This window comes from Danio rerio, chromosome 7, assembly GCF_052040795.2.
Source record: "Danio rerio strain M-AB ecotype USA chromosome 7, GRCz13ab, whole genome shotgun sequence".
In the NCBI taxonomy this organism is placed as follows: domain Eukaryota; kingdom Metazoa; phylum Chordata; class Actinopteri; order Cypriniformes; family Danionidae; genus Danio; species Danio rerio.
This window is the reverse complement of record NC_141027.1, coordinates 75,470,601-75,542,689: the sequence shown is the minus strand read 5'-3', so window position 1 is coordinate 75,542,689 and position 72,089 is coordinate 75,470,601. Positions and strand designations below refer to the sequence as shown.

The 72,089-nt window shown below is 37.7% G+C and overlaps 3 protein-coding genes across 23 annotated transcripts in view; 2 read left to right on the top strand and 1 right to left on the bottom strand.

Annotated features, from left to right (window-relative positions):
* Window positions 1–12,378, top strand: part of phlpp2 (PH domain and leucine rich repeat protein phosphatase 2) — a 105,880-nt gene extending 93,502 nt beyond the window's left edge. The window contains exons 17-19 of one of the 2 annotated variants that reach the window (XM_087262243.1): window positions 117–311; window positions 4,868–5,099; window positions 6,546–12,378. In XM_087262243.1, the coding sequence (XP_087118369.1) occupies window positions 117–311; window positions 4,868–5,099; window positions 6,546–7,814 (1,696 nt within the window). In that variant the 3' untranslated portion in view covers window positions 7,815–12,378. The remainder of the gene's footprint in view (window positions 1–116; window positions 312–4,867; window positions 5,100–6,545) is intronic. The other variant, XM_087262244.1, reaches the window with a different exon arrangement.
* Window positions 12,379–17,830: 5,452 nt separating this feature from the next.
* Window positions 17,831–25,701, bottom strand: marveld3 (MARVEL domain containing 3). Its single transcript, NM_200529.1, is given in 4 exon segments — window positions 17,831–19,222; window positions 22,011–22,114; window positions 25,054–25,256; window positions 25,585–25,701. Coding segments are annotated over 3 exon segments (912 nt in total). The 5' UTR covers window positions 25,254–25,256; window positions 25,585–25,701; the 3' UTR covers window positions 17,831–18,614.
* A 3,131-nt stretch (window positions 25,702–28,832) lies between these two features.
* usp10 (ubiquitin specific peptidase 10) lies at window positions 28,833–66,681 on the top strand. 20 transcript variants are annotated; one of them, XR_015496501.1, is made up of 15 exons: window positions 28,833–29,097; window positions 40,285–40,353; window positions 42,389–42,434; window positions 42,796–42,855; window positions 43,646–44,839; window positions 52,049–52,140; window positions 52,233–52,342; window positions 54,432–54,490; window positions 54,579–54,682; window positions 58,915–59,014; window positions 59,122–59,299; window positions 59,843–60,008; window positions 61,511–61,655; window positions 62,222–63,640; window positions 63,700–65,786. XR_015496501.1 is itself a non-coding variant. In XM_087262254.1 (15 exons), the coding sequence occupies exons 1-15, from the start codon at window positions 29,077–29,079 to the stop codon at window positions 65,070–65,072; spliced, it is 2,595 nt and encodes an 864-aa protein (XP_087118380.1). In that variant the 5' UTR covers window positions 28,833–29,076; the 3' UTR covers window positions 65,073–66,681. The 20 variants fall into 20 exon arrangements, 9 of the variants coding, with proteins under 9 accessions (XP_087118380.1, XP_087118379.1, XP_087118378.1 ...); XR_015496502.1 differs by having other exon boundaries at window positions 63,694–65,786; XR_015496504.1 differs by having other exon boundaries at window positions 54,579–54,792; window positions 58,877–59,014; window positions 62,222–62,287; window positions 64,885–65,182.
* The last annotated feature ends 5,408 nt before the right edge of the window (window positions 66,682–72,089 follow it).

Sequence of the window (72,089 nt, the reverse complement as noted above, 5' to 3'; positions counted from 1 at the left end):
ATGCATTATATAGATGTATCGATTACCGCCCCATTAAATGTATTTGTAACGCAATATGGTACGCTGTGTAACATTTGGGTTGGGTGTTGTTGTTTTGTTTTTTTCCCTGCTTTCAGGTTGTGTGTGTCTGTGCTGGCTGTGGATCGCTTCGGGGACAGTACGGAGGCTGCCTATGGGATTTTCGATGGTGACCGCAATGAGGAAGTTTCCAGGTTACTGCAGTGCACCATGGGAGATGTTTTGGCAGAGGAGATACAGCACTCTAGTGTGGACAGTGTATACATGTGCAACACTTTCCTGACCTCTCATAGGTGTGTTTTGCATACACACACACACACACACACACACACACTCTCAGACGTTTGATTTAGCTTTGATTTTTTTTATTTATAAGTCATTTATTTATCTGCTGGTTTGTATGATAATGGATAATGATAATACAAATTTTGGAGTAATTGATGTTTGTGTACTTCAGGGTTCATACAGTCCTGGAAAACCTGGAAAAGTCAGGGAATTTTGTTAAGTCATTTTCCGAGGTGTGGAAAACATTTGGAAAAATAAATAAACCCAAAATGTTTTTAAAAACCCTGAGAAATTTAAGTCTTTTCTAAAAACGATTTTACAGATATAAAAATAAACAAGGCAAGGCAAGGCAAGTTTATTTATATAGCACATTTCATACACAGTGGCAATTCAAAGTGCTTTACATAAACAGGAATAAAAAAGACAAGTTTAGGAACATAAAATGCAGACAATAAAAATTATTAAAAACAGATAAAAACTAATTAAAATGAGTTAAAACAGGTTATAAAAGAATGAAAAAGAAAACGAAAAACATAATAGTGCGATCTGTCGGACGCAGCACAGTGCTCATTCAGCAAAGGCACAGCTGAACAGATGTGTTTTCAGTCTTGATTTGAATGTGCCTAATGTTGGAGCACATCTGATCATTTCTGGAAGCTGATTCCAGCAGTGAGGGGCATAGTGGCTGAAGGCAGATTCACCCTGCCTTGACTGAACTCTTGGAACTTCTAGTTTATATGATCCTAAAGATCTGAGTGATCTGTTAGGTTTGTATTCAGTGAGCATATCTGTAATGAATTGAGGTCCTAGGCCATTTAGTGATTTATAGACCAGTAATAATACTTTAAAATCTATTCTGAATGTAACTGGCAGCCAGTGTAAAAACCTGAGGACAGGTGTGATGTGCTCTGATTTCCTGCTTCTGGTCAGAATTCTGGCTGCAGCGTTCTGGATGAGCTGCAAGTGTCTGACTGTATTTTTGGGAAGGCCAGTGAGGAGTCCATTACAGTAATCCACCCTGCTGCTGATAAAAGCATGAACAAGTTTCTCTAAGTCTTCACTAGAAACAAAGCATCTGATTCTTGCAATATTTTTGAGATGATAGTATGCTGATTTACTGACTGCTTTGACATGACTGTTGAAACTCAGATCTGACTCCAGAGTCACACCAAGATTCTTGACCTTATTTTTTTTGTCGTTTGACCTTTAGAGCCAAGGTACGCATTCACCTTGAGAACCTCATCTCTGTTCCCAAACGCAATGACTTCAGTTTTCTCTTTGTTTAACTGAAGAAAATTTTGGCACATCCAATTTTTAATTTCATCAATGCATTGGCAGAGGGTGTCAACGGGGCTGTAGTCATTAGGCAGTAAGGCTAGGTAGATCTGAGTGTCATCAGCATAGCTGTGGTAGGAGATTTGGTTCTTTCTCATTATTTGGCTCAGAGGGAGCATGTAAAGGTTGAACAGGAGAGGTGCCAGAATCGAGCCTTGTGGGACTCCACATGTCATGGGTGTCCACCTCGACCTATGATCACCTAAACTGACATAGTAACCTCTCCCTTCAAGATAAGATCTGAACCATTTGAGGACCGTGCCAGACAGCCCAACCCAGTTTTCCAGCCTATCCAGAAGTATGCTGTGATCGACAGTGTCAAATGCAGCACTGAGATCCAACAATATCAGCACTGTTATTTTACCTGAATCTGTAACAAGGGTGAAGCAGTTGCGCAGTAGGTAGTGCTGTTGCCTCACAGCAAGAAGGTCGCTGGTTCGAGCCTCGGCTCAGTTGGCGTTTCTGTGTGGAGTTTGCATGTTCTCCCTGCGTTCGCGTGGGTTTCCCCCACAGTCCAAAGACATGCGGTACAAGTGAATTGGCTAGGCTAAATTGTCCGCAGAGTATGAGTGTGTGTGTGGATGTTTCCCAGAGATGGGTTGCGGCTGGAAGGGCATCCGCTGCGTATAAATGTGCTGGATAAGTTGGCGGTTCATTCCGCTGTGGCGACCCTATATTAATAAAGGGATAAAGCCGACAAGAAAATGAATGAATGAAAAATAAAATAACTACATATATTGTTACATATTTTTTGTTGTAATAAGTTCTTATGTGCATTTTTTTCTTATTTACCATGTGTACGTAGAAATTACATAAAACATTTATTAACCTGAAAGTTTTGGAAAAGTCCTTGAATTTTAGTACTAAAAACATGCTTGATCCCTGGTACTTATTATAGTAGTTGCGTAATTACATGCAACTAACCCTAACCCAGTGTTTGAACTACTGTGGGCTTTGGGGAAGCCCACTTTTTCAGTCCCTAGCCACAATGATGTAAGCTATATAAGACACAGGATCCCTGTCTTTAAACAGCAGTGTATAAACGAAAAAAATCAATAAATATAAAACAAATCTTAATATAATTGTGACTAATATAATATATTTTGAGGGATTCATTTTTAAGTGCACAAACAACATCAGCCTAAACAGCAGAGCATTGTTGTCTAATTTTACCTGCAGTGCTTCTGTGAGAGGAATACATTCATGGATATAAAATCAACAAACACAAATATGTTTCACTTAACAAAAAAATAAATAACCTTGTCATGTAGCCTATCAATTTCTATCCGCTCTATAAGTTCAACATGATGGCATTAAGGACAGCATATGCTTTTTTTTATTTGAAATAGGAATGTAGAATGTCATGGGATCTCACTTTTCACTCCAGTAAATCATAATTGCAAATTCAAAAATGAAAGGGGCTCCATTTTGTCAAGTTTACCCTGCTTTCAGCTTAATTGTCCAACATGTTTACAACAATGTCACAGTGTTAAAAAGAACATTGTGGTGGCGTACTGTATGAGACGAATAAAATGAAACACAGAACGTCACATCATTTGTTTCGGAAAATGAATAAGCAGTGTCTCAGCGTCCATATGAAAGCATATGGCTGTCAGTCATAGACATGCCTGGACTTTGCTCTGCAGCGCCCCCACACCTTGATGCTCATGACAAGAATAGCATGTGTAGTTATGTTTTTTTTTTTTAAGTGAGGTGTAAATCGCCGTCATGCATGAATTAATGATATTTTTGCACTTTTTCCACATAATAATCCATAATCACATTACACAATACTGAAACTGCACGTCAAAATAACACATTGTCAATATTTTTTAGGACTCCTGCTTTCAGGGAAGCCCAAATCCTTAGGGGAGCTTAGCTCCACCATAGTTCGCACCCTGCCCTAACCCACATTCTAATCCTAAATATATATTAAGTACATGTAATTAATGGTACTCAGTAATTAAACTAATAGTTACACTGTAACCAGGACACCTTAAAATAAAGGGTGACCTTTAATTCTAATTGACCAGTCATGCAAAACCATCCGTTCTTCTCACATTTCAAGATTATGTCCAAATGTTAGTTTGTATTATATCCAATATACACTAATAATTGTGTAAGTGTAGGGGATAATGTGCTATCAGAGGGTCATTATTGCAAAAGAAACCCCACATTGATGCAAAACTTTCCATTTTACACAAAATAATACTATGGTAATTTAGGCAAGGCAAGTTTATTTATATAGCACATTTCATACACAGTGACAATTCAAAGTGCTTTCCATAAACAGAAATAAAAGAGACAAGTGTAAATGAAACAAAAACAAACAATATAAAAACAGATAAACAGCGTAAAGACAGTTTTTCCATATTCGATCATATTTGTATCATATTTTCTCATTTTACTCTGGGACTTCCCTATTCAGGTGATTCAGGTATTCATAGTAAGGTAACACTTTACAATAAGGTTCATTAGTTAATGCATTTACTATCATGAACTAATCATGAACAACACATGTACAGCATTTATTAATCATAGTTAAACATTTACTAATGCATTATTAACATCCAAGTCCGTGCTTGTTAACATTAGCTAATGCACCGTGAGTTAACATGAACTAACAATGAACTACAGTATATTTATTAACTAACGTTAACTAACATGAAAAAATACTGTAGTAAATGTATTGTTCATTGTTTGTTCATGTTAATGAATGCAATAAATAACATTAACTAATAAACCTTATTGTAAAGTGTGACCCATAGGAAATACTATTGTTTTTGAACCATATTATATTATGTGTATTATGCTGTATATATTATAGTAATTACAGCTCTTTTAATGAATTCTGCAGCATACTGTAGTATTAACAATATTGAACTGATAAACTGTATTGCATACTGTGGTGTATTGTAGTATGTTGAAAACTACAGTATTGGGCCATTTGCTTATTTTACTATAGTCGTTGTGTTATCGAAGCAGTCATAGGATTACCACAACAGATTCATTCTAATGCTTTACAATAGAATGGGTCAAAAACACTAGTATTTAATGTAAATTACGACAGTATTTTGTCATGTGGGATTAGGGACTGCTTTGACTGTACATTACTTTGTCCTTATATAACATGTGCAGAACAACAAAATCTTCTGCTGACCTTATAATTTGGATTCTTGGCTGTAACTATTAAATGCATTTCTCTTATATCTGTTGATCATTTTTGCAGGAAACTTGGCATGGCAGGCCAAAAGCTTGGTGCCTCTGCTCTGCTCTGTTACATCCATCATGAGTCCTCCGAGCCTGGCAGCTACTTCAGCCTCACTGTGGCCAACGTGGGCACCTGCCAAGCTGTACTATGCCGTGATGGGCAACCTCTTGCCCTCTCAAAAGTTTTCAGCCTGGAACAGAGCGCCGAGGAGACGGAGCGTGTCAAACTGGCTAAAGCTATTATCACCGAGGTATTGGTTCTTTCTCATTTCACCTAACTGGCTGAGGCTTCGTGTCATCGGGATGGCTGTGAGGGAGCACGTTTAGTTAACAAAAAACTAAAACTATTGGTCAAAAAACATTTTTGTTAACTGAAATAAAGAAAAACAAAATCACAATAAATGAAAACGCTGAAACTAGCAGTCACTGAACTCTAGTCAGGCTCTAGTCAATAGAGTTACTTAATCTAAAACCAACTATATAGCTATAGACCTTTTTCATGGCTGCTGCATGGAGGGCGCCATAGCAACCAGCGTCTTCCGGTAGAATGCTGAAAGCTTCCGTTTACAGCGTGTTCAACTGGTAATTTGCGCTCCGAAAATGGGTTTCAATAACGTTTTTAATGGATAACAGAGTGTTTTTGTTACATACAACTTAGAAATGTGTCTGTTAAAGCCGTTATAATCTGTCACATGTGGTTCAAGCGCGTCAGAAATACGAGAAAAACGTTCTCCTAGTTCACGTGTCTGCCGTCAGAAATATAGTGTGTGTGTGTGCGTTCCCGGCCTGTCAGCTGTTAGCTCAGCGGCTCTTTAACACCCACACACACACACACACAGAGAGAGAGAGAGAGAGAGAGCAAACCAGAGTACTGGCATGAAACTTAACAGGTATGAAAGTCGTGCAAATTACAAAAATGACCAATTAAAGTCTGTTATTGATCCTCTGCTGGCTGATTTGCTGTTTATTCTAATCGCGAGCCGTTTGTGTTTTATTTCGTGTGTTGTTTTTACCACGGTTTGTGTTTTTCTGTCATTTCGAATTGACACTAGCCTATATTTTCACTTTGTCACAGTTATTAAATCAGTGTGTCAGTGGCACAGTACAGGCTACGTGTGTGTGTCAAACATTTTGGTGAATTACATTTGTTTGGGCTGGTTATATATTTGAAATAAAGAGAAACTGTTGACTTTAGCGATGACGAGGCTTTATTTAAACTGCAGAAGATGCCGTCTGACAACGAGGGGAAAACGCCTCACAGCAGCTGTTTTCCATCCTATTTGATCGCATTTCTTTAAATGATCAGTCCAGGAGATGGTGCTGATGGACAACAGTATTAGTTCAAAGAGGATAAAAGCAGGTAAAATAGATTAAAACTATCGTTTCAAAGCTGTCCAAATGTGACTGTTTACACGCATCAGCTGCCGACCGGAAGTTCTTCGCATTCTCCTTGCGCATACACGCAAAGCATAATGGGTAATTTTGCGTTCCAAGAAAAAGGTCTATATAATAATGTTTTCACAAAATAAAAACTAAACAAAACATCAATGATAGGAACTCAAACTAAAGTTGTACAGCAAATAAAAAATAGCATCGAAATAAAAGCTAATTTAAAAATGTAAAACTATACTTAACCATGTGAGTGAGCAGTAAAAGCTTCTTTTCGCCTCTAAACATTTGATTCTTTTGTGTTGTAGGATAACAAGGTGAGCGGGGTAACGTGCTGCTCACGATTACTTGGCTGCTCCTACCTGTTTCCCTGGGTGCTTCCCAAACCCTGGGTGCACACAGAGCCTCTGTGTTCCCAAGATGAGTTCCTGATCCTAGGAAACAAAGCACTCTTCCAGAAGGTTTCCTACCAGGAGGCAGTGAGCACTGTGCTAGCTGTCAGAGACCCTCGTGCTGCTGCCAAAAAGCTCTGCACGCTGGCACAGAGCTATGGCTGCCGGGATAATGTCGGAGCAGTTGTGGTTGCCTTGCGTATTGGAGAAGACAGCTGTACATGTGAGCCTCCTCTTGTGACTGCAGAACCGCGAGGATCTCTTGCTCCGGCACCTTTACCGATTTCGGTGTCCCCTGGTGACCCTGCGACACCATCATCAAGTAGCGGCATTGCTTCAGAGTTCAACAGCGAGATGTCCGCCTCGGAAGTGGGCAGCGAGGCTGGATCTACGGCCTCAGATGAGCACCCATCTTCGGGAACCACAGCTCGTCCGGAGCGCCGTTGTAGTCTGCATCCTGCTGCTACCTTGTGTAATACAGGACCCCTGCCAAGTCTGGGCCCAGGAGTGCATACGGCTCTATTCCAGCGACAACCTTCCAGTGCCACCTTCTCCAGCAACCAGTCTGACAATGGACTGGACAGCGACGACGAGGCTCCTTTAGAAGGAGTCATCTCCAACGGGAGTAAGCTAGAGGTGGAGGTAGACATTCACTGCTGCGCTTTTCAGCTGCGCTCTAATCCACCTGAAAGTCCGAAGGACTTAGATGGCCGCCATGAGTCAAGGGGTTTGGACTATGCCACCAAAATGCGGCTACAAAATAGCGTGGTGGTTTCTGCAACCAACGGCTGCCTGTTGGCAGTATGTGGACGTGAGATTTCAGATCTCAAGAAGTCTCCGTCCACCTCCAGCCTCTTCGGGAAGAAGCTCTCTAATGGTTCTGTAGTGGCTCCAGAGGATAGCCACAACATCATTGAAGTAGCACTGGAGGCCCCTAAAAAGAAGTCTGGATATTTCGCTGCACCGGCTCAGCAAGATCCGGAGGATCAGTTAATTATTCCACCTAGTCTGGAGCAGGACGTGCGGGAGCAGCTGAGGGGTCAAAGTCCTGTGGTTCCTGGGCCTCCACCTCCATCAACACCGCCCTCAGCAAGAGATCCCAACTGGGACCAACCTAACCCCACCATCCCTGGACTCCACCCCAGCACTGTTCTGCAACAGGACGTCTACGACACTGCTCTATAGTGGACCACACCATTGGAGCATCTCCTCATCATAGTGCCACATCAAAGAGGCTAGCACACTCTTCCTGCCTTCGAGATATTCCAGTCCTTATTTAGCGCCGTCATCATGAGTGGGTCCCTGCATGTGCGTTCTTGAGCTGATCTGCGATGGAGTAGCCACATCCAATCCCACATCCGATCTGACAACGAGGACCGGAAGGGTGGAAATGGGTGCAAATGTCAGGACCGATGACATCTGAAAGATTGAGGTCTTGTGGAGAAACACATGGGCTATCCCTGACCAAAAACCACAGCATGGAGCTGGAGTACCTTATACATCACCATGCGTGAGTTCATTTCGACATTCGCCCTTTATATCAAAGGTCACAGGCTAAAAGTAGGCTTCAATGATTTTGCCTTCTGGCGGAAAGAGAATAACTGAGACCAAAAAAAAAAAAAAGAGAAAAGTGCCTCTTGAAGACGGTTGAGGCTCAGAGAGCCTTTACTGTTCTGGCGTACGTGCAGTCTTGCTCTCCTACCTTCCCATAATGGCGACGAGTTGGGAATCTGCACTTTTGAAGTTCTCGAGGAATATTTCAAACAGATCTCTGACTATACGGAAGCGAGGGATGAGTGGTGTATCCTTGAAAAGACCTTTCTCCACCTCCCCTGATCTCCTCACTTGTATGCATTCGGGACGTTCCAGACAAAGCCATGGGCGTCTCTAGAACCCTTTGCACAGTACAAGAGTACAATGAACTTGACACAAAAACTCTGGAGAGGGAATCGGCCTTGTGATGGAGGTCAGAGCGGGATGGAGACACAAACCTCCATCTCTTAGTACATCCAATTCTCGGTGCAAGTCGTTTGGGGAGCAGAAAGACCTTACAACCTTGTCTGAAATCATAACTTGAGCCGTCTCGGGTTGTTTAGAGTACTTGAAGTTCGAGTGTGCCATGACTACATGACAAGCCTGTGGGCCACGAATTTGTCATTGGGTCTTTGTAGTAGTGTGGTTTTGCTGTTGATCTGAGTGAAGTCGGGATGTTTTCTCATTATCAAGGAAAAAAAAGTGAACAGCTGGCATTTTAGGGGTTTTTTTTCGGTATGAGAGGAAAAGGGCAAATGATATGATGTATTGTGCAGTGTGTCTGTTTGGGTGTGTGTGCTCTGTTTTTGCCACGCATGGTACGTACGTATAAGGAAACAGGCTAGTTTTTTTTTTAAACAGGGGACCTGAGCAAAGGGTCATTTGAGTTTGTCATTGCCACAATCACAGTATCAGGGAACTCTGTGCAGTAAAACACTGTGCTTATGGTTTGAAGAGACATCTAGTGGTGTTCATTGGAAACAACTCTTGTTGTTTTTTCAGGGTTTTCCCAGAAATGAAGTTGTTGGTTTTTTTGTACAATTCATTAATATGTTTTAAAGTTTATTTTTTTTATATAATTATTTAATACATAGATAGGGACATGAAGCGCAAAGCCCATGTTTGATTAATATAAATTAAATTAATTGATTTTATCAAATGCAATTGGCAATTTTAGAGCATCAGTGGTATTGGATTATATTTATAATTTCCTAGGTGCACTTTCAGAATTCATTATGAACTGTTTATACATGTGCTTACAGAGGATTATAATAGTTCCTGTCAGGGGCGCCGCTAGAGGGAGGAAGTTATGATGATTCTAAAGGCACTCACATTTTGGGGGCCCCCAGACACATTGTCAAGGGCCCACTACCCAAACCACCAAACACCCCCCACCCCTCACTCTTCACTTTCGTCTGCGACCAACCCCCGACCCAACCGCCCCCCAACACTCTTAACTTTCGTCCGTGAATCCCCCCCCCCCCTGTTCTCTTTTGTTAAAAAAAACTAACAACCCCCCCACCCCGCCATGTTTTCCCTTTCGTCTGCGACTACCGCCACTACCCCCACCCCGTCACCCCAACTTCCTCTACACCCACCCACTAGTTTTACCTTTCATCCACAACTACTGTCCCACAACCACCCACCACACTACCCCCCCATCCCCCCTGCCCCCAGTCACCCCAATACACACACCCCGCACCCTCCACTCCCCAACCCCCGTTTTTTACGTGTGCTTAAATAGGATTATAATATTTCTAGTCAGGGGGCGCCTCTAGGGGGAGGAAGTTATGACGATTCAAAGGGCCCACACATTTTAGGGGCCCCCAAAGAAGACATTATCAAGGGCCCACGATCCAAACCACCCCCGCTCTTCACTTTTGTCCGCAACCAACTCCAGACCCAACCGCCCCCCCACACACTCTTAACTTTCGCCCATGAACCCATCCCCCCACCCTTCCTCTTTTCTCTTTCGTCCAAAAAAAACAACCCCCCCCACCATGTTTTCCCTTCATCCGCGACTACCGCCCCCACCTCCAACAATCACCCCCAACTACCTCTACAACACCCTCACCAGTTTTTACTTTGGTCCATCCCACAACCCCCCCATCCACCCAACTACACCACCCCCCACCCCCGCTCTTCACTTGTGCCCTGGTTCCTGTTAACAAAACTTTTGTACACTATAACAAAATGTTAGGTTCCACACAATCCCTTCATGTTGTCTTAACACAAATCGGTTAATTTAACTTAACAATTTTTACAATTTAAGTTGACAGAACATAAAACAATTAAGCTGTCCTAAAAAAAACCTCAAAAATTATGTCCTTTAGGATCATTTTAAATTAGTAGTTCAAACAAGCAGCAATGTTTTAGTGTAGAATAATGATGTTGTTTTTTTTTTAATCAGCCGAGTTTCTAAAATAAACCCAGTACTTGAATTTGTAGATCATCAATGAGCTTAAGCGTGTTTGTATGCTCATAGTGCGTTAAAGCCATCTCATCTCAAGGTGAATTCTATCATTTACAACAAGCTTATTCGATTAGTTTATATGCTCTTGTGCCAAAACTTCCAGTGTTTGCTATATGTGGGAGAAAAGCCTGCCATCAAACTAATCTGGATCCCTGCGTCGAACAGATTTTGAATTGAGCATTTGCTGCCGTTAGTTGTTCATTCTAATTGCCTACAGACCTGAAACTGTAGCTCGTGTGCCAAACGCTGTAAAATAGTGGTACTTAAAGTGAGTTATTTTGAGAATTGGAGTCTTCCCTGGGGTTTAACTGAGAGCTGAAGCCAGTGGAGGGGATGCAGCAGCCCAGCATGACTCAGATGTTTGTTTCTGTCATGGCCTTAAAGCACCATTTCTTTAAGGTTTATATTCTAATTCCCATTTGTTGCGTTAGTGTATTTCACAAGAAATTGATCCCTATGTTATCATAGTTGTATGCTTAAAGGAACAGTCCACATTTAAAAAAAAAAAAGCTCATTTTAGAACTCCCCTACATTTAAACAGTTGAGTTCGACCATTTTTTAACCCAATCAGGTGATGTCCAGATGTAGTTTTAGCTTAGCTTAGCATAGGCTATTGAATCGGATGAGACCATTAGCATGGATTCCAAAAAGTTTAGATAATTTTTCTATTTAAAGCTTGACTCTGTAGTTACATCATGCACTTAGACAGATGGAAAAAATTGTAGTTATATAATGAAAGTTATATAATTGCAGATTATTAAGCCAGAATGAAAGTATAGTTCCTATCCAAATCAGCCTCAAAATTAGCAACAGAGCTGTATGCTTAAAGGAACACTCCAATTTTTTTCTTCTCCACAAAACAGGCTCATTTTAGAACTCCCCTACAGTTAAACAGTTAAGTTTGACCATTTTTTATTCTAAGCAGCTGATCTCCAGATCGGGCAGGAGCACTTTTAGCTTAGCTTAGCTTAGCATAGATAATTGAATCGGATTAGACCATTAGCATCGATTCCAAAAACTTTCCATAATTTTCCTATTTAAAGCTGGACTATTCTGTAGTTACATCATGTACTAAGACTGACAGAAAATGATACAATTGTATAATGAAAGTTATAAAATTGTGGAATAATACGCCAGAATGAGAGTACTAGCCATATAAGCCTGAAAAATAGCAACAGAGCTGTATGCTTAAAAGAACACTCCACATTTTAGCAAAATAAGCTCATTTTAGAACTCCCCTACAGTTAAACAGTTGAGTTTGACCATTTTTTTTATCTATTCAGCAGATCTCCACATTTGGCAGAAACACTTTTAGCTTAGCTTAGCATAGATCATTGAATCGGATTAGACCATTAGCATCGTTTGCAAAAAGTTCAGATAATTCTGTTATTTAAAGCTTGATTCTTCTGTGTTTACATCATGTACTTGGACAGATTGAAAATTATATCATTATATAATGAAAGTTATATAATTGCAGACTTATACGTCAGGATGAGAGTATTGTTCCTAGCCATATGAGCCTAAAAATAGCAACAGAGCTGTATGCGTAAAGGAACACTCCACTTTTTATTTTTACATTTTTTTTGGACACCAAAAAGTTCAGATAATTTTGCTGTTTAAACCTAAATCTTCTGTAGTTACTTTGTGTACTAAGGCTGATGGAAATCAAAATGAATTAAAACACTTTTTGAGATGCTAATTGTCTAATCTGATTCAATGGTTTATGCTAAGCTAAGCTAAAAGTGCTCCTTCCAAACCCGGAGTTTAGCTAAATAAATTCAGAAATAGTAAAACTCAACTAGGAGTGTAAAATGAGCCTGATAATTTTCCTATTTAAAGCTTAAATCCTCTGTAGCTGCATTATGTATAAGACAGAAGGGACATTTAGTTATTTCATTGTGCCTGTGGTACTGCGGCATAGTCTCTTGTTTATTACGCCAGAATAAGAGTATAGTTCTCATATCAGGAAAATGATTGAATCTCTCTTTTAAAACAATTTTGCAAGATGCTAACGGTCTAATCCGATTCAATGACTTATGCTAAGCTAAGCTAAAAGTAAGTAATAAGTAATATATATTTAGGGGGTGGGGCTACATATTTGTCTGACCAATCACAGATGAAGGGCGTGTTTAGAAGCTAGTGCACACTATAATTTTACAATGCTCCATTTTTTTCTAACCATTTTTTTTTAGATAAAGTTCACAGTATTTAAAAATTTTATTTGATTAGTGGGCGGAGCTAAAAATCCATTTTGATTTGCTCGCTGCGACTCCCTGATTGGTGGAGTTTCTGTATAGAATCAATGGTTAATTGGTTATTTAATTTCTCTATGGATAAAATGGAGCATTTCAAACTGTTGAGCATTAGGGGGTGGGGCTATCTATCTGTCCGACCAATCACAGATGAAGGGAGTGTTCAGATACTAGTGCACACTTTAATCTTAAACTGCTTCAAAAAAAATTCTTCAACCATTAAAAAAAAAAAAAAAAGTTCACAGTATTTTAAATATGTTATTTGATTAGTGGGCGGAGCTAAAAACTGTTTCTATTCAATTTGCTTGCTGCGACTGATTGGTGTAATTTCTGTACAGAATCAACCAGTTACTGTTCGTTCTATTTCTCTATAGATAAAATGGAGCATTTCAAACTGCTGAGCATGGGGGTGGAGCTACATGTTTGTCTGACCAATCACAGATGAAGGCAGGGTTTAAAAATTATTGCAAACTTTTTATTTTAAAAATATTCCAACATTATATTTTAATAATTAATGGGCAGAGCTAAAAATCAATTTCAATTAATTTCCTAGCTGCGACTCTGATTGGTGGAATTTATATACAGAATCAATGGTTAATTGGTTATTTAATTTCTCTATGGATAAAATGGAGCATTTTAAACCGCTGAGCGTTAGGGGGTGGGGCTATCTGTCCGACCAATCACAGGTGAAGGAAATGTTCAGAAACTAGTGCTCACTTCAATTTTGAACTGCTCCAACATTTTTTTCTTCAACCATTTTTTTAAAAATAAGTTCACAGTATTTTAAATAATTTATTTTATTAGTGGGCGGAGCTAAAATCTATTTCGTTTCGATTTGCTCGCTGCGACTCTGATTGGGGGAATGTCTGTACAGAATCAACCAGTTATTCATTTGATTTCTCTGTGTGTGTTTCAAACTGCTGAGCATGGGGGTGGGGCTACATATTTGTCTGACCAATCACAGATGAAGGCAGGGTTTAAAAATTATTGCACACTATTTATTTTAAAAATATTCCAACATTATATTTTAATAATTAATGGGCAGAGCTAAAAATCAATTTCAATTAATTTCCTAGCTGCGACTCTGATTGGTGGAATTTATATACAGAATCAATGGTTAACTGGTTATTTAATTTCTCTATGGATAAAATGGAGCATTTTAAACCGCTGAGCGTTAGGGGGTGGGGCTATCTGTCCGACCAATCACGGATGAAGAAAATTTTCAGGAACTAGTGCTCACTTCAATTTTGAACTGCTCCAACATTTTTTTCTTCAACCATTTTTTAAAAAATAAGTTCACAGTATTTTAAATAATTTATTTTATTAGTGGGCGGAGCTAAAATCTATTTCGTTTCGATTTGCTCGCTGCGACTCTGATTGGTGGAATGTCTGTACAGAATCAACCAGTTATTCATTTGATTTCTCTGTGTGTGTTTCAAACTGCTGAGCATGGGGGTGGTGCTACATTTTTGTCTAACCAATCACAGATGAAGGCTGGGTTTAAAATTATCGCACACTTTATTTAAAAAATATTCCAACATTATTTTTTAATAATTAGTGGGCGGAGCTAAAAATCTATTTCGATTATTTTTCTCGCTGCGACTCTGATTGGTGGAATTTCTGTACAGAATCAATGGTTAACTGGTTATTTAATATCTCTTTGGATAGAATAGAGCATTTCAAACTGCTGAGCGTGGGGGGCGGGGCTATCTGTCTGACCAATCACAGATGAAGGGAGTGTTCAGAAACTAGCGCTCACTTTAAATAACGTTTTCTTTTAAAACAATTAAAGCATTTAAGCCTGTTTGTTCATTAGTGTGAGAGTTGCCGTCGGTGCATGTAGCGTGATTGTGGTTTTACGCTAGCGGAGCTCAGAATTTGCTTTCGAATGCATCTTTATCTGGCGTATTCCTTGCACATATTCACGGTTGGTCCTGCAGAGACGTGGATTAAGACATTGCGCCTGTTGTTTGACGTGACCAAAGCTCGACCTCGTCATGGTTTCTGTGCGTTTTGTTTTTAAGAGACGCTTTAATATTTCCTCTCAATGCCAAGGAGCTGAGGTTTATTTTTGTACTTCATCGTTTTCATGCAAATTTCTAGGTCCTCCAGTGCAGAATGGTAAACTGTCGCCCACTACGGTACTAATTATTCATGTATTCAATGTGAGAAAGCATGCCCTATATAAATGAATATAAATATATAAATATATATATAAAGACTATATTATAACGTGATCATTTGTATAAAATATAAACTCTTCTGTTTATAAGAAATTGTTTTAATATCCGGAGCATATTGTATATTTTTAAGTTTCTATTTTAGCATGCAGTAAGCTGCTGGATATTTTCATTGTGTTAAATTATTGAACTGTATTTTTTAGTTTAGAGTTGTTTTACTGATTTAGTGAATGGACGAATGCGAGCACTTTTGCTGCGTGTCAGCTATAGGACTGTACGTCTTTGCATTTGTTTTTTGTTTTTCGAGTGGGTGCTGGCTCATCGTTTCCTTTCAGATGCTGCTATGCTTAGTTTTGAGCAGAAAGCTGTATTTTTAATTCACTTTTCAGCCAAGTAGCAATAAAGATTTTTACTGTGAAACACGGCTCGTGGATGTCTCACGGTTGTTTTTCATGCATGACCTGAAATGCTTCTTATATAGTTTGTATAACGTAAAGAGATGGAAAACTAAAGATTATGCTTGATATTTGAGCCGTTCATTGACACCGAACATATTAACTGATGAAAATATACTGAAATAATCATTTAGTTTGCATAATTTAACTCCCATGCCTCATATGCTTTTAGATGAAATGTCTTGTATTATGGGGTGGCGTCTAATCAAAAATGTATTTATGAACTGATGAAAATCCACATGAATAATTTAGTTTGGATAATTAATTATGACACTTTTTAAGTGCCCAATATGCTTTTGAAAGTGTAGGAAATTTCTTTAATTATGAAGTTTCCATCCAATCAAATTTGTATTTATTAACTGATAAAAAAATTTACAGAATTAATTTAGCTTGGATAATTGTAACTCACTTTAAGTTTTTTTTTTATGTATGAAATGTCTTGTATTTTGGATTTCCATCTATTCAAAATTTTATTTATTAACAAAAAAAAAATCTACAGAAAACATTTAGTTTGCTTAATTAATTATAACTTTTTAGGTGCACCATTTGCAGTTTTAAATGTATGAAATATCTTGTTTTATGGGTTTGTATCCAATCAAAAGTTAATTTATTAACTGATGAAAATCTACAGAAATCATTCAGTTTGCATCATTTACTATCACTTTTTAAGTTTAAAAGGCTTTATTTAAATGTATGAATTTGTTTATGAAGTTTCCATCCATTAAAAAATTTAATTTATTACCTGATGAAAATCTACGAATTAATTTAGTTTGCATAATTATAACTCACATTTTTAAGAGTGTCCCGTATGCTTTTCTAAATGTATGAAATGTCTTGTATTATGGGTTTGCATGCAATCAAAAAATAGTATTTACTGATTAAAAAACCGAAATAATTTAGTTTGCATAATTAATTATAACACACTTTTTAAGTGCCCCATAAGGCTTTGGTTTTTTTTTTTTGTTGTTGGTTTGCATCCATTTAAAATTGAATTTATTAACTGATGCAAATATAAAGGAATAATTTAGTTTGCATAAAATTAATTATTACTCAATTTTGTAAGTGCCCACATGCTTTTTAAATGTATGAAATTTCATGTATTATGGTTTTGCATCCTATGAAAAATGTATTTATTAACTGATAAAAATCTACAGAATTAATTTAGTTTGCATAATTAATTATGACACTTTTTAAGTGCCCCATAAGGCTTTTTTGAAGTGTATGAAATTTTTTAATTATGAAGTTTCCATCCAATCAAATTTGTATTTATTAACTGATAAAAATATACAGAAATAATTAAGTTTGTACAATAATAACTTGTTTCTTAAGTGCTTTTCTAAATGTATGAAATGTCTTGTATTATGTCAAGACGATCTGCTGCAGTTCAAACCGAGCATCAGAATGGGGAAGAAAGGGGATTTAAGTGACTTTGAACATGGCATGGTTGTTGGTGCCAGACCAGCTGGTCTGAGTATTTCAGAAACTGCTGATTTACTGGGATTTTCACGCGCAACCATCTCAAGAGTTTACAGAGAATGATCTGAAAAAGAGAAAATATCCAGTGAGCGGCAGTTCTGTGTGTTCAAATGCCTTGTTGATGCCAGAGGTCAGAGGAGAATGGCCAGACTGGTTGGAGATGATAGAAAGGCAACAGTAACTCAAATATCCACTCGTTACAACCAAGGTATGCAGAAGAGCATCTCTGAATGCACAACACATCCAACCTTAAGGCGAATGGGCTACAGCAGCAGAAGACCACCCCAGGTGCCACTCCTGTCAGCTAAAAACAAGAAACTGAGGCTACAATTCACACACGCTCACCAAAACTGGACGATGGAAGATTGGAAAAATGTTGCCTGCTCAAAGTCTCCATTTCTGTCAATATGAACCAAAATCTCTGAGGAATATTTCCAGTATCTTATATCTATGCCACAAAGGATAAGGCAGTTCTGAAGGCAAAAGCGAATCCAACCCGGAACTAGTAAGGTGTACCTAATAAAGTGGCCGGTGTGTGTATATTGATTGGTGTATCCTCCACACCTGTATCTATTCTAGACCATGAGGTGGGTATCATTTTTACCATATCAATTGAAAGGGAATTTGCTTTAAAAAACCTGCATTAACAAACCAATGAAAAAAAAAACTCTTCAAAGCCTCGGCTAAAACTGCAGAGTGTGTTTAAGAGTAAAATAGTTTTCATGGATGTTGAAAAAACATCTGCAAAGTTTCAGAAATGATTAACAAACAGCTACATTACAAACTACACGAGGTAACTGCTGAAAAAACACAATAGGGGCACCTTAAAATATTGTGTTTATATTTTTAATGTAAAATATTTTATTACAAAAAAACTAAGCATAAAATAGGAAAATACATAATTTTAAATATCCTCAGAAACTATTTTGTGTATTAAGACAATTATTTTGTGCAGCTTGTAACTAAATACATTGTGCATTCCTGTTTAATCAAATTTCTAAAATAAAAGTACTTTCTAGTATAAAAATACAACAAAAAAAGTCCTTAACAATAAATTCTCGACAACAATAGAAAAAAAGAAATAAGTAGACGCTGTAAAAATACTAAAATACAAACTGGAATCTCTTCAGACGTATTTAAATGATGATTATGGGATATAATACAGATTTGCTTGTGTAATTGTAATTGAGTTCCTTGTTAATCAAATCCTGTTAACACTTTACTATAAGTAAATGTTAATTAGCTAATGTATTTAACACAACTAAACGGTGAACAATACATTTATAACAATATTTATTCATCTTTCTTAATGTTAAAGATAATAAATCTGTTCATTGTTATTTAATGTTAACTAACAGTGCATTAACTAATGCTAACAAGCCTAAATTTGGATTTTAATAGTGAATTAGTAAATGTTCATGTTAGTAAATATTAACCTTATAGAAATGTACAGTACATAAAAATACAAATAAGTCATCTATAATCAAATAAACTCACAGAAGCAACAAAAACAAATTAATAATATATAAAAAATATCCTTCTGTTTTTCTAAAATACTAACCAAAGAGCTCCTGAGCTTCTCCACATGTGTATTTCCATCTGAAATGCTCAAACCCTCACAGGTTGTTGTCTTCAGCCGGCCTCTGCTTCATCTTCCTCACTCTTCTGAAGGCCCTAATAGCAAACACTGCGCTAACAGGGAAAATAATGACCCCCAAAACGCCAAACAGCCCACCGGCGATGTCTGCCCCGTTGAAATTGCACTCGAACCCTCTGAGCGCTTTGCTGCTGTACATGGCTTCCCTCTCCTTGCAGATGGAGTTGTTGTAGATCTCCTGCAGCTTGATGAAGTAGAAAGCAACGGCGGGAAGAAACCCAAGGCCTATGAGCACATCCAGCAGAGCTTCGCCCAGGAGAAGCGGAGGGAATCGATATGGCATCCGAAAAACTCCCAGAGCCAGCAAGACTCCGGCGTAAAACATCAGTGCGCCTCCGCAGGCCATGCTGAAGATGTACGGAGGCAGTTTGAGCTGGTAGAACTGGTCATCTAGTTGTTGGACCTTCTGCGCCTCTGCTCCGGTGAAAGCGTTGGCTCCGCCGTAATAGTATTGGTATAAACCGCCTAGGCTGGCGATGTCCCGATAGCGACCTGAGTTACTGTAGTTCACTCCAGCGCAGATGATGATTAATAGGCTTAAGGTGAATTCTAAGCCCTGACAGACGCCTAAAACACATTAAAAGGGATAGTTCACACATAAATGAAAATGTACACACTATTAAATGTGACCCTTCAATTTTGTTGCACCATAACCCAATAATAAATATTATATTAATAATAATTCCTTACATTTATATAGCGCTTTTCTAAGCACTCAGAGAGCTTTACACATAGGGGGGAATCTCCTCATCCACCACCTGGATGACGCGACGGCAGCCATATTGCACCAGACCGCACACCACACACCAGCTGATTGGTGGAGAGGAGAGTGATGAAGCCAATAATGATATGGGGATGGTTATAAGGCCATGATGGACAGAGGTTGGGGTTAAACTCCTACTCTTTTTCGAAGGACATCCTGGGATTTTTAATGACCACAGAGAGTCAGGACCTCGGTTTAACGTCTCATCCGAAAGACGGCGCTCACTGAACAGTATAGAGTCCCCGTCACTATACTGGGGCATTAGGACCCACACAAACCGCAGGTTAGGCACCCCCTGCTGGTCTCACTAACACCACTTCCGGCAACAACCTAGCTTTCCTATGTGTTCTCCCATCCAGGTACTGACCGGACACAGCCTTGCTTAGCTTCAGTGGGCGACCATGTGAGAGTTGCAGAGAGCTAGCTGCCGGCATTTTAATAGGATTTGGAATGACATATTTAAATTAGAATTGAAATTACATGTTTACATTAGAAATCTGCTTACTGCTCGTCACTTACAGCAGGCCAATGTGTCTCAGAAAGGCGAGTGATTGAATGCATATATACAGTGCTTGACCAACTCATACGCAGGGCCGGAGCAAGCTGAACTGCCGCTCTAGGCAAAGGACGGTCACGTGTCCGTAAACCCTAAAGTGGGGGTGGGGGAGCAGTAGTGGACACCGCCCTCTCTATTCTGCTGCCCTAGACGCAGATATAACTAAGGGGGTGGGTAGTGAGGGTAGTGTCGGGAACGGCGCCCTTTCTATTCTGCTGCCCTAGACGTGGATATAACTGAGGGCGCGGGAGGTGAGGGTAGTGTCATGGACGCCGCCCACCCTATTCTGCCACACTAGGTGCGGATATAACTGAGGGTGCGGGTGGTGAGGGTAGTGTCAGGGACGCCACCTTTTCTATTCTGCCGCACTAGACGCGGATATAACTGAGGGCGCGGGTGGTCAGGGTAGTGTCAAGGACGCCGCCCTCTCTATTCTGCCAAACTAGGCGTGGATATAACTGAGGGCGCTGGTGGTGAGGGTAGTGTCAGGTACGCCGCCCTCTCTATTCTACCCCACTAGACCCGCATATAACTGAGGGCGCAGGTGGTCAGGGTAGTGTCGGGGACGCCACCCTCTCTATTCTACCACACTAGACGCGCATAAAACTGAGGGCGCAGGTGGTCAGGGTAGTGTCGGGGACGCCGCCCTCTCTATTCTACCACACTAGACGCGCATAAAACTGAGGGCGCAGGTGGTCAGGGTAGTGTCGGGGACGCCGCCCACCCTATTCTGCCACACTAGGTGCGGATATAACTGAGGGTGCGGGTGGTGAGGGTAGTGTCAGGGACGCCACCTTTTCTATTCTGCCGCACTAGACGCGGATATAACTGAGGGCGCGGGTGGTCAGGGTAGTGTCAAGGACGCCGCCCTCTCTATTCTGCCAAACTAGGCGTGGATATAACTGAGGGCGCTGGTGGTGAGGGTAGTGTCAGGTACGCCGCCCTCTCTATTCTACCCCACTAGACGCGCATAAAACTGAGGGCGCAGGTGGTCAGGGTAGTGTCGGGGACGCCGCCCTCTCTATTCTACCACACTAGACGCGCATAAAACTGAGGGCGCGGGTGGTCAGGGTAGTGTCGGGGACGCCGCCCTCTCTATTCTACCACACTAGATGCGCATAAAACTGAGGGCGCGGGTGGTCAGGGTAGTGTCGGGGACGCCGCCCTCTCTATTCTACCACACTAGATGCGGATATAACTGAGGGCGCGGGTGGTGAGGATAGTGTCGGGGACGCCACCCTCTCTATTCTACTGCACTAGACGTGGATATAACTGAGGGCACATATTAAGTGAACCGCGAAGTTCGCATTAACCATGCACCGACCACTGTTTTTAAGCAGACAGTTCACGGGCCCTCCGTCTGCATACGGAGACTAACTTTAATTATATTCTACCTCTAAGCTTCAAGCATGGCAAAGTTGCTCGGGTCTATGTTCTGCGTCTCACACCATTTGAATCACCAAATTAATTAGCTTAAATCTGAGGTAACAAACTAAACCAAACGCCTCGGTGCTTTAAAAAACAAATAAGTTTATATGTCAAAAACACATTATTTTACACAACTACAATGACACATTTGTATTGATGATTTTGAAATGCCAACACAACTGGCGCCCCTCGCGCCTCTTCCTCAGGCACTGCGCCAAGCAGATTGATTTTTAACATCTGGGGATGCAATGTACTACAGTAAACTTTCTGGTGAGGTGAACATACGCTTTAGGGAACAGCCAATGCTGTCAGATCACATCAGAGTTATCGTAGGCGTCAAAGGGTTAAAAGTGTGTACATTTTATTCTTTCATTATTCATTTCATTTAAACACATTTGTAATAATTATTTTACCAATGATGCAGCATGGGGAGATTCCTGAGTTTACAGTATCTGAAATGCCAACACTACAGAACTGGTCTCGTATACCACAGTTTGAGAGTTTGTAGTTCATGTAAAAAGTAAAACTAAAGATATCTTGCTACATAAATATACTGTTTTTGTTCTTTAAAATGGTTTTACAAAATAAATAAAAAATTCTGCCTTTACCTCTGCTTGTTGTCAAGTATCCGAGGTTATAAAGTGCCTCTTCACGATGATATGTTTGACTGTCATCATAGTACGAAGATGAATTTTCTGCGTAACTGCTGGGCCTGTGGAAAAGAGACGCACAATCAGGATTGAGGTAAAGTTGGTTTTAGGGTGCTTTCAGACCTGTGAATCGATTCATTTGCTCTGAAACAGGGATAAAAAAAAGTTGCATAAAGTTTCTAAACGGACCAAAGTAGCTAAAACAAGTCATGTGCGAGTAAACTCAACTCACATTGATCAAAGTTTCAAGGTTTATTTAGCAGAGTCCTGCTCAGCTGTCATGCGTCCTTATTTTAATTTACAACGATGAGCAATAAGACAATTTAAGCAAAAAGCTGCGCTCAGACATCTTCACCGAATATAGAGCAGAGAGGTAAGACTTTCTCATACACAGCAGTTGGCTTATGCATTATAGGCTTTACATTGTAGAGAGAAATAACAAATAAACTTCTGAAGTTCGGTCAATTTTCCTAACGGATTAAGAGCTCTCATTAATAGTTCAGCATGCTTTTACTCTCGTATTTTACACGAAATGTACAATTACCGGTAGGAATGACCTCCCGCCCTACTCATCATTCTCTCTTCATATAGCCGAATATATGCCTATGACATATCCATAATACACTGTGATATAGCCGGGCTCGGATCGTATCGCTTTCTCACTACAATCGATCCCCTCCAGAGTTCGTTTCAATCGAGCCGAAACCACCTCATTCATGCGATCTCACAGCGATTTTTGAATTTCAATTGTGCAATTGTTGCAAAGTCATACTTGCATGTGATTTCAGACCAAAAAGTCAAAGTACTTTAGTAAACAATGTAGGTATCATGTCACAAGTAGTCTGAACGGGGACATTCTAAATCAATTAACGTGAAAAGAGCTTAACGTGGCTTAAAGTTCCTAAAAGTCAACCAGAGAAATCCAAATTTCTGTCAAACTTTTCTTGTAATTAACCCTAAATTCTATAAAAAGAACGATTCTCAATTCCATAGACAAAGTGAAAGACATCACGTCAAGCGTTTTCTTTCCCATTGAAGTCCATAAAATGGAAAAAGCTAATGTTTTAGCACCGCGAGCATGAGGTATTTGGTATGGTCAAACCGATCTGCTTCTCCTCTGTTTTAAATGTAACAATTTAAACGGAGCATTTATTATTTTCTTGCTATTGTTCACAATCACAGAGATTTTAGTGACACCAGTCTGCCAGCGACCGGAGTAGAGGCAGGGAGAGTGTGCAAGACTGAGAATTTTGAGAACATTTGGGAAGAAAATAGTTTCCTCCGCGAACCTGCGGTCTGGCCGAAACATTATTTGTAAATTTATTGCCTTTAATTGTACATTAGGAAGACAAAATTTATTTTAAATATATATATATATATATATATATATATATATATATATATATATATATATATATATATATATATATATATATATTAGTGGTGGGCCGTAATCGGTGTTAAGATGCTGCGTTAACAGAAGACTCTTATGATGCGATAAAACAAATATTGCTGTTAATCTATTCTCAAAGTTGGGTTGGAAGCTGGGTCTGTTCTACACAAGCTATGATGACTTTCACCTTGATATTTTAGCACAGATGTATACCTGACCAGTGAGCCGTCTGACAAAAAAGTGCCCTTCTGAATCAGCTGGATGCCTGACTTTAACTGCAGTTTCACTTTAACTTATGAACATTTCATTCATGCCCCTGTGACAAACTGGGGTATTAGACGCAAATAAGGAGTAAGGACTGGTGAGAGTGTTATGGATTTTATTAACGCACGCCAAATGATCCATTACTGACAGCCGCATGTGTGGATCTTGTCAGAAAATATGGTGAAAAGTCTTATAATAATAGTTTGATTGTGGTGTTCTTTAATAATGCCACTAATATTTGCATACTCCACGTCTTTATTCCATTTCTGTTTAGTTCAGGTATGACTTTAGTCGGATTAAGAAGATCAAAAAAAATGATGTAGCTTATGTAGGCCTACAGTTCAAAATTTATGTTTAACTAAATAAACAGTTCGTAAACACAAGTAAACCTTATTAAACATCATTTATTTTCATCACCAATTATCATAGCAGAACAGTTTCTCAAGCAGTTTGTGATGCATTTTGGAAACAGGAGATGAGCCCCTGGTCTAATGCGCCACCTGGCTTGAGAAACCCGTGTTAAAGATTTACTAATTTTGAGAATAATCTACATAAAAAAAAATCTATGCCAACCTTTAATATATATATATATATATATATATATATATATATATATATATATATATATATATATATATAAATATAATCGGATGCAAAACCCTCCAAGTGCCATCTAGATTTTTTTTTCAACAATGAGCATTTTTCTCAGCCTCTTATGTTTATGTTTAGTTATTTCATGTTAAAATTGAATAAAATAACCTGTTATTTACCATAAAAGTAAAATGACTGCATCAAGACATAGGAGCCTGAGAAAAATGGTAATAATAGAAGAAAATTTCAGATGGCATTTAAGGTTTTTGCATCTGAACTCTTTATATATATATATATATATATATATATATATATATATATATATATATATATATATATATATATATATATATAATTCTAGGGTCTCATACCTGGAATAGGTGCCCTTAGGGCCCCCAAATCACTAAGTCCACCCCTGCATGTAAGCATGCCTTTACAACATTAGCACAATTGATTTGACTGTAAACAATGCTTAATAGTCATTTGCTGCTAATATGATTTTACTATCTAGAATTTGCAAAGAATATTTTTTGTAAAATTATATTATCCAGGAAAAAGGTTTATCATGTTAATTTCTAAATACATTTATCCACGTTAAGCTTTTTTACGTTAAGCGTTTTAGATGAATGTCGCACTGAACTATTGCGCGAATATAAAACCAATTTTACCTCAATACAATCAAGTCATAGAAAAGCTTGAGTTCTGATCCATGCGGGTTCATAAACAAAAAATAAACCTCAAACCACTGCTTACGCGGCCTGACTGTGGTATCGGGTGTCCTCATACACCCGGGGGTCCCTCTGGGGGTCAGTGTATCTCTGTTTATCTCGGTGGTTTCGTGATCTGTCTTCTCCATCTGGTGTCCCCCTGTCCTCTCTGTATCTCCTGTCGTGTCTGTGATCATCTCTTCTGTCTCTGTCCCTTGTGTGATGATGTCTGTTTGAGCCTGCCATCGCCTAAAAAATAACGAGGAAATGCGTATTTACATCTCAAATGCACGTTCACGTGAATACACAAAAAGTTCCCGAAACCATTGTGGCATGGCGTTTCGTTATCAATAAACTGTTGTGATTGAGTGTATTTATTACTTATGTATGTTATTAAGATTATTTATAATTTTGCTTAAATAGTGTGACGGTGTTTATGTTGTAAGTTGAACGTTTTATTTGTTAGTCGCTCCATATTTGCACATTTCTCAATCAAATTATCAAAACAAACAGCTTTAGGTGGAGAAGATATTACAAGTACCTCGGAATTAAACCAGAGTGTTGACTCTGAGCCTACCTTTTATCAAAAAAGACCGAAATAAGCAGAGATTTGTCTGAGTTTCGTCCTGCTTTCTGGTGTTTTGCGGAGCGACACACCTGTGAAACCTGTCTGACTGACTCCGCCTCACTTTATGCGTCATCACGCTACGCCATTACATATGCGATCCAAAACAAAAGTTTTTTTGTATAATATAATATAATATAATATAATATAATATAATATAATATAATATAATATAATATAATATAATATAATATAATATAATATAATATAATATAATATAATAAATAAGAACATAATAATATAATATAATGATATAATGATATATAATAACATATAATAATATAATATAATATAATATAATATAATATAATATAATATAATATAATATAATATAATATAATATAACAAATAAGAACATAATAATATAATAAATTGATATATAATAACATATAATAATATAATATAATAACATATAATAACATAATGATATAATATAATATAATATAATATAATATAATATAATATAATATAATATAATATAATATAATATAATATAATAATATATAATATAATAATATATAATAATATATAATAACATATTGATATAATATAATATAATATAATATAATATAATATAATATAATATAATATAATATAATATAATATAATATAATATATAATTCTCATTAGTTTTCTTAAGTTAAGTAAGAAAATAAGTAGTTTAAATGAACTGGTTAAAAAACAAACACATTTTAACATGCAAGTTCATGTTACTGAAAATAATCTTATGGACAATAAAAACAAATAAACAAACAAACAACAGCAACAACAACAACAACAACAACAATAATAAAAATTCTCAAAAAGATCTGTGCGAAACACCTTTGCATATATCCAGATGGAAAAATGACTATACTTTACACTTACAGTGACTTTTAAATTTGTTTGTCCAATATCCATAGACTTATTATAATATTGGCAACATGTAAACCTAATCAATATGTGCACTACAGGTTAGCCATACACCTAATACAATAAACAGTAAAGGAAGTTACTTCAAATGGCAATTATCTTGCACGTCTACAAACAAAACCCGAACTTTATGGTCTTGCTAAATTCCTTAATTTCCTTCGGCTTAGTCCCTTTATTTATCAGGGGTCACCACAGCGGAATGAACTGTCAACTTATACAGCATATGTTTTACACAGCCAATGCCCTTCCACCTACAAACCAGTACTGGGAAACACCCATAACCTCTCACATTCACACACAACAACAACAACAACAAATTTAGTTTAATCAATTCACCAATAGTGCATGTATTTGGACTGTGGGGGAAACCGGAGCACCCAGGGAAAACTCACGCCAACACGGGGAGAACATGCAAACTCCACACAGAAATGCCAACTGACCCAGCCAAGGCTTGAACCAGCAACCTTCTTGCTGTGAGGTGAGCATGCTACCCACTGCGCCACCGTGCAGCCCCTTGCTAAATTCATTGGAAGTAATTTACGCTGTAATTGACACTTTTTTGTTGATTTTTTGACCCCTGTAATTAAACATAAAATTTTATTTTTAATTTATGCATCATTTTGTAATATTTTGTTCATCTCTGCCCTATCCTCCTTTGTCCTCCTTACAATTTAGTATGTTTTAATGTTTCTTGTGCAGCGCTCAGCATAATTAAGTAGAACCATTAAAAAAACAATGTATTTTGGTGCATTTAAGCTAAATAGATTTATTAAACAGATATATTTATTAAAATAATATTTTAGTCACCAAACATATTTAGAAATCGAAAGATAATATAATTAAAAATTTAAGCAAAATATTGCAAAATAAATTACAAACTAAATCACACTAAATTTTTCCAGTTTTTTGCTTCTCTTAATTTTTCCTTTTTATTTTATTTATAATTAACATTTTTCTATAACATAAATTTGGCTGTACTAGTTTTTGGACCATTATCGTAAGTTATTTTGTTAGATAAGCTCCATTTTTGGTTTCAGTACTGACCAATCTAATGTATATGCACAAATATATTGTATAGCTTCTTATTAAAAATATGCATTTAAAAGATAGATTTGTGAGGGGTGTACTTATATACGCTGCTGAACATGGTATATGTAAAAATCTTGGTAGCTTGTACCAATTAACTTTCATAGTAGGATAAATACTATTCTAAAATACTATGGGAGTCAATAAGTACAAGCTAACAGAGTTTATTTTAAAAATATCTTTTGTGTTCAACAGAGGAAAGAAAGTCAAACAGGTTTGGAAGAAGTGAAGGGTGAATAAGTGACGGAAGAATTTCCTGTTTTGGTTGAACTTGGTACTTGTTTATCTACTGTTTCCTTTTTTATTTTATTGCTACGATATATAAAACTTAATTAGAAAATGATATTATTAAGTAATATTTATTAAATATTTATTAAATATTAATGATATTAATATATATTAATATATTAATGATATTAATATATATTAATATATTAATGATATTAAATATTTATTAAATATTAATGATATTAATGATATTAATGATAATTAATATTAATGATATTATTAAGTAATATTTATTAAATATTAAATATGCTCAGCATCCTAGTGCAAGTTTGAATTTGCACGTCATTTTGGCGCGCCCACCCTCCCGGCAGAACGTCAACGCACGCACACGAGCCCGTTGAAGCCTGATTTATACTTCTGCGTCAAACACCGGCGTATGCTACGGCGCTGACGCATAGCCCTTCGCCGTGGCCATCGCCGTCACTGACGTGCACCTCTCAAAAAATGTAACTACACGTCGCAACGACGCGTAGCATAAGCTCTGTGATTGGTCGGCTTGGTAGCGCTGACGAGTCTGGGCGGGACCGAGAGGCGCGCGAATGGCGCGACGCCGCGCGAGCGATTGTTTACAAGTGTGGAGTCCCGTGAAGGAGCTCCGGATGGAAAGTTTTGTTTTGTGTTTACCTCATAGTTAAAGTTGTTGCACGTCCGCCGGTTCCTGCCTCAAAATGAGCGAGTTTGAGCCACTTGTACATCCCGGAAGTGTTCAGGAAATGCAAAAAAGTAGCGAAGAAACTTGACACAGAGGAACATTTACACCTCACTGCCAACTAGCGTTTCGGAAGTGTTAATGCAGACCGGCAGAGACAGCGCGCAGAAGTATAAATGCACAGCCACGCGCGTTGCCTGCGCCGTGGGTTACGCCGGTCACCTGACGCAGAAGTATAAATCAGGCTTGAGAAGGGAGCGCGCGCGAGCGCCACTGGCAGCACACAGGCGCGAGATAAAGATGGCGGCGACGGTGGGGGAAACGGCGTGATATGCTGGAGTAGTGGCACTAAACCTGAGTAAAACCACTGTATGACAAACCATAGCAAAATGGAGACCATGTCACAGTAGGTGTTTACTGGTAATACCAAGTACTACAAACTCACCTTACCCCCCTACCCCCCCGAGAGAACATTCATCTTGTGATTGTGGAGAAATCTCACCGGGAGCATGGCTTCGCAAAGTAACCAGGTACGGAAACCGTTTTGAAGCTTTCATTTACAGTTTAATATCGTAGAGATTGTTTGTTTTGCTTTGTGCTGTACTTTCTGTTGGACTGTGCGTGCGAGCTCATTGAATCGGCAGCATGGCTGCAGGCCCACAGCCTTCACGCGCTTATTCAAAACCACTAGCATTCCGTCTGCTAGCTCACATTCAGGCGGCCATTATAATAAAGGTTTACGGGTGATTTACAGCTGTCATGAGGCTGTGTGTGTGGCATAGCGCTGAGTGTGTGTTTTTCGGCCATGAGTTTGTGTTTGGCCCTCCCGCTCACGCTGCTGCAGCGGCCTGGCCACGCGCGCGTGCTCGGTTAATAACGGTCATTAGCAGGCGGACGCGATCTTGCACTGAACACACCGCGTTTCGGCGACATTTCTGTCGGATACCGCCTGTGTGGCACACTCCACCGAATACAGTAAGAAAGTGTTAAGTGTTTCCGCGGAGTGTCTTCAGTTCAAGCAAGTTGAAATAGAGTCGTGTCGTGCTGCTAATGTAGTGAAATAGGCCTGTTGATTGGGGGCGGTATCGCTTCCTGTCTTCAATCCCATTCAAACTCTTGCGTTTGACTTTTACGTTTGTTTCTTGATCACATCGCATCCATTATATTTCTAGTGACAGCTCGTCACCACCAGGCTGTGTTTTTAGTGTCTTTAGACTGGTTTTGAAGTCAGCTAACTTTGAACGAGGCGCCGTGGTGAAGATGCTACATCATTGTAGCTCTGACTGCTAGCCACATGCTGAACTGTAGCGTCTCCACTGTGCTGTCAGTAAACGTGAAGTCTTGAATAATCAAATGCATCCCGATCGCGTTTAATGCGATGCATAGGGCTGGTATTTGTATTTATTAATGACGTGTGATATTTAAATGTGCTACTTTCATAAAGTTGGACGGCTTTTAGCACTGTTGCATTGATGCCATATGGCTGAAATGTGGTTAGTGTATTAAATGTGTAAAGTTATGGGTCATTCTGCTTAATAAAAGGTCTCTGACTGTAGGCAGTTTAGACACATAAAGCACAAGGTCCTGTCAAAGTAAGTTGCACATGTCATTTATGCATGTAAACTTTGAATTGTGTGACGTGCATTTGTCACCTTGCGTTGTTTTTAATAATACCTGTTTATTAGTACTACAGTTTTGTTAGGATTGTTGTAAGTAATTATTCTGGCAATGCTGATTGACATGGAACAACACCTTATGGAAAGTGTTTAGTTTTGACAGCATCTGAACACCGGTGCCTCAGCGTCATTTATTTCTTTACTCATTAAATTTTGATTATTAGACAGAACTGTTGATGTAAACAGCATTTACTTTATGATTAAAAAGGCAAACACTTCAATATTTTCACATATGTAGTAAATACACATTTGTATCTTTTGAATACTTTTAATAACTATTAAACACTTAATGATGCAACTACTTTTTTTGCATGCAACTTGGATCTTCTGTAGATTTTTTTTTTTATTGAATTTTTTTATGCATTCGTTTCCTGCATAAACACATTGGATTGGGACAGGAGATGTAGTGTTTTAATGTTTAATGTATACAAAATTTGAATGACCCTGTCTATTTAAGACTCCCAGTGTGCTCAAAAATAAAGTATAATAAAGGATAGGCATGGGCCGGTATAAACTTGGGTAAAAATATCACAGGTTCACGGTATCTCACTATTGCGATTGCTGCTCTCAAATGAGTTCTTTTTTTTAAATGTCTTGGTAAAAAACAACACTTTTCCACAATGACAATGATTTTAAGAATCATTTTGGAGCAGTAAACATGTATGGCTAAGTAATTAAAACAAATCATTGACGTTTGCTCTATTTGTTAGTTTCTAAAACACAGATTTCTTAAGGCATCTTTAAAAAAAGGCATAAAAGGCATCTCTTGATATATTTTCTGCTGTAGATACTGTTCTAAAAACATTAAAAAAAAAACCTTACATGTGTCGTAGGAACAGTATAACAGAGTTTTTGTGGTATTAAAACTTTAACTTTTCCAAACCACGGTATACCTTGAAAACGGTTATCGTCCCATGCGTAATTAGAGGTAGTAATGGGCCAGTGTAAGATTCTGACAGTATGATAACCTTAAAAAATATATTGGGGTTTCACAATATTGTGATGTATTTCTTTCCCCTTTGAACACAATTTAGTTAATCTTGAGAAACATTTAAAATATTTTGGAGCAGTAAACACGTCAGGCTAAATCATTTAAGTGAATCATTGACTTGTGCTGTCTTTTGTTTCAAAAACACAGAGTTCTTGACAATTTAAAACGGCATCTTTGGAGATCTTTTCTGTCGGATATACTGTTAAAAACAAAAGTCTGGAGTAAAAAAAATCCTACATATTCCATAGGAACAGTATAGCAGAAAATGTTGGCGATTTTTAAAACCTTGACTTTTCTTTACTGCGGTATACTTTTGAAAAACGATTATTGTCCCATGCCTAAAAGATTTGATTGTTTTTAAAAAAAAATGCTAATGCATTTATTCTCTTGTTTATTTCTCCCTGCATATGTTTTTAATTCAAATTCATATTCTGCATGTAAAATAAATGTATCGGATAAGCTTCACTTCAGCAGATTTTATTTACTGTCTTTAAATTATATGGGCACGCTTTACGAAAAGATTCCCTTAGTGAAATGTCATTATATTTACTAACATAATTAAATAATAAACAATACATTTATAACAGTATTTATTCATATTTGTTAACATTAGTTAATACAATTGCAGCACATTAATGTTTTTTGGAATATTAAGAGTTATTAAACTAATAGAGCTCAGAAATGTATTGGCAGATATTTATTTATTATTTTGAGGCAAATAGCCATTTAATAAGAGGGATGAAGTACATCCAGGATGGTTATATTCACAGAATAAACCCATTCAGGCTTAAACAGCGGTGCTTCGCGCCAGGCTTTATTCTGTGATGACAACCTCCTGGATGTACTTTATCCCTTACTTAACAAGCACTAATTTTGTATTAATGCTTTCCTATATGATTAGTAAAGGCTTTACACAGGATGTCCGTGGGGGTATTAAAATGATAAATCAATTTAGAGAAATTTAAGACCCTTAAAGTATTTAAAAGTCTTAAAAGCTATTTTGGAGGATATTAAATTGTATCATGTTTGATAGTCATGTATAGTTGCTTGCTAAAGTTTGCCTTTATTTAATCTCTGAATATTGGGGTGCTGTGTACTTTATAAAATCTGCTGCTTTGCTTACAGCACAATAACCAGGCAAAGAGTAAAAAAAGTCACATGCTCATTTTATTTTTCTATTATCTTTTTCACTTTCTACAATATGAATCGGCCAATTTGCTAGTAAATAAATGAGTTTAAAGTATCATTAATTCATATAAATGTTAGAGTATTTGTTAAAGCCTTTTAAACTGGTTTAATTATTATTGTTTTGTATTTCTCTTATAAACTTTTCATAGGGGTAGTTGGGTAAATAATTTTTCTTGGTCTTTGTTGCCTCCCTATGTTGCCTCCCACAAGCTGAGACTGTGCATTTGTGCTTTCTTACAAGTTGTATTTTAATGTACTGTAAGTTAAAATGTCGCCAATGTTAGAAGTTGAAACCTAAAGTGGTGATGAGGTCTTAAAATATATGGAGAAAGTCTGAATAAAGTTCTTAAAAGGAATTGAATTTGGTTCTCTGATTCCTTCATGTACCCCGTTACAGGTATTGTTTCTTAATGTATGTTAGTAAATGCATTAACCAGCGTAATGAACCCTAGTAAAGTGGTAACAATAATTTTATATAGCGGTTATACTTTATATAAAGGTTGGCCACCATGCTTTCCTATAATGGCATCAGCCAATGAAGAGAAAGAACCCAGATTGGTTGACCACTGCATTATTTTTAATCTGGCTGGTTTATGTTGCCCAACTGTAACTGAGACTGTGTACACAAGTGTCAAGCAGAAGTTGAGTTAACTGTAATTTAGAATAAATTCACTGCCTGTTGGAATCCCACAACACGTAAACAATAGTTTCCGACTTACTCAAGTGCATGCTTGACATGTGTGCTGCTCTGTACCCTCAGATTCCCTCAGCAATAGTCAGCCGTTACAAAACCCGGTGAGCCGATGTGTCTAATAATGCCGTGTGACAGACTTTGCCAAACAATGTCAACAAGGATTGGGCATTATTGGACTGAATATGTGAATTGCATTTGATGACGACTGCTTTTAGAATGAAAGAAGTGCCTGAAAATGGAAGTTGGCCGTAGCTCTGGGTGGGGTTAAGAGAAGATCCCTTAGTAATAGATAAATAAAAAAAACACAGGCAGCTGATGGACACTCTTCAACTATGAGGACATCTGTTTTAGAAGCTCAGTGAGCTGGCATCTGGGATAATGCCATCTCTACTAAAATGGCATGGTGGGACAAAGTAAAACTTGGATTTTAGTTTCTTTACATCGGGAATAGCATGTATAGTGAATCTGTAACTTGATGTATTGGCTAATTTGGTTTGTGTGTTGCTTGACTTGGCATTTTCACTCTTGGTGATCTGAGCAGGATAAAAGTCTTGTTGAGAGGCCATATCAATGCATTTGAATGTGGCATTTGTGTGAGAACATGTTATGCACTTTTAAAGCAGATCTAAACCAGAAAATCAAGTGACTCGTCTGGTTTGTCCTTATCTGCGGGGGTTTGTTTGACAAGTTTTACATAAAACCACAGCGCACATTGAGCAGCTACTGCTTTGTCTTCATAAAAGTGGTTTTGTTGCTTTAATACTGGAAAGTAAGGACCAATTATAAAACTCGAGTTGCCGTTGTCACATGAATGTCAGAATGAAACTGTTGTGATGGTCTTTTCTTCCCTTTTGTGATCTGTAGTGCTTTAAGTTGTATCATCTTAATTCGACTGAAAAAAAAATTCCCCTATTTTTCTGTGTTCCTTATATCATTTATGAAAAAATGCAAATGATCTAAAGCAGGGGTCATTAAACTTGTTCCTGGAGGGCCGGTGTCCGGCAGATTTTGGCTCCAACCCTAATCAAACACACCTGAACCAGCTAATCAAGGTCTTACAAGGTATACTTGAAACACCCAGGCAGGTGTGTTGAGGCAAGTTGAAGCTAAACACTGCAGGGTCACCGGCCCTCCAGGACCAGGATTGGTGACCCCTGATTTAAAGGCAAGCCTAATTACTTGAAATAATGACACTCACTAAATATAACTAAGAATTCAACAACATTGTTTTAAAGGGTGAGTTGTCGCCATTTACTTGATTTATTCCAAACCAGTTTTGTTTAGTGTTCTTTTGAATATTGAAGAATGCTGTAAACCTGTAACTATGCATGCATAGTATTTGTGTTCTCATTTTTTACATTTTACATTCCCTTTAAGCAGTTTTCTTCATTTGGTTTACCTCTTTTACAAACATTACATGAAAAATTAGTATTTTATAAAAAAAAATAATCTGCTGTACAAAAGTTGCTGTTAAAGTTTTGACAGCTTGTTTTAAAGATACTGAGTTTGTTTACACATGATATGAAAGTCTTCATACTGTAGTAGGCATCGGACGATAACCATTTTTAAGGTATACTGCGGTTTTGAAAAGTCAAGGTTTTGAAAATGCCAACATTTTCCACTATACTGTTCCTAAAGTGATATATATATATATATATATATATATATATATATATATATATATATATATATATATATATATATATATATATATATATATATATATATATATATATATATATTTTTTTAGGACAACAGTATCTTAGAAAAGGTATCCAAAAATGCTGTTTTAAATTATAAAGAAATCTCTGTTTTTTTTTAAAGAGCAGAAGCCAAGGATTTATTCGAGTTATTATACTGTTATTCAGATGTTTACTGCTTAAAAATATTTTAAATGTTTCTAAAAATAAAATATATTGTGTTCAAAGGGGGGAAAAAAAAAATATATATTTTTTAACCCAGACATTTAAAAAAAACTTATTTTAGAGCAGTAACCAAAATACCGTCATACCGTAAAATCGTGATTTTTTTATCTAAGGTTATCATAGCTTTGGAGTCGTATACTGGCCCATGTCTATACTGTCTTTAGATGGCAGATTCTGAGAAACTTTTTATTACGTTAGGTTTAGGCATGGGATGATAAGCTTCAAGGTTTACAGCAGATTGGAAAAGTACTTTTTAAAACTGAAAACGTTTTGTTATACTGTTTTTTTCGGTGTATATGTAATGTGTTTGTGTGTGTGTGTGTGTGGTCAGACTATTTTATTCATTATTTTAGGGCAACAGTATCTAAAACAGCAGAGGACCATCTACATCAAACGATACTGGTCAACTCCCGATTAAACATACATTTGAAAACCAAATCGCATACACCAACATCCAAGCATGCTATGGACCAGAACTGTGAAAAGAAAGATATCCAAAGATGCCTTTTCAAGTTGTAAAGAAAGCTGTGTTTTTAAAACTAATAAAGCTCAAGGATTTGTTTTAATTAAGCCTGACATGTTTACTCTTCCTAAATAATTAATGTTTCTTATAATAAACTATATTGTTCAATGTGGGGAAAGGTTGTTTATCAGATATGTTAATAAGAGCAGTAATCACAATGCCGTGATATTTTCTTCTCATCATTAGGTTACAGTACTTTTCCAGAGTACTGTAGTTTGAGAATCCAGAATTTGCCTTGATTCTGTTATACAACTAATCAAAGTTTTTTAATGACTGGATTCTGCATTTCCAGCCCTTAGTTAATCATAAGGCCCCAGATATTGTTTCTCAAATTATGATCAAATCTTGGGTGAGAATTTTCTCCTCGGGTATTGATGAAAATTGTTGTCATTTTCTAATTGCTGTGATCTCTTGTGAGTTTCAGACTGCTGATTGTTGTCCTGTCGTTACAACAGTAGGCACAGAGATACTTATTTTAATCATTTGTTCATAAGTCATTTGTAGTCACTTTAGCTGTGATTTTTAACTGTAGTCCTGTGCACGAGGGCTGCAAAATATATCGTTTTTACTTTAATAACACAATGTGCAAATCTGCAAGTCACATTGCAGAATCTGCCATGTCATGTTGAAATTAATATAACATGACCTAATAGGTTCTAAATGTGGGAAAGATGCAAATTATTATATAGTTTTAAGGCTTGTGACTGTAAGATTAAGCTAATTTAAACCATTTGGGCACTAAAAATGCTAAAGTTTGCTGCTTTAACAAAGATTTATTATTTATTTATAAAAGAAGACTATATGGTGGTGTTTTACATTTGATTGCGTTTCTGAAACTCTGAAACAAGGAAAAACAGTTTTTTTCTGTTGTTTTTATCAGTGCTTAATTTTATTTTGTGTATTTTTATATAATTTTGTGCAGATGTACTCCCCTACAAAACAATCCCAGTCAATGTAAAATGAGGAATTCTTTCCAAATAAAGTTACTGTAGTCATCCTCAATGTGAAATTATATTCATATCGCATTATATATTGCAGAAAAACAAAATCGCAATGTCAGTTTTTTCCAATTTCATCCAGCCCTACTGTGGGCCACTGCTTTACACAATTGTGTTTTTATTAACTGACACTTCAGTTCAAGGAGGTTTCCGTGGATGTAAGCAAGACTTGCAAAATGTGCAGAGCATTTGGTCTTCAGAACTGGAGTTGTAATCCACTGTACTACAGTATTTCATAATCCAATAAGAATCATCAATTTTGATTTCATGGTGATTTTAGATGTTACTCAATTTGTTGCGTGAGTGTCACCTCGGCTTCTCATTCACGAAAGATTGTGTGTGTTTTCTCACCAGAGCATGATGAAATAATGCAGATGGCTAATTTGTAGTAATCCCCTGTCCAAATGAACAGCTATGGGGAGCTTAGTGTGGTACGTGTGGCACGCCTGTGGAAAACGGGCAAAGAGACATTCTTTCTGTTGTGATTGTGCTCGCCATCCAGAGGCCATTGGATTACTGCTTGCTGTTTGTCCCTTGTGGTGCCATTTCAGCAATGTAGGTCGGTGATTCGCAAACAGTTACATGTGCTTGAACTGCACTTTCTTTCTTGCTCTCCCTTTTCACGCGGCGAGTTGTGAATGTAAAGGGGTATTATGTGCACGTTTACACAGCCCTGTTCCGTTTTTCATCTGTGACACTTGCAGACTTGCATGAACATTACCAATGAGGTGTGATGTTTTTAAGTCTGTTTTATTTTTTGGTATTGGTTTGTTACTAGACAGTGTAGAGCTTTAGTCTCAACTTGGTGCAAGAGTCTTTAAGTTACTCCTAGTGCTTGTTGGATTAAGATAATTATAGCCTTCAGAGGGGAAGCAGGTTGTCTGAAGGATGGTCTGACCATTATAGGACTAGACACCAAGTGAACACAAGACTTCTGATGGTTGTAATAGGCCTTTGACTAGGGCTGGGCGATCTGGGATAAAAAAAAAAACATTTAGTTATAATTCGCAATCAGGCATGGGCCAGTATAATGCCTCGTTTCCACTGACTGGTACGGTACGGTTCGGGTCGGTACGGGTCACCTTTATCAGGCTTGCGTTTCCACCACAAAGGGTACCCTTTTGGTGGGCGTGGTGTATGACAAAGCTCAAGTCGACATCATGCTCGCTCGAATAAATGTCTACAGTAAAGCTGTATGGGTCGTTCACATATCATAATGAGCAGCAGATGCTTTATACGCATAAATACTTGTTTATAAATGTTTATTACTCACTTTTCTTTAAACATAATTTGATTATAACTGCAGATCAATGACAGTGCAAAATAGGCTACTGTAACGTCTGCAATTAGATTAAATAAATTTATAAATGCAACAAATATGAACACATCCCGCCCCTTACAGTCTCCGATATATTATTAATTACAGAAAAACTATACACAGCATACATTTAGTACTTATTTGAGTTAAAAACACATGCAATATAGCCCACAGTCAGCGCAAACCTCTCATCTGTGTCTGTAATCTTCACCAGCACAAGTAAGCTCTGTTAGAGAGTAAATTTGTCATTCCCAGTTTATAATAGTCCAAAAGACGAAGATAAACATGGCAGTTTGTTCATGATTCAGGTTGCTAAAACTATTTTGGTCCTGTGTTTTGATGACTTCGCCTTTTTTTCCCACGTTTCACTCTCGCTTCACTCTCGCGCTTGTCCTTTTTTCCTGAATAGATCAGATGACGGAGACACTTCAATAATCGCACACACGTTATTATCATGAGCTCAAGAAGTTTGTTTTATCACATATAGACGCGTTCGCGAGCTCCCGGAAGAAAGCGAATACTGCTTGCACTTTTAGATGGGCTCGTAAAGCAACAACAGCACACGGCAGATTTTTCTTCTTGGCTTTGTGTTTGTTCACCGAGACGATGTCAAGGTTTGTTTGAGCCCCGGTCATCCATGGCTCGTTATTAAATGCATATAGTATTTCCATGTAATGTCTCGGCTTTGTATTTAAAAAAAAAACAAGGTGGTTTGTTTGTTTTCTGTGTAGCTCCATGAGCTCGTGACGTATCTCTGTAACCAATCAGTGTTCAGCTGCACGTGTTGGTCCACCTTTTGGCACCCTCTTTCCCGTTTGGTACCCTTTCGAAAGGGTGCCGAAAAGTGGTATGGTTTGGTTCGGTGCGCTTTTTGACAGTGGAAACGGCCATAAAAGAGTACCGTACCGAACCACTCAGTAGAAACGGGCCACAAGTTTCTTACAGTATGATAAAACCTTAGATAAAAATATCAGTTTAATGATATCACAGTTTTCTGATTACTGCTCTAAAATGAGTTCTTTTTAAATATCTGGGTAACCCAAAAGTCAAGCCAGCAGATGAAATTGGCCACAGTGAGAGAGAGAGAGAGGAATCGAGTACTTTCATTCCCTCAATCGCAGATAAATAGGGTCTTCTGCTGTAGTTGTCAGTGAAAGACTGTACAGAAATCGCACACACGCGGTAAAATTGTGCACAGTTTGCGCCAGGAGTGTTGTAAATACCCGCGCTCACCTCCCTCGCGACAGAGCTGCGGCCCTCCAGGAACTGTATTTGACACCTGAGATTTAGACTATCAATGCAACCAGCAGATATTAATGAAATGCCTAGGATTTGCTTTGTCCATTTTAGATTTGTTTTAACGATACAATTAGAGATGGTTAATGTCTATATAAAAACGAATTTACACATTAATTGTATCTTATTTAGTAATCACTAGAAAATGTTTTTGCGCATTCATAGTGCTTCTGTCCAGCTGCATTAAACTACGTTCTTCTCCCTCAAATATGTCATGCATCATTTGAGTTAAAATGATTGGATGTCCCATGAGATAAAAGGTTATTCAACAATGGCAACGTTTGTTGGCTTGGAGCCTTAAAATCACCAACAAGATATAATGTCATGTGTTTTCTCATCTGACCAGTGTCACACATCAGGAGAGTGGACTTGCTGTTGCAGAAAGCTAGCATGACTAATGTTCAATTGAAGCGGTGGGATTGGGAGGTCAGAAGACTGGCAGAGAGATCTGGCACTCGGCAGTAATTGATGCTGTGTTTAGATGGCATCTTTCTGCCTGTGGGCTATGGGAAAATACATGGAAATTCTTTTTTTTTTTTTTTTTTTTTTTTGTGGAATTTTATGAAGCGCAGTTGGTCAAAAAAAAAAAAAAAGCCAATTTGAAGCATTTGTTGAGTAAAGATCAGATCTATTGTGTTGTAAAAGTTTACTTGAAGTGTTTGATTTCAATGAACAAAGATAACACCACAAACTTAATGCCACAACCTTCACGTTATATTCACTAATGTTTAATTGTCAATGCTCAAACAGTGTTAAACATTGGCCAAAGTGAGGGCCTGAAGGGTCTCTCTCTGCCCTCGCTTTACTCTCTGTAGTGGGACATGAGGGAGCCATATTACCATGCTGCATGACTCATCAGTTTCCATCTCGCTCTTTACTTTCACCCAACCTGATGTTGCAATCATGCAGTAATGATGGCTGCCGCGTCCTTGTTTACCCTCAGACATCATACTTTATTTGTGTATTAAAAAATAAGAAGGCAGAACTTAACAGATTTAGCTTTGTGCTGCATACACAGTGTTAGCCATAAAGCCAGTAAAATTGTTAAAAGTGCCTGTCAATTGTGAAATGTCACCTAATGTGTTGTATTCTGTTTGATTTTTCACAGTATATCTTTGGGGAGTTCAGCCCAGACGAGTTCAATCAGTTCTTTGTGACTCCCCGATGTTATGTTGAGGTAAAATAATTACACACATGAATCTAATACACACAAATGTTTCAAATGTCATGTCCATATAGAAAACAAAGTAATACATTTAAAATAAGGTATTGTAAGTACATTTGTGCATTATTTGTGTAAATTTGACCATTCATTTAATGATTTTTTGAATACTCCTTACTTTCAGTATGATTGTTTATTCCATATAACCAGACGTACTGTGGTGAGGAAGAGCTTATTCACACCACTTCGTGTATACATGTTCATTTTTTTTTTTTTTGCCATATGCAGTATGAAGAGTTTAGAAAAAAAATGTCCTTTTTACATTTTCTACCCTTATTTTAATATGTTCAGTATTTCTAAATATAATGGCATTTTTTTCTAAAATATTATTAATGTTTCAGTATTGCCTGTTTCCACTAATTGGCATGGTACGATTTGGTACGGGTCACTTATCAGGTTTGTGCCTTCACTGCTAAATGGTACAAATAATTCCCTTTTGGTGGGCTTGGTGTTCGACAAAAAGGTGCGGTCGGCTTCATTATTGCTTCAAGTTCAAATATCATATGAGAAACCCTTTTTACTAAACAAATGATTTATATGCGTAAATGATTGTATAAATGTTTATTACTAACCTGAACAGGATTTGATTATAGCTGCAGATCAATGATAATGCTAAATATTCTACTGTATCATTCGCGATTTTGTAAAAATAAAATATTTATGAACGCATAATGAGACTTACAGTCTCTGAAATTTTACCAACAACAAATAAAAATTCCCAAAACATACATTTAGGCCATATTTGGTAAATAAATGATACAAAACGTATACAGTCAGTACAAACCTCACATCTTTGTTCTTCACCAGCACAATGTTGACATCTTGTTAAAGTAATTCCGTCATTCCGATTTAGTCCAAAAGGTGATGATAATAGTTAAACATGGCAGTTTGTTCATGTTTTAGGTTGCTAAAAGAATCATTTGCTCTTTTTTTTTTCTACTTCTTTCTCGGCTTCTCCTTTGCTTTTTAGCGCTTCTCTCGTGTTTGTCCCTTTCTGAAAGGATCAGATGTCAGAAGTGCTTTAATAATCACGTGCAGCCATATATAACTATAACGTGCACATTATCAGCTCAAGAAGTTTGTTATTTCATAGATGGATGTGTGGCGAGCGATTGCGAGGTCTTGGGAGAAAGTAAAATCACTTGCGCTTTTAGACGCCCTTGTAAGCAACAAGACACACAGGTTCTGCTCTTGTTCTTGGCTTTGTGGCTGTTCAGCAAGACGACGACTAGGTTTGTTTAAGCTTGGCTCGATCATGACTTTTTATTATGTTTATATTATTATGGTTTCATGTCTCGGCTGTGCATTTAAAAACGGTGCTTCCTGTGTTTTCATTCTCCTGGCTTGTGCATACACTAGTGACACTTCTCTGTAACCAATAGCGTTTAGCTGTGTGTATAGCTGTGTGCCTTTTGGTACCCTTTTGTTTTGCTAGGTACTCTTTGGAAAAGGTACCCAAAAAGTGATACAATAGGTTTGCTTGTTGGTTTGTTTTGACAGTGGAAACGGGCATAAAAGCATACCGACTCATACCAAACTACTTAGTGGAAATGGGCCATTAATGATCCTTTACATTTTTCTTTAAATTTGCCTCTAATGCAAAAAGTAGTCTTAATTTATTTTTTTTATTTTGCTCCCTGTTGTTGTTGGTATAAGGCAAGTGTAACTTAAAATACAGAACACCTCTTGGCATAATATATTACCAATGTGGTGCCAACATTCTCTTTGTTTACTTTTTTTCTTTTTACTCTAATAAAATGCCAAGTCATTGTTTAGTTTTTACACATCGTTTTGCTGTCCATTTTGTTTGTACATTCGACTCTGGCCTTCCATTCCAAAGTACATGTTATAATTTTTTTTTTAAAAACCTGTATTTAGTTTAGATAACATGCGCTTGCATTTATAGGGTTAAGGAATAAAGGTTTGTTTGTGTGCATGTTCTTCTATTGACTTGATGTGATTGAGTGATCTCATCCAAATTTCTTATCAGCTTCCCCCGTTCAATGATAAAGTCACCTGCGTCAGCCATTCCTCAGGTAAGATCAAAGCTTCATCTGAATATCACTACAAATACTGCTACAGAAATAAAGATATGAGTTCTAGATTGCAAGATCCTTAATTACTCCCACGTAAGCAAACACAATGGTTTTCTATCATGTATTATGCTTTGACCATAGCTTGCTTCGTCACGCATGGGATACAGAGTTCATTTATATTCATCTGTCCTATTCGCATCCTAATCCTTAAATTGTAGACTGGTCCTCATTCATCAGTTGTATATAAAGCTCCTTGGGCTACGTTCCCATCTCTGTAGTCTTAATAATCTTTCCCGAGACAGTATCATATTGCCCTCTCAGGTAGTTGTGACCTTCACCCTCATCTGTATCAATTATTTAGGAGGTTACTGCACTCCTGCTGTGCCTTACATAACGGAATCATTGAGACGGCAGGTTTGCGGTGAGTTTTCGGTCCACTACACACCGCCTTAATCTTCTGTTTTTGTTGCAGAACTCAACACTTAGGTCTTAAACACTGACAGCTTTCTAAACCTTCCCCTTTACCAAACCTTAAACCCCTACTTCTTATTCTTGCCTGTCCATTTAATCTTTGGAGCTTTGCATGCCTAGGTGCCAGGCGTCTCTCTGGCGCATAAGCATCTACTTGCAGTGTTTGGAGTTGATGGGAGGCTTTATTTTTGGTATTACTTTTTTGGAAATTCTCTCAAAAAACACATCACATCTAAGAATATGACTTCATGGACCATTTTTCAGGACCTCTAACAGAATATCACCTGAACATGTGACAGTGTTGACTTATGTTGCTTATGAGTTTGCCATCCATTTCTGCCTAAAATAAAACATCTAAAATGAATACTAACAGAGGATGTGGTCTTATCTATTCTTTGATCCATTGCTTGGGAACTTGTGTTCCCTTTATGACTTAAGGTTGCTTTACTTTTCTGACTACTGGCTACTTCTGAGACTCGAATTCGTAGAGTAATTGTGACTTGCATTCACTAACACTGTTTCCATTCACTTCAATCTATCCTTCACTGCTTAGTCTGCACCGTTTAGTACCACAAACACTTTCAATTCAGAGTCTTTGTATATAAATAACTACATGGTACCTCTAGTATCTTAGTAATTGAGTGTTTTATAAAAAAAAAAAGATAAATCAGATTTGTAACAGAAAATCATTACAATTATTTAGATGCACATGAGTTTAACTGAGATGTTTCGATCTGCAGGAGAGGACTACCAGCATATTGAGTTTGGTGTGGATGAGGTAATGAATGCAGAGCCTGTGGCAGTGAAAGACTCGCTGTACAAAGTCTCTAGCACTCTTAATCCTCAGGCCCCTGAGTTCATCCTGGGCTGCCAACCATCTCAGAAGTCCCTTGCCACAGCTACACCTGTTGCTGATATCCCGGACGGTGCCGAGTTCAACTCCCTATGCTGCAGCAACTCTGAGACCTCAGACATGGGCAGCCATCAAGCCTGCTTGGACATGGATGGGGTTTCGGGTGGCTTGGGACAACGGAAGAAAAAGAAAAAACGACCGCCGGGATACTACAACTATCTAGAGGGTTCAAACAGCAACAGCACTGGTGTGGCCACAGATGGAGTGGGGCCCCCAAGCCTGGTCAACGGACATTCACCAAATGCTCCACTCCTGAGTTCAGAGGACTTGGTTGGGGACATTCTACCTGGGGCAGAGCTAATTCCCCCAAATTCTATAACATCTGCACCCCAAACCACCCCACTTTCCAATCAGAGGACTTGTGAAAGCCCTGACAATACATTTGACTTGACGAGTGGAGCTGCCTCTTTGTTAGACAGAAATGGTGCAGCTTCTTTGTCTACTTCATCTTCGTCCTCTCAGAGCAGTGGGGTGGCACAGAGTGCCAGGACTGCAGAGCAACATGCAGAACCCCCTGCTTTAGAGAGCCCAGTACTTCTGGATAACGGCGGGCACAGCTCCTCTCCACCTTCCCCTCTTCCCTGTGCTGCTCTGGCCACCCCTACAACCACAATTCCTGCTACTACTGATGAGAGGGAGGCCGAGGGCTTGGGGGAGGCCAACGGGCTGCCAGAGACCGCCTCAGCTGCTGGAGCTGTGGATGAACTCCAGGACTCCTCTGAAACGAGTGAGGTGCAGTCTGCTTCCTCTCTAACCCCTCTCTCGTTAGACTCTGACGTTCAGCCGGTGGTCTCGCCTGTTGTCCCGGCAGCACCTGCGATCACCCCACCGAAATCCTGGGCAAGCCTCTTCCACAACTCCAAGCCTCTACCTGGAGGTCCTCAGGCGTATGTTGAGGTGAAGAGTGTGCCTGCTGTTGTCACATTCACACCGACTGCCTCCGAGTTGCCTGAAAAGGTCAGTGAGGTGCGTGAAGGCCCTGTCCCCGTGTCTGAAGACCCTATGGCCCCAAAATTGGCAGGTAAAATTACATGATGTTAATGGTTGAGTCCAAACTGCAAAGAATGCTGTATTGCACTAAATGTAGTTGTTTGCTTGCTGAAAGTTACACCTAAGCAAATTTTGGTCCAAAACAGGGGTCCACCAACCTTGTTCCTGGAGAGCTACCTTCCTGTAGAACTCAGCTCCAACCCTGATTAAACGCACTCGAACCAATAAATAGGACCTGATACAGCACTTGATAATTACAGATGTTTATGGAAGGTCAAGGTTGCAACTGAAATCTGCAGGAAGTTAGCTCTCCAGGAACAGGGTTGGTCACCCCTTACTGGAGATTGGCTGCAAGTGTATTTTAAAAGTTGTTCTGTTGTTTTTCAAGGATTGCTTGGTGCATTCTCTACTAAATGTTAAATTCACCCAAAATGAAAATTGGTCATTTAATCATCATTCCATAAATTTTTCGTTCAGTTTACTCAATGTGATTGAAAGGGTCGTCGCTGCAGAGCATCTTGGGTAGAGCTCACCTCCAGGGTGGGGGAGCTTAAGCTCCAGCTCCTCCACCTGTAAGCTGTTTTAATGCGTAGACCTACTCCACCCCTAACCCCAACCCCCAGTGACGTCACTTGTAGAAGGACCGGGAGCTCTAGCTCCCCCATGCTGGAGCTCAGCTCCGCCCATGTAGCTCTGCAGTGAGTACCACTTGATGCAAATGTTTTTTTTTTTTCCAATTTTAAGGTTTTAAGACCATTTTGTTCATCATGTGAAATAATTGTATCTTCAGAATACTTGGGTCAAACAGCTTTCTTTATTTGGAGCGCTGGCTTTCAGAATTGTCAATTTTGAACGGAGAAAGTTTTATCTCTTAACTTATTTAAAAAAAAAAAAAAGGTATAACCTGAAATCTGCCTACACAATATATTTACCTGTTTGCAAAGATTCGTACCTTTTTACTCCTAACATTCTTGTATCATGTTGCAGAATCATGTCAGATTAAATGTTGCTTCATTGTTTTACATCTCAATAACAAATGCATGCAGTTAAAGAAGGCTGAACAAGCGACTTGTGGAAATGAGGTTTATTATTAAATGTAGACCATTACACAATATGAGCCCAATTTGACAATCCATATTGTATGGTCTAAAAGCAGAACTATTTTACTTGTATAATTGTGTGTTCAAAGACTTTGGTTTGTGACATGTATTTATGACATATCTTGAATTAAATAGAAATGTCTGGTTTATTAGCTTATAATTAACCTAATATTTATATATTTGCCTTGAATTTACAGTAATGATTAGCTAATTAGACCCCCCCCCCCCAGAAAGATCTCCGAAAAAAAAATTGTACTTGTTTAATGTTTATATTAGTCATTTTCTTGCAGCTGTTTTTCTCTACAGTGATTGTACATTGTGTTGGTCAAATACGGAAAGCTCCATGAACATGATATTAATCTGTTGCTGTATTCGTTTTAATGATAGCTGTGTATGATCATGTTTTGCTATCTGCCTTAGCTTTTTAAAATTAATGACCTTTATTATTATTATTTTTGTTTTTATGAACAGTATTTCTGCGTATTTTTCAGATTTTTATTTGAGATTTTACAGAAGAAATCAACAGCATGTAGCTTTGTAATCACACTAGTGTCAGTTCTGATTTACGGGCACACCATTTCTTCTTGATTTAATGTGGGTTGTGTTTCTGTCCACAAGATGGCAGCAGTAGCATGTTTTATTGCTGGCACCAATAAGTTCTCTGTCCTGTTAACCCTAGACTGGTTTTTAAAGCATCTCGGCTCCTTTAAAAATATGTCTGTCTGTGTCTACATCTATCTATCTGTCCATTCATGTCTGTGTGCTTGTTTGTTTTTCTGTCCATTCATCTCATCTATCAATTCATATATCTATCTGTCCAATCATATGTCTGTTGTGTCTGTATCTATGGTTCTATCTATATATCTTATCTGTCTATCAATCACCAAATGAATATCATATTTGTCTGTCCATCCATTAATTTATTTGTTCATCTCTATCTGTCTGTTCTTCCATCCATATATCTATCCGTCCGTCCATCTATCTGCCCATCTATCCATCTATATATCTATCTGTTTGTCCGTCCGTCCATTCATATGTCCGTCTGTTCTTGTATTCATCTATATTCATCTGTCTGTCTGTCTGTCTGTCTGTCCATTCATCCATCTAGCTATCTAGCCAGCCATATATCCGTCTGTCTGTCTAATCGTCCGTCCTTCCGCCTGTCTGTCGATCCATATATTCATTTATATCCGTCCATCCATTTATCTGTCTTTCCGTCCATCTATCCGTTTGTCCATGCATCCATCCATCTATCCATCCATTCATCAGTTCGTCTATCTATCTAGTCAGCCATATATCCGTCTGTCCATCTGTCTATCTATATAGCCAGCCATACATTTCCCTGTCTGTCCATCCATCTATATATCTATCTGTCTCCGTCCATCTATCTGTCGATCCATTTCATCCCCCTTTATTTTATGGTTGCATTCCAAATAATCATCTCGTTTTGATGAAAGGCTCACCCAGGTGCTGTATTTTAATACATTTAACATTTGGTGGTCAGAATAAGAATACAAGTTTCGAGATCTGAGTGCTAATTGGCTGCAATAGTGACTAATCATTCAATACATCAGTGTATAATATGGAACAAAATCAATGCCTAAAGTCTTGAATTAAAAAGCTAGTTGAATATCACAAACTGAAAAAAATAAGTTCTTGCATTTCAATGACTTGAATTCCAGGGTTTGTATTTTTAGGTCCTGAATTTTAACATATCTGTTTATTTAAGCTGTGAATATTTCAACGAAAAATATTTCAAACACGTTTTCATACTTAAAAATTCAATAATTCATATTCAATTTTCAGAGCAGGTAACGAGCCAGCATGGGAGACAAGCTCCGATAAGATTGCAGAACAACGTCTGTCCCTGGATCCGAGGAGTGAGCTTTACGCGATCACCAGCTGGCTTCCGTTACATAAGGGCAAATATAGATGACTAAACCCTCATTTACTCATTGTCCAAGGCATTGATATTAAAATTGAATGCTACTTTTGTGCCTTTATTAGCCTTTTTCTCGCTTGTTTACTGGGTTAAAAATCTTACATTATTCCATCTCCACCTGCTGGTGAAAGCTAGAGCAGCTGGCGATCTTCAATCTGCAATCTATTGCTTCTCCTGCAGATCCCGGATGTAATGTTGAATTTTATCAGTCGAATTTGATCCACTGAATTTATGGAAGCGAATATTAGAACTGAAATAAAATGAACTGAAAATGACCTTTTAAATATTATACATCGTATTTTTAAAGGGTATTGGATATTTTGTAAGTGAAATCTGAAAATTGAATATGAATTATTGAATTTTTAAGTATGAAAACGTGTTTGAAATAATTTTCGTTGAAATATTCACAGCTTAAATAAACAGATATGTTAAATTTCAGGACCTAAAAATACAAACCCTGGAATTCAAGTCATTGAAATGCAAAAACTTGTTAATACGGTGTATTATTTTTTTCAGTTTGTGATATTCAACTAGCTTTTTAATTCAAGACTTTAGTCATTGATTTTGTTCCATAGTATAATCACCTGATCTCCTGATCTTGGAAACAGTCAACAGGACTCTCCCACACAGTAAATCATTTTAAGTTTCCCCCTACTGTTACTCAAGTATGTGAAATGTTGTGCAATGCTAAGAATAATAATAAAAAAGGCTGTTGTTTTTTTCCAGATCTTTCAATTACCCAAATCGGCTGCCCGGTGTAATGTGTAGACGTGTCATATTATGATTTAGATGTTTATTGGTCCCAGCATTGGCCCACGTGGCACTCAAACATTCTAGCTGTTTCTCTGCTGGGTGCTTGCATGTTCTGTTGCATTACATGAAGATTCTCTGCTTGATTGATTGCCATGATGTTTTTGAAAGCTGCAAATGATATCATTTATGATCTCGCAAATCTGTTTTTCATCATACGTATGTAATTGTGTTAAAAGCGGTGATTGTGAAACAAGTGTTTTTCCATCAGCATTTCTTTTGTCACTCGCTAATCTGTCCTGATGTAAGCCTCTTGGACAGGCATTAAGTGGAGATGAATCGCAGCTCTCTTCCTGACCACTGGCTGCCCTCATGCGTTAGTTTTAGTTTTCAGAGTAAATCTACTGTGCCATTATGCATTTTATTGGCCTCTCAGATTGGATTTCTGCTGTAGCTGCTGTTTTGTGTTCAGATGAATGTGATGTGGCCTGTTTTAAATCAATCCAGCCACTGACACGTTCAACTAAAAGCTTAAATTAAAGGCATGTCACTTAGATTTATGTGACTATTATGTTTGTCTTTTCCCATTGGGGTACTTTAAAGTCAGCGTGAATTAAAATTTACTTGGCACATTTATGATCTTGTGTACAGTTGCTAAACAATAGCCAGATGACTTTTAATTTTTGCTTATATATTTGTCTTTTTGACTTCTTTCAGTCAAATCCAATTTTCATTGTGTAATTCCGTTTTGAAATATTGAATTTCTCTTTTAATTGTCACGTTAAAGGGTAGTTTGCCCAAAAATAATAATGTAATGACTATTTGCTCACCTTTCATGTGTTGACAAACTTTTGAGTTTTGTTCTGTTGAACACAAAAATATGTTCTTAAGAAAATCCATTTAAATCCAGTGTTTGTTTTTCCTACTATAAAAGTCAATGGTTAAAGGTTTCCCACTTCCTATCTAAAATATCTTTAGTATTCATTGTAAGAAACTCTTAACACTTTATAATCACACACTATGAATCATCTATTAAGCAAAGAGTGAAATCATTATTTAAGCATTAACTGTACATTAACAGATGTTCATAAGCATTTTATAACTGCACATACAAATGCTCTATTCTTGACTTGTAAACACATTTAAAATAAGCGATTGAATTGTACTTTCATACTTTACTGATTAATTTTTCATGACTAAATTAAGAATCACATTATTTACAAGTTATTTAAACACTGTAAAACACAATATTCAACTTAATCAAATGAAATGAGTGTAGTTGACTCAAAATTGACAGTAATTCTACTTATTTGAAAAGAGTTTTAAACTCCGTGTTGAAGGCAATGAGTCAATTAAATACCTCATTATGCAATTGGATTCCTTAAACGATTCGCCTCAACTTATTGGGTTTTACAGTACTCAATTGGTTTGAGTTCTCTTCATTTTTTGGGTTTTACTGTGCTCTAATTGCTTCGTTTACTCAAATAAATTAAATTTAAAGTGCTTGTTAGGATTAGTTTTTGAACTTAAATGGTTTGTTGCAATCGATTTCCTGAAATGGTGTAAGTTGCCTTAACATTTTGGGTTTTACAGTGTGTTTGGGTTTTTAAAGATCATACAGAATGAGTTAGAAAATTAATAAGCTATTCAAATCAACATTTATATATAATTATTTATGCATATACTAAGAGTTAATGTGTACATTAATAATTTCTTTAACACCACTTCGTCCAGTTTTGTGACCTAATCTAAAGTGTGGACTATTTATGCTTTAAAAGTCCCTAATAAATGACATTTAAAGGCTTGGTATCCAGTGAACAATATCTTACCTAAAAAGTAAAATTACTGTAAAGTTTAAACATTGCTGAATAACAGGAGTCAAAATGTAACATTTAATTGGAGTAAACGACAACAACAGTATAATTAACAAAATATTATGATGTTATTTAGCTACGTTTAAACTGCACAGTAATTTTATTTTAGTTAAGATTGCTAAGATTTGTCTTTCATTTGATTAGTTTCATTTGTGTTTCTTCAAATAAATAGAAATGAAAACATGTTTGTTTCCTGTTTAGAATATAACAGCCTTGTCGTTTAAAAAGGATTTATAAAGCATAAATAGTCCTCTCTTTAGATTAGGTCAAAAGCTGGATGAAGTTAATAAAGCGTTTATTAACATACAAATTAACTATTAAAATATGCCTGAAAAAAATATATATATGATAATTTAAATAGTTTATTAATCATTTAATTGTGCATTCTGAATAATCCTTAACCAGCAATTTTTTTTCAAATATTTGATTTGTAAATGATGCGTTGATTTAGTAATGAAGAAATGTTAATTAGTCAGCGCAATAGCGCCTCCTCTCTCTCCCCCCTCTCCCTCCCTCCTACTTTTCTTCCTGTCTGAAGTACTGTACTGTTCACTTAAAGGCAAAAAAGGACAAAAAATAAATCTTTAAAAAACAATAATAGTAATTAGCCATGAAAACAGTCATTAAGCACATTATATACTGTATGCGTTCATAAGTCAAGAATAGAGGATTTGTATCTGCAGTTATAAACTGCTTACTAACATCTGGTAGAGTTAATGCTTAACACATATTGAATTCACTATTTTCTAATGCTTAATAAATGATTAATATTGTGTAGTTAAGTGTTACACTCATTAATGTACAGTAGTAGACAATGGTGTTTGAGCATTCTGTAAGTTCGTCAAACCAACATTAGCATATTTTACTACTCAATGAAAAGAGGCTCGTCTATTTCTGTTAAACATGTAACTAATTCTTTTTTAATTATTATGATAGATTTCTATGTTTAAAAGGTCATAATACTTATACTTATATTTATATTAATTTATTTCTTATTCTGAGGGAGATATAAAACACACAAATGTTTCGGCTCAGTGTGTGAAACAATTTACTCACTCTGCCCTCTTTTTCCAAAGTCAATCACATTATGTCATTAATTGAATTGCTACTCAACAATCCAATCTCATTTCGTTTCATATAGAGCTAGTAACATAAGGAATGTCTCCTCCACCTTTCAAAAGCATTATTTCCATATTTAGAGGCTTAATTTGTTCAGAGAATCGCATATAAAACTCCAGTGATTCCGGAGATTTCCACGTTACCATGAGAGCTGTGTCATTATTTCAGTCTCTCTTCCTAGGCGTGGTATAGAAACCTCATTTCGCCACAACCAGCCTCATGTGCATCAATCACAGGATGCGAAGTTGGCATAATGAACATAACATCTTTCTAATTGGTGTAGACTGCTCTTCAGGTTTATTTTGCTTGTTGTTATGGAGGTATATGGCCCACTAAATGCTAAACTTTGACTTACGTGACCTCTGATCATTAATGAATTGAAGACTGTCTGGTTGTCCATGCAGTTGTTAATCTTACCAATGATGTATATTTTTTTCTTTCCACCCATCTATCAGAGTTAATAGAGAATGTGAAGTTGATACACAAACCTGTGTCTTTGCAACCAAGAGGACTGATAAACAAGGGAAACTGGTGCTATATCAATGCTGTATCCTTTCGTCTTTGCTCAAGTTGACTCCATTCTGTATTGGTCAAGTCTGCCTCGTCTTTTGTTTATCCTCCCTTGACTCTGAGCTTTAGACCCTGCAGGCTCTGATTGCGTGTCCCCCTATGTATCATCTGATGAAGTCTATCCCCCTTTTCAGCGAGACTCAGAGACCCTGCACATCCACCCCCATGATGGATAACTTGTAAGTTTCAAGTGTTTTTTTTTTCTGCCCTTAATATTGCCATGATACAATGTGTTTATATGAACAGGATGTGGAATAAGTCACAACATGACTTTTTACGGTCACACTTTACAATAAGGTTCATTATTTAACATGAACTAGTTACAAACTATACTTGTACAGCATTAATCATAGTTCAACATTTACTGATGTATTATTAACCTCCAAACCCATGCTTGTTAACATTAGTTATGCTCCATGAGTTAAAGGTGCAGTAGGTGATCTGCCAAAATGCTAACCGCTTAGCATATTATCTTTGGACGGCGGGGAAGGACTGTGATTCAAAGCCACGCCTCCTGAAATCGAGAAAACGTGCACCATTTCACAACAGCAGACAACCCACTAGTTCATGTCATTGTCCAGTTTAGATGGTGTTTGGCCAGTGGCGTGCGGGAATTACATTTATTACTAAGCCAAACTTGCATGCTATTTCAGAGCAAATATTCAGAGTAGCATTGTAAACAGTATAGGAAGGCTGCCATTGTTCCAAAATGAACCAGTGTGAATATAAAAGCAACTTCAGCTTAAAGCAGGTTAGGCGAAATAGTGCTATTTAATGATGTTTTGTTGTTAAACTAAATAAATCTACATTATCGATGCTGTAAAAGGACCTTATGAATCAAAAAAATAGTCGCATCAATCTTACACCAGGAGATTTCAGTGACTGAAGTAATTTATAACACAACACAATCTAACATAAGCTTAGCCTGACTAAAATAGTTTTAAAATAGAACATTACCTGTCTAACAGTAATGCTTCAGCCATGGTGTTGTCCTCCCTCCAGCATGCAAAAGTAACTCCAATTCTAATTCAATACTTTCAAAAGTTTTAGTTCAGCATTTGATTTTCACCGCGTCTGTGATCGTCTCGTGAACGCGTGGCGCTTATGCAGGCGGGCATGCGGGAATGGCAGATCTGCATAAACAAGATACGCAGAAGTCCAAATCTACATTTGCTGGCAGACAGTTTGAACTACTTATCGGAATTATGAGAGATTTCGGCCTGATAATATTTAATTGGATAAACATTTTTTAGTTTTGTCTTACCCAGAATATAAAAATACATATAAACACATTTAGATCGTTTACTTTAATCATTACTATTGGACTCTGAAGAGACTTTCAACCAGCACAACAAAACATGTTTCTGAAGACAATCACCTACTGCACCTTTAACAGAAACTAAGTGAACTGTTTTCATTAACTGACATGAACAAATGCTTTAGTAAATTTATTGTTAATGTTATTTAATGCATTTACTAACGAACAAACAATGAGCAAATGCATTCTTATTGTAAAGCGTTACCAGTTTTGTACTTATGTCGTAGCAGCTTTTTGTTTTCAGTTTAATAACAATATTAACATGCTAGTAGACTGATTAATGGAAATATTTTGTTCTGTACAGTTTTTTTTTTTTTTTTTTTTTTTTTTGCTATCTAAAAAAAATCGATAATGCCAAGAACTGCAATAAGGGGATGTGAATGTATTGGCCTTTAACAGCTTTTCATAGCAAGTTAGTGTGTATTAATATATATATATATATATACTGTGTTTGCTAGAAGAAGAAAAAGCATACAGCTGTTTTAAACTTGGCTCATCCAACCTGAAAGATAAAGCACTGTATCTTTTGTTTTTACTGAAGTGTTATATAATGGGAAGCATCTGTTTGTATAATGATGCCAAACTTGTTCATAATAAATGAATGGTCTTTTATTTTGGTTGGTCTCCAAGTTTTAAAATGAGGTGGAAAAAACTATCCATCAAGTCAGATGGACTATCTTTTTATTTGAAATCTGTTGACCTGACTAGCTTAAACAATTCTGACTGACTGCAAATCAATCAACATAAGCTTATGCAAGAAACTGCAAATCACATCACATCTTACGATCTACTTTCCATGTTAATAAATTGCTGTAAACATTTGAAGTGCAGCAGCCCTTGATGCTAAAAGGATCCTGCTTTTTAAAGAGTCAGCCTGGTTTATTGGCAGTTTTAAACATGCAATGAGTATTTTTGTGTGCCCCCTTAACTCTATGCATTTTTTCTTGTAGTATTCGGCTTGTGAATGAGTTCAGCAATATGCCTGTCCCTTCAAAGGCTAAACAGCAAGGTAATGTGTCCCTAGAGTTAAAAAAAAAAAAAACATCTTCCCAATCCACCTTTCTGTACTTATACATTATCCTCTGCTTTACTTGTAGCTGCTGGAGAGAAGATTTTGAAAGACCTTCGAGTGGGAGCTCCTTTTGAACCCACATACGTCTATAAACTCCTCACCCTCATCAAATCAAGCCTATCGGAGAAGGTAAGCAGCACAAATACTGGAGCGTTTTCAGAAAAGCCTGTTACTTGATAACGTCACAACACTGTTCCTAAAGGGACACATTTGAATGTTTCCTTCCAATGGACTTACAGGTCAAAAATGACTTGTGCACCATTTTAATAGTAAAACAAAACCTAAACATTGTTTTTTCATGTTGAAATTTGGTTCCTTTTTCTAAAATTACCCCAGTGTTAGAATGAGGAATAATTTTCTATTTTCAAGAAGGCTGTACACATTTATGGTACAACGCTTGTCCTTTGGGACCAACCATCTATAAAACCATTTTTACACCACAAACTATTGACGGACTCGAAATGACAACACACACTAACAGTAAGAATCTACTGCTTTACTTTTGTGAATACTGTTTTGCTAAATGTTTTACACTTGTATAGGTACGTTAAGCACTAGAAAATAAACATTTTACTTTAGTCAAAAATGAGTGTTGCTCACTGTCTAAACTTTGAAATACTCCACACGGATGAGAAAAACAAAACAGACATTCAGACAGTTGTTGATGGAATTGAGGATTGAAGTTGAATTTACATTCTTTGTTAGAGGTTTAGTGAAGGCAGGTAATTTTTGACCCGTTAGAGGAACAGCTATTAAAGAATTCTAAGACGACAGGAGGGTTAATATAAAGAGCAAAAAGAAAATGTACACAACCTGACAAAAGTCTTGTCGTCAATCCCAGTTGTAAGAGCAACAAATAATGACTTGACCTGACAAGATGATCATTTGGGTAAAATAGAAGAAGGTCTTTATTTTTATTTTTTTCCCCCTCCCTGATGAATCATCTGCCGAACTGCATCCCAATAATCTCACACACTGCAGAAGACCTATTGGAATCCACATCTACCCAATAATGTCATAAAAATCAGTCAAGTTTGGTGAAGGAAAAAACATGGTTTGGGGTTACATTCAGTGTAAGGGCGTGCAAGAGATCTGTAGAGTGGTTGGCAACATCAACAGCCTGAGGTATCTAGACATTTGTGCTGCCCATTACATTACTAACCACAAGAGAGGGCAAATTCTTCAGCAGGATAGCGCTTCTTCTCATACTTCAGCCTCCATATTAAAGTTCCTGAAAGCAAAGAAGGTCAAAATGCAGCAGGATTGGCCAGCCCAGTCACCAGAGATTAACATTGAGCATGAATGCTTTCTTTGCCATTCCAGATGACTTTATTAATTAATTACGATTTTAAGTTATTATAGAACATATTTTATGTGGGTAAAATAAGCGTAATTTAGAGGCCCTTGATTTTCAAATAAGCCACTTCTGATACCAAATGATGAACTAGAAATCAAGTTATTATTTGTGGTACTTAAAACTTAAACAGGCGGCAACAGTTTTTTTTTCATGAAGGGCCAAATACCAAATATCATTGAGAGCCTTTGGCCAAAGGTAAATATACCAAACTTTATTACATTAAAGTTACTATGGGTAATTTCCTAATTTATTCAATAGTATTTAAAAAAAAAAATAGAAAACATTACTTTTAAATGATATTAACTAATGCAGTATAACATTTAAAATGAAAGCTTATTGCTCATATTTTTTATAACACAGTGGAGTTCAATGCTGAATACACTTGTCAAGCAGAATCTGCCTTTAACTTGAATTGCTCACCAAACTCTGCATTGTTGGGTGACAGTATGTACATTTAAACAAATCTGATAATCCCATTTAGTTGAAACATTTAATTTCAGTTAACTTTTAACAATTAAACAACAAATAAACAGGTTGCATTAAATTTGACTTGACAATTGCGAAACCATCCCCATCATTCTCCTTCTCCTCAGATGGGATGGCAGCCCAAATCAAAGGTTACCATGGGCCAACATGCCCCACAGGCCCTAGTTTGGGCATCTCTGATCTAGACTTTGTAATGGTTAGTTATAATTGGCACTGATAATTCTAGTAGCACAGAATGCATGTGCTTTGGCTGCTGAGAGAAAGATCTTCTTGTTCAGTCTTAGTTAGTGTGCAGACAGATATAAAAAGTCAGAGTCAGACACCTCTAATGAACACATCAAAGCTTAATGATAACGCAATTACAGCATTCTTCAGCTGCTATTGAGCTTAATCTGTGAGCATAGAGTTTTCTGGATGTGGAAGAGGACAGTCTGTACGAACAGTGCTCTCTTAAAAGACACATTCCCCTATTCAAGGGATACTGTTGATGTTCCCAAAAAGTTTTTTGCAGCATTGGTATAGAGGTGCAGTGTTGCAGTGAACCCCTTTAGTTCTTAAAATAACTTTACTTTTTTTTTTTTTTTTTTTTTCATTTGCACAGTGGGTTAAGTAGTGATGTTAGTAGGTTTAGTGGGTATAGTAGTTGTAAGTTTAGAAGTAATAGGTGTATCTGCATTGTAAAAAGCTCCATAACAAATAAATATGAATAACAAATGAACAGTATTAGTATCTAAGTTTAGTCATCGTCTGTCTGGGTATTAATTTCGTTTTGAGAGGAAATTTGTCTTGGGCAAAAAGGAGCTATAACATTGCTCTAAACAGATAGTATAAATAAATCAAACAAAACAATTAAAAACAAACAGTAAGAACATACATTGTTCACAGAATAAGACCGTATACAAGTACAAATATATAAAACACAGAACCCAGTCAGGTGCTAAGGTACTACAGGAACGGTGTTATTGGTAGAGATCAACAGTTTTATCGAGGTAGGAACAAACGAAAGCTTCAGTCAATTAGTTTTACACATTGGCATTCTCAGTTTTTTCCTGATGGTAATGGCTGATATTCACTGAAAAAGGGATTTTTGGAACCAGCGCTAATACGTATTGCTCTTCTCATAACCGCCTGTTCATATAGGGTCTGTATGGGCTCGTATTGTTTTATTCCTATAATTTCCATGGCTGTTTTTTGCATATGAACCAATTTATTTTTCAATTAAACAGACAGGTTTTTTCAAACCAGACTGTGTAGGGGTGTCAAAATTAATCGTTTCTTCGGTGCACTGCGATGCAGACGCGGACAATTCGGTATCGGTTCAGTAATAATCATAACCGGTTATTACTGGCGTCATTTACCTCATGCGCTCTGTCGCGAGGGAGGCGATCGCGAGTATTTACAACGCTCTAACTACTTAAAACTCAGAAACTGTGCACAATTTCACTGTGTGTGTTTGCTGGATCAGTCTTTCACTGACATGTACAACAAAAGCCCCTATTTCACTGAGATCGAGAGAATGAAAGTACTCCATTTCTCTCTCTCTCTCATTCTCACACACACAGTGGCCCATTTGACCTGCTGGCGTGGCTTCTTCTTTTCTCGGCTGTTTTACAGCGTTACTTTTGCATACAGAAAGGAGCGCGTGTCTGCAGAATTTTCTCCACCATGTCTATCATACATCAGCTGTGAGATCGCCGCCTGCCGCTTATCACTATCACTTATCTGTGAAGAACGCAGCGCGCAGCTGATTGAGGGTGTGACCAATCAAAGGGGTGTAGAACTAGACAAGGATCAGAAATTAAGCTGGATATTTATATTTGTTTATATTATTTGCTAAATGTTCGTTTTGTTTTAAGTTACAGTTTATATATCTGACTGTTTGTATTAAATGACAAAATTGTATTAAAAATAATATATAAATATAAATATATTCATACATTTTAATACAAAAAATGCTGCTGTGAAGAAAATATAAAACTGTATGGAAAGCACCGTCAATGCACCGTGATGCACCGAAATATCGAATTGAACCGAATCGATGGCTTGATAATCGTAACCGAACCGTGAGACTAGTGTAGGTTCACAGCTCTAAGACTGTGATTCCACAGCGAATAAGACTCTCAAACATAGCTCGGTAAAAAACAAGCAAGATATTGCTACTCACCAATCTCAGCCTTCTCAAAAAAATAAAGCCTCTGTTGTAGTTGTGTGCACAAGCTCTCAATGTGTGTTCTCCAACAAAAAACACTGTCCATATGGAACTCCGGTTATTTGTAAGATGTAACTTGCTGTATCACTGTTTCTTTAATAACCTTCAGAAACACTTTGTGGGTCAAGGACCATTTCTTGTGTCTTTTTTACATTTAACACAAGACAATTCTTATCACACCGCTCAATGAAATGATTGATTTCACTGTGGCAGGATGATAGGTCCATGTCTTTGTATAAAAGACTTAAAATGGTAAGAGTGAGCAGTCTAGAATTGCTAACTTTTAATAATGCTCTCGGTCTTTCTCAGGGTCGCCAGGAAGATGCGGAGGAGTACCTTGGTTTCATTTTAAACGGACTGCACGAGGAAATGCTGGCACTGAAGAAGCTGATCTCTCCACAGGAAGAGAGTATGTTCCCTCTGTTTTCAGGCTTTTCACTGGAATCCTGCCCGCTATAGATTTATTAGCTTTCTAAATGCTTCAAACTTACAATAATTGTCTTTGTGTCTGGCCAGAAGCCCCCACACCAAATGGGCCCGAGTCTCAGCCTGGTGTGGAGGAAGACCCTGCTGAGAAGGAAGAAGGCAGTGACGATGAGTGGGAACAGGTTGGGCCCAGAAACAAAACCTCCATCACCCGGCAGGCAGATTTCATTCGCACTCCCATTACCGACATATTCGGTGGCCATATCAGGTAGGTTGTAATAAATACACAGTCATTTTTAGGTACAGCAGTGGTTCTCTGAATCCGTTTAGTCAGTGTATCAGCTTTAAGTTATGCAGAAGCCCACACAGATGACATTTAAATGTATAATTGGTTGATTCAATTTTACAGTTTATGTTTATCAGCTAACTTCATGACCAGATTTGGCTCGAATTGCATCGAACCAGTTCATTCATTGATTTTAAATTAAATGTCAGGGTGTTAATGGTGCTTTATACAGCCATATTATATTTGCAGATATTTAAGAAACATGCCCTGTGGACATATTTATTAGAAAAACAACGCTACAGTCAGTGTATACCAATCAGAAATGTCTGTCTGTTTTGGTCTAACTCCGCCCACTGCCAGTTTACCCAATTATTATTTCAGCACCCTGGATTGCATTGGGGAAACCAGGATATTTAATTTCAGTCCTAATGTATGTGGATGTGACTGCCTGAGGACTTTAAAATTATATAATTATTCTACAAAAACCATCTTTTTTTAATTTCTCTCCTAAAACTTTCATTTTAGATCTGTGGTGTACCAGCAGAGCTCAAAAGAGTCGGCCACCTTGCAGCCGTTCTTCACGCTGCAGCTGGACATCCAGTCTGAGAAGATCCGCACAGTCCAGGAGGCTCTGGAGGTACTGGTGGCGCGGGAGTCCGTTCAGGGCTACACCACCAAGAGCAAGCAAGAGGTGGGAATCATCAACACTTTACATGATCTACACACCGGCATGCACTTGTGAATTACACAGTAACTGTTGGCATAAAAAAAAACAATTGTATAAAATCTGCCTGTCTGCTTGCATTTTTAATTGTAAAATTCTATTATTCCTATTGACCCTTCTTAAACACTGTCCCCGCTTTTTGTTGTCCGTCAAGCTTTCAGTATCAGCCATGTCGCTCTCCTAACAATTTGTACGCTCCCCAGATAAATAATCAATTTTTGAAAAAGTCACACCAGTCTGCAATATGCATATGAGCAATATTCAGGATTTGAATATCAAGAACTTGAAATCTAGACTACAAGTGTAGTCACGGGAAGTTGGGATAATTGTAATATAATTGGTGGCATCTTGAACAAGACAAAACTGCATCTATGAAATTATAAGAGAAAATAAAGGTAAACTATTTGTTTATCCAAGCCTGTAGTCTTTGGAGTCTCAATATGGAGTCTGGAAGCCTAAGGTTATGAAGGCTTCAGTCTTGTCCTTGCTTTTTGCGTCGTATTGATTGACAGTTGATGGTTATCCGCACACATTAATGCATTCACCACTTTAACTTCTCTAGGTTATTGGAAAAGATTAAAGGTCAATTGGTTTAATTGTTCTCTAATATCTACATTGTAGGTTTATGGCTTCGTTAAGTTAAAAAAAATCTCCTGAAACTTTTATTTAAGTATTTGTATTTTTTACTCCATAAAATACCCATAGAATCAGGTAGTCCATGATTGACCCTTTATGGTTTGTGTCATGAATGTTAATGAACTCTGACGTGCTGCTCTTACGAACTCAGAGCATAATGTACACTGAACATGGACAAATATAAACCCGATCAGAAACCTATTTTGCAAACCAGATCTGTTGTGGATAAAAGCTAAATTATAATTAAACTTGACAATATAGAGTGAATGAGATGTATTGAGTTGTATTTTGAAGCTGCAGTTAAAGAAAACGCAGCCATGAATTAACCTCTGCATGAACAGATGACCTTTATGCGCATCAAATGAAATGGCTGCTTGTCGAGTCTGGATGAATGACCTAAAGTAGGCATACATGCAAATGTGTAGGGCATGACCCGTGAGTCTCATCACAGTTTTTGTCCTCTGATTGGCCTGTTTTACACATTGAATTTACATGAAAACGAGGAAACAGTGGTGTCTGAGGCCCACAGTATGCCCATTTCCATATAATGATCTTCTGTTATTAGAAGCTTTCTGGGTACCTGCTATGTGTTACAAGTCCCAATGGATCACATGTTCATTGTAATTTTTGTTGATGTTAATCGCCATTAAAACTCTACCCTGATGGAAATTGACCGGGGCACAGAATGTTGACGTTATCATTGGCTGGATCGCCTGTCAATCAAACTGCCCGTGAATAGGTCAATTGTCACGTTACTCATATTGTTGATGGTCTGAGATCTCAGATCTGATACTCAAATGAAATTTAAACTTTGGATTTCTTTCTATCTTTAGATTGAGATCAGCCGAAGAGTGACCCTTGAAGAGCTTCCTCCAGTGCTGGTGCTTCACCTCAAGAGATTTGTCTTCGAGAAGACTGGTGGATGTCAGAAACTGATCAAGACCATTGATTACCCCGTTGATCTGGAGATCAGCAAAGGTGCATGTTTCTTTATTTCTTCACTGAAACTACTCTGCTAATATCATGTAGCTAATACCAGGTTTTAACTAGTTAATACGAACAGAACAGGAACAGACCATCCAGGAGGAAAAAGCCCTGTTTTCTGCATGCCAGTGTAGCTGCTTTCACTCAATATCACTTTAGAAACTTCAGTCTATTGGATTGTTAAAGTAGGCAAGTCATTACTTGTAATGCATCTGCTCTCAATTTTGCTCCCCACAAAAAGACCAGGTTTCCCCATTCAATTGAACCTGACTAAAATAAACAAAAGCTCAAATGAGGGAGCAGCATAATCCCTTTACTATTGTGTAAGGCTTCATGCTGATGAAAGTAGACTACATGTCTGACAAGAAATACTAGCCTGCTTGTTCCGCTGGATTCTGTTGAGGTCTAAAACTCTGCATTCAACTGATTGAATGTTGTCATTTGTATTTTGCCTTTCGTTTTCCAGCGCTTGCTCTGAGAACTAGCAAGCCTATTGCAATCGACAGTGTTGACAATTTATAAATCTGCTGCCGTTTATTAAAACAATTCATGATTTTCAGATCTCTTGTCACCGGGTGTGAGAGGCAAAACTATGAAAGGCCAAAGAACCTACAGGCTCTTTGCAGGTATGTGTTTATTTCTTTTGTGTGCATCTTTTTTTCCTTTTAGTTTCTTTAACACATGCATAAAAGGATCCTCATCTGGTATTATCAGCCAATAAGTAGCCTACACATCTTGTTGTTGACTTATTAAAGGATTATCTAGCTGGAATTTTCCGAGGCCAATATGTATTGAGTGCTAATGTCTCTTGGTGACTAACAGCTAAAAGTAGTCCCTCCTGATCAACACTAAGATATAGATAACTGAAGCATACTGAAGTTGCGTGTTAGCTGAAAGTATAGTGTCATTTGTGCTCAAGTTATCATACAACTGAAAATAAATACTTAAGAAAAGGAAAAAACTTTATCCCTGTGACTTTCATACTACCTTAAAGAATTGGATAAGACTGATGCCAGTTGCTGTACATATTGACGCTTAAGAATTGCCCCCAGCTACACAGCATGGCGTAGCATTTCCTGGCTAGTAATTTCTCATCTGGACCTAACTCAAAGTTAGATTAATCCTGTTTATGAGCTTGCGTGACATGCATGTGCACATACTTTTATTGTGTCTTCCAGCAAGACATGCTTCTCCATCTTTCCAGCTTCTTCCAGTTTCTGACTAGTTAAGTCTTGTATTTCTTGTCTCGGCCCACGCACACGATTCCCTGACCTGTTTAAATACACATGGGCTTCCCTTACGGGAGATGTTCACCTTTTTCCCCCCATCTTCAGGAGTGATTTGCTTTTAGGTGTTTATTTTCCTAAGGAAATAAATGGTTCTTTGCTTGTCAAGAAGTAGCCTGTCCAGCAATCCTTAGCAACTGTCGCCATACCAATAAATTTCCCCGAAGTCTCTCTTCTGTTGTTTGAACATCTGGTACGGGTTGACAATAGAGACATTATTGTTTCTAAACTTTTTTTTTAATTTATAGAGCATGCAATCTATTTCACATTTGCTTTAGGTAAGCTTTACTAGCAGGTAGGTTTACCAAAGTAAAATACATTTTGCGGTGTTATTGATGTTAGAGGGCTATAGGATGTTAGAGGGCTATAGGGGAATTACCAACCTACATCATACATGACGTCACATGGGTTCAACCGTGCACATTGGTTGCAAAAATAGACCGGTTGCAATAGCAAACATTAGAGGTGTGAACCTATACTGGTCCTACGGTTCGGTTACGATTATCATGCCATCGATTCGGTTTAATTCGATATCACGGTGCATTGACGATGCTTTCCATATACAATCTTATGTTTTAGGGGGGAAGCTATAGCAAGCTGTTTGTATAGACACACAGCACCACACTGTCTCTCATTCAAACACATACACAAACATTCACAGCACCAAACAAACACACACACACACACACTTAAGCCCTTGCAACAGGGAGAGCTCGCGCTGGTCCCTTACTGAGAGCTCCTTCCAGCGCGAGCTCTCCTGGCTAAACACATATTGCGAGGGCTTAAACGGAGCAGTGCTCGTAATGTCGAGCGAAAAAAAAAAGAAAGACAGCTGTGAAACATAACCAGCTTTTTCTTTTTGTAGGAAACACACTTTAGATCTTTTAGGGTAAGAGGTTTTTGAGTTATTGCCGTCTATAACTGAATGTGTGTCAGGAATATTGAAAACAAAACCAACTGAACCGTGGTTATTTCGGGCACCCCTCTGGATGTACAGCGCCCTCAGCATTTGCCTATTGTGCCTATCCCACCAGCCGACCCCGAGTTGGCTGAGTGTTGTAAATACCCGCACTCGCCTCCCTCGCAACAGAGCGCATAGGAGATAAATGACGTCAGTACATAACCGGTTATGATTATTACTGAACCGATACCGAATTGTTCGCGTCTGCATCATGGTGCACCGAAGAAACAATTAATTTTGACACCCCTAGCAAACATGTCGTGTTGTGCAGTAGGATGCCAAAATCAAAAGTGTTATAATGTAAAACGCAGATGTCTTTGGCTAACAGACATCATAAGAGCTGAATGGAGTGAGGACCTAATTAAAAACTCTTCAGTTCTCATTTCATATCAAGTATGTTCACGCTTTGCTGAATCATACACTTTACTAGTTTTTGATTGCAGCAATGATTTCATCACAAACGGTTAAATATGGTTAATTAAACTGCGGACACTGAATGCTTTGTCGAAATTCTGAAAGGATATATAACTTATTTGATTTGACATAGATCTATTTCAGTGTCGGCTAGACCTAATATTTATGAAGAGCCTGATTCTGTCTAATGAATGTTCACAATATATAGTACAGCTTAATTTCCTATTTGAATTCTGAATTTGTTTTAAAAGGGATGATCATAATGCAAGTGTTGCATAACGTGAAGCTGGTTCGCATTGTTTTAGACACAAGTTTGTCATCAAAGTTCGTCCCAAATGTGACCAATCTAATCTGGACAAAAGCATATCGATTTATGGACTTCAATGATCACACAAGTTACGTAATGCTGGAGTTTGTGACTGCTTGGCTACTGTAAAAGATCAAACTCCACAGGATTTAGCTGCTTGGCGTTGTTCAGCAATATATTTCCAGAAATAGGTTGACGGCTAAATCTGTTTAACATAATTGATTTGCATGCTGAATCCTGTGTGTTTTCCCGCAGTCGTCTATCACCATGGGAACAGTGCCACGGGTGGCCACTACACTACAGATGTCTTCCACATCGGTCTGAACGGCTGGCTGCGCATTGATGACCAGGCGGTGAAGATCATCAATCAGCATCAGGTGGTGAAGCAGACTGCAGAGCGCACTGCCTACCTGCTGTACTACCGCCGCGTGGACCTGATGTAGAAACCATACGCATACAACACAAACACACATACACGTTTACATGCAGACACGCACACAATCTCACACACTCAACCACGTGTCTCAACAGGAACACTGCCCGACTTCACAATTGTCCTTCTTCCCTCGACCCTGCTATTCCAGAGAGCCAGCTTTTCCAATTTTTCTTTTCCGTTTTGGGAAGACGTATCTAAAGACTTTTTCTGTAACGGTGTTTTCCCCCTCTGCACACGGTCTGGAGAAGCCGAGGGGAGAATTGTTAGCACTGCAGAACGCTCCAATTTGGAGAGACAGACCTGAATCACTGCAAATGTCCACAGCCTTTTTTGTTTGACTGGCCAGAGTGTGGATCCCTGCTGAAAGGACTCAAACCAGGCTGATGGACTGCTGGAGAAAATCATTGTTTCTTTGATTTTTGTTTAATCTACTTTTTAAAAATGGCATAGGAAAAAAAAATATGAAGTGTTTTGCCTTTTAGCAAGAGGAGTTGTCGGCCTAATTTGCAGCAGTTAAGTGGAGCCTGTTCAATTCTTGACTGAAGCATCAGTGGCCAACACCAGCAAGCTACCAAAATAATTTGTGAAAATCTCAATGTTTGGAGTTTGTCAACTCCACAAGCAAGACGCTCTACTCCACCACCACCACCACACATCTCTTCCCCATTTCTCTCAATCCTTATGCTTGAGTCATGGGAAATGAAAGCGGGAGGGGGGTAAAGAGTGCTGCAAGTGTGCTGAATTGCAAAACGACAAAAAAAAAATTTGATTCGTTTGAGACCTTCAGTGTGATTTTTGGGTGTAGGATTAGACTATCTTACGATTTTAATGCGCTTTAGGATGTAAAAGATTACAAGCTTTGTGCACGCTCTAAAAAAACAAGTCATTCGAAACAAACGAGAGAATATTTCCTGCAGATATTTAAGTTTTAAAAGTATTAAAAATAAATCTAAATCGACAGTCACTTGGGCAGCTCCCTGTAGGGGGGGGGGGGTTGCGATTTGTTCTTTAGGCTTTCTATGTATTTTTCATGCTGGCAGGATACCAGTGATATCCGAGACTCCATCATGAACCGATTTCTTTTTCGTCCCCTCGCACCATCCTTCATCAGTTCTGTTCTGTGTGTTGTATGAATAAAAAGTGTATGCGCTGTATCCGCTGGCTTCCTCTCGATGTCAGTAGAGCAGCAAGAACTGAGCCACTCCTGCCAATTTCCTCGAAAGGGAGCTGTTTTGAGATACATCTAGCCTGCATCTCATTCTGTACGTTAGCCCGCTCCGAGCAGTCAGCCTGTCATGTACATGTTGAGGCTCCCTTTGCAGCTCTGAGGATGATATCCCAGAATGGGGCGCAAGATATGTCTCTTACTGCAGTCAATTGGCTGTGCTGAGATCAGCTCTGAAGCGCAAGCGCAGATGCGCACATAATCATGTTTGTTGCGTCTGTTTCAGAGACCTCGCATCATCAATATTATACCTGATTGTATTTAGTTGATTGTTTTCACTTCATTCCCTATTGGCTTTCGATTTCTGTTCTATTTAAATTGAGATGATTTTTTTTGAGAAGATTTGACCCGAGGTTAAAGCACAACAGTGAATAAAGTTATGTAAGTACTATGCTTGACCTTATTTCATTTCATTTGTTTTTTTGCATTTAAATTCAGTCCTCCCTACCCCTTTAAAAAATAAATAAATAAATAAATTTGTGTATAGAGAGCTTGCTTGGAGCCCAGACAAGATATGCAATTTGTTTAGCATTTTCGGCAGGACTTTGGAGGAAAATGTGACGTTAAATAACGTTAAGAGTACACCACAAAGCCCTCTGAGTAATATTTACTCCATTCAGAGTGTTCGGTCCCTCCGTAATTGAGGTAATGTTACTCAGCAGCAGAGTTAAAGTGTTAATAAAGTGACGATTGAGCAAGATTTGATTTACTTAGGCTCTTTGACTCGATTTTGATGATACTTTTCCTTGCTATGACACGTATAAAGAGAGCAAATATGATCAAATTAACTGATCCGGTATTGATTCTTACTGTTAATAAGTATAACTTAGCAAATGATCTTTAAATAATGGTTTATGGCTTAAAATTCTGTGTTTTTTCAAGAGAATGGACCTCAACTATGGTTTTATTATTTATTTTTACTGAAGTTTGCCCTGCGCACTTGCGTTTTTTAGTTCCTTCTTTGGTTTGGTGCGTCAATCTTATCGATGCTATTATTCAAAAAAAGGTAATGATTCGCACTCAATTGCTTCGTACTGTTTTTGTTTTTCTCACATTTTACGGGTGAATAAAAGACGGACGTTTCGGCACAAAGCTTACACACACTGTCTTTTAATCACCCGTAAAATGTAAGAAAAATAAAAACAGTACGAAGCAATTGAGTGCGAATCATTACCTTTTCTTATTATTTATTTTAAAACGCATTGAGCATCTGATTTACTTTAAAGACACAGACATCAAGAATCAGCGTATGCATCTGAACAATGGTTACAGTTTGTTTTTTGCTGCAGTGTTTGCTAGAAGCATACAACATTCATCCATAGTTCCCAAGATGCACTGCAGGAAAAGAAAGTCTTCACCACCATTGAGACGCATATGCTGATTCTTTATGCCTGTGTGTTACAGCTGTTTGTGTTTTATTACTTGGTAAAAGAAGTTACTACTTAATACTAATCTGTTTGACTTGATTTCTCTCAGATGTCTATATGTATGGTAGCCGAAAGCTTAACGCGCTGCAATTTAAGAGAGCACATGCAATTACAATAAACACCACCAAATAAAGAAACAATCTTAATCAGTTTGACAGCACACATGTTGCAAACTGGTCACAACACAAACAACTGAAGAAACGTGCTGCAAATTGGTCACGACACTTGCAAATATCCGCGTAGCACAACAGAAATGTGTCAAGAGGACCAAAAAACATGGCGGACCCTGCTGAGATATGGATGTGTCATTATGCCATGACTGTTGCTCAGTGAAGTGAGTGGTGTTCTTTGAAAAGTGAGTTTTTCGTTTATTTTAATATCCCGATTACACGACTCGAATAACATCGTGGCAGGGTCTGTTTTTTTGGGTCCCCTTGAAACATTTTCGTTGTGGATATTTGCAAGTGTTGACCAATTTACAGCGCCTTTCTTCAGTTGTTTGTGTTGTAAGAATTTGCAATGCCTGTGCTGTCAAATTGATGATCATTTCTTTGATTGCTGAAGTTTTTGTTTTTTGTTTTAATTGCATGCGCTTTCTCAAATTGCAGCGCGTTAAGCTCTCTGCCACCGTACACATGAGATTTATTGAAAATTACCTGTTTTAGTTATTCACGTTTTACAAAAATCAACAAAATAGTGTGTTTGATGTCTCCATCGTGGAGAAAAGTGGTTGTTTTATTTGGGCTCTGACTCGATTTCTCACATTAGTTTCTCTTTGCTTGCCAAAATAGTGTGTATGGCAAATTCTGCACAAAGAGAGCCAATGTGATCAGGATGGTTGATTCTGTGGGGATTTAGTCACTGGTCTTGATTTTGATCAATTAAGTTTAATTCTTTTACCACCAAAATAATCCCGCATTTCAAGAGAATAGAGTTATAAAACACATTGAACATCCGTAACACACAGACATCGAGAATCAGCAAAAAAATAAATAATTCAACCACAGTTGAGGTCCATTCTGTGAAGAGGAAGTCTTAAACCAGTGATCGCCAAACTTGTTCCTGGAGGGCCAGTGCCCTACAGATCTTAGCTCCAACTCTATTCAAACACACCTGAACAAGCTAATCAATGTCTTACTAGGTATACTTGAAATATCTAGGCAGGTGTGTTGAGGCAAGTTGGAGCTAAACCCTGCAAGGGACCGGACCTCCAGGACCAAGAATGGTGGTGACCCCTGTCTTAAACCATTATTTAAACATAGTTGACCATGTCAAACATTATTAACAGTAAGAATCAATACAGGATCAGTTAATTTGATCATATTTGCTCTTTTTATACTTGTCAAAGCAAGGAAAATATAAAAATCTAGTCAAAACGTCCAAGTAAATCAACTACTTGTTTTTTTGCAAAACGTGAATAACTAAAATAGTTGATGCTCAATAAATCTCATGTGAACATCTGACAGTCCAACAGGTTCGTAATAAGTGAAGCTGTTGCTGTGTGAAGTCAGTTGTAGTTTTGTGTTTCAGCTTATTAACAGTGGGTTGCTCAATCATCACTTAATCCTTTAACTGTCTCATTACCTTTAATTCTGCTGCCGAGTAACATTAAATCAGTTTAGAGAGAGTCCAAATACACTGTGAACTGAGTAAACATTACTCAGAGGGCTTTGCTGTGTACTACAAGCTTTGTTGGTAGATGAACGAATCATGACACGAGCCAAGCTCTTAAATAAAAGTGGTTTGAGTGATTGAAATCTGCACACATTCTTTGTGGGCATGTTGCTGAGTATATATTCCTGCTAATGAACTTTTAGAGAATGTTTCAGACTTGCCACTTGGCATCAGGTGCCATTTCAGCCAATCACAAATGCTACAGACTCGTTTCTTTTTGTAGTTGGCAGTGAACACGTCGCTTCCAGGAACCGATCCTTTGAGCTGAGCTCTTCACACAGTCCTGCCTCTGACCGCAGGTTAGGCTGGTGTGTGAACTCATCTTTCCACTCCAGAAAGGCTGAGCATGAATTTCACATCCATCTGAATAATCTTATTTCATCACACCAGTCAAGAAACTTCCTTCAAATCCGTGCTGCATCTATAGTCATTAAACTGACTTGGATTCGCAAGTTTTCTTTTACAGCTGCCAAGTCGTGTTCCCTTTCGAATTCGGTTTATTTGGATCCACAGAAGGACACAAGGAAACGCATTCCCTGTCGTGAAAACCAAAGGATACAGAACTTCTATATACAGACACTGCTGCCACTTAGAAGATGAAATGTACGAATTAAGTATTTTTATTTCCTCCCTCTCTCAACTCCCAAACTTTGATGTCTTCATGTGCGCCATTCAAGAACTTGACCTGATTTTGGTTGACATGCTGACTCATGTGGAGGAAAGGAAAAAAAAACACTGTTTCCGAGTGTTGGTTTAAACGCCGTCTCTTGTTTGTTTTCTCTCGTCCGTTTCAAGGGGGAAGATCTGGTTTCCATGTATTAGTTCAACCCTTGAGACGGTTTCTCTTCCTTCAGTAATGTCGGTCAGGGGAACAGTCCTGGTGTATAGTTCTGATGTTTGTCTTTTCAGTTTGTGCTTCCTAACCCCTTGTGTCTGCTGAGATCTTGATGCGTTGGGAATAATTGAGCTAAATACAAACTATATGCTGTGTCCTCATCCTCGGCCTTCAGCCTTCTACTTTTTTTTTTTTGTCAACTGTTCAAATAAAAAATAAATTGTGGCAGAGCTTTATTTCTATACATCCAGAGGCTTTCCAATAAGGAGGCTGTTCAAACAATGTAGTCTCCTCCACTGCATGTTTTGCTCCCCCTCTCTTGAGGAATGTGCAGCGCAGAACCGCAAGCAAACATCAAATAAAGAGAAACCAGTCCTTGCAATTCCTCTTTAGCATGTATTGTAAACTATCCCCGAGTAGGCTGAGTTTCAAATTTGCTTTTCTTTTATTTTGTGCGTGTCTGTGTGGCGTTCAACCATTTGTGCTCTTCTGTTTCTCAGTCTGGCCGTCCTGCATGCACTCGTGGCTCCGTTTGGCTGCCTGCTCGTCCTGTGTGCAGTTCCTGGGTAACGTGGCTTTATTGTTGGTCTTGTAAAAGCCGTCTCGTCAATTAGAAGAGGTTTCCCTTTCTGGTTGGGCTGTTGATTCAAAACGTCAGGGTTCGTACGGGTGCTGGAAATCCTGGAAAATGCTTGATTTTTAATATAGACTCTCAAGGTTAGAAAAGTGCTTGGATTTTGGATAAAGTGCTTGAACCTGCTTGAAATTTAATGTTGCAAGGCTCGAAATTGCGACTGTTTTGGTTGCATATGCGCCCAAACTCTTATCTATGCAAGCTCAAAATATATTCGGGAGCATTTGTGCATAACATTGTTGGCGTGTGACCAGTTTTCATTGCAAAATGTTCACCGAATGTGCATGTTTAGGAGACATTCACACAGGATTTTTTCCTAAAAACGCCAAACACAGCACTTAAAAATAGTTTAAAACAGTTGACGTATAACTTATTAATTGCAAACGTCATCTTAATGGCAACAACAGTCTTTTCATTAGCTGCAATATTAGTTTAATCTTAGTGAATGCAAGCTCTTTTGCGATGGTGAACGCTCTGCAGTTGCACGACTGACAACATTGTGATGAATAAACGAAAGATTAAATAGAACATTTTGTAATTAAAATGTGTGGCAAATGCTGCTACCTGCAAACTCCATTTTTAGGCTTTACAGTGAATGGTTCGGACACATAAGGATTTAATTTGTTACACGAATTTTGAATTGCAATGCACATTAAATATTATGAACGACCGGTCATGAAAGATTGGTTGTACACCCAAACTAAATCTGACTATAAGAAAGAGACCAAAACTTAAAAAGATATCCAATAACTGAAATTTTTAAAATTATTATTTTACCATTTTTGGGTGAACTATCTTAATAAATCCATGTTCCAAAGTATTCAACAACTTAAGTTAAAATGTCATAGTGTTTTTTTTTTTTTTATATATATATAGCACAATGTATATAAATTTGAAAAAGTACATACAGCATTTATCAACATAATTTACAGTGTTGGTTAAGTGCTGGAAAAGCAAAAAAATGCACCTTGAAAAGTGCTGGAATTTGAAGTTTGAAAAGGTGTAAGAACCCTGAAACGTGCAATCAAATTTGGGGGTTTTTTTGTAAACGTTGTCAGGCGGTTTAAAATGTGGCTCAGTGATTATTTGGAGGGTTAATCTTCAAGCATATCCAGGCATTGATTTATTTATTTTAATTGGTGGTCAAGGTTATTTGTGCATTGAATTTCAAGCGCTATTGTAGACTGCTAATAAGAGATTTGTTTTTGTTTATTATAGATTAATCAGAA

Coding starts and splice junctions, on each gene's coding strand:
- usp10 (XM_087262248.1), top strand. CDS start 29,327: ATGAGGCTGTGTGTGTGGCATAGCGCTGAGTGTGTGTTTTTCGGCCAT. Junction 42,435..42,795: donor CTGCGTCAGCCATTCCTCAG/GTAAGATCAAAG, acceptor TCAATTATTTAG/GAGGTTACTGCACTCCTGCT. Junction 61,656..62,221: donor TGATCTGGAGATCAGCAAAG/GTGCATGTTTCT, acceptor CATGATTTTCAG/ATCTCTTGTCACCGGGTGTG.